The 72,089-nt window shown below is 44.5% G+C and overlaps 1 protein-coding gene and 1 pseudogene across 1 annotated transcript; both read right to left on the reverse strand.

Moving 5' to 3' along the window:
• Nucleotides 1–21,045: 21,045 nt before the first annotated feature.
• On the reverse strand, nt 21,046–43,802 carry LOC120836134. Its single transcript, XM_040211092.1, has 4 exons — nt 43,748–43,802; nt 40,260–40,404; nt 28,232–28,616; nt 21,046–21,351 (listed from the first exon to the last, which is right to left on the reverse strand). The coding sequence occupies exons 1-4, from the start codon at nt 43,800–43,802 to the stop codon at nt 21,046–21,048; spliced, it is 891 nt and encodes a 296-aa protein (XP_040067026.1).
• A 21,360-nt stretch (nt 43,803–65,162) lies between these two features.
• Nucleotides 65,163–72,089, reverse strand: part of LOC115309478 — a 7,268-nt pseudogene continuing 341 nt past the window's right edge.

The raw sequence follows: 72,089 nt of genomic DNA on the forward strand, positions 1-72,089 counted from the left end.
TGACGAGTTCCGGAAACGCAACCCCAACCTCAACGTGGTCGGCGGACGCCGGCTGGGCAAGTCAAGACACATGATCGTCACGATAGCAGAAAGGGAGCTACCAAGGTGGATCCGGTACTTGGTGAGTGACCTTCGACTTTTTCCCTTTTACGACCGTGTGGAGGCATGTTATAACTGCCGGAAGACGGGTCATCGGACAGATGTGTGCCCGTTACCTCGCCGGAACCTATGTCGCCGTTGTGGTGGTGAGCATCCACCCATGCCGGAAGAGGCGCAGCCTACAAGCACCCCCAAGTGCATCATATGCATCGGGGGCCACAATACCGGCAACAGAAATTGCAAGTATCGCTTCATCAAGCGCAAGTACGGGAGCAGCTTTGATAAAGAGGAGAAGCAAGGGACGGATGGTCGAACGAGAGATCGAGGCAGGTCTAGACCCCGGGACAAGCACCAGCGAGAGAACGGGTACAGAAGTCGTTCTTCCTCCTTCCCACCCCTGGTAGAGAATCATGGACGGTCCTCAGCAGAGACGGGCGACCCCTGGAGGAAAAGGAGTTCCAGCCGGGGGAGGAGCCCATCGGTCCGACGCAAGTCGGTCAGGTGGAAAGAAGACGAGGAAATGGAAGCCCTTCGTAAACAGGTGAGGAAGATGTCTAATACCATACTGGATCTGCAGTCCCAGATTATGGTACACAACACACAAAAGAAAAAAGCGAGCGAGAAACTTGTGGCAGACTCGCCAGCGGTAGCACTAAAAGCGACAGAGACCGCAGCCCCCACGATGGGGACGCAGGGTGGCGCCACGGGTGGAATTCAGAACGCGATGGACACCGAAACGGTGAATACGCTAAAAGGGCAGGCCCCTCCCGAAAACAAGGAGGAGGTTGAGCGGAGCGGGCCGAGGAGGAGGCAAGTTCCCTTGGAGGAGGGCAGGCCCACTTTGACGGCTAGATCAGAACTCTTAACGCAGGTGAAGGAACGCATGGACGCTCAAGACGTTAGGATCACCGCCCTAGAGACTAAAATGGAGCACTTTTTTGTGTACATGAACAGAAGATTCGATGAGCTCACGCAGCTTATTTCACTGAGACTAGAAATTCAGGATGGCGCGCAACAATCAACGCCAACAACAAATTAGGGTGTGGCAATGGAACTGCAGGGGGTTTGGAAAGAAGAAGGGCCACCTGCACCTGCACATCCAAAATGTCGAGGCGAAGCCCGACATTATAGCGTTGCAGGAGAATAGGGGGCTTGTTTCTCTAGCCAACTATAAAACACACCATCAATTAGACGTGCTGGAGAAGCGGGATTTGCTCACCGCAACCCTAGTTCACAGAAATATCACAGCAATTCAGCATGAGATAGAAGGATCCAAGGCAGATTACACCCTAGTAGAAGTGATTCCCAGTAAAAAGGGGGAACGAAACCTTTTCATCCTTAATTTATACAGCTCTCCTAGGGACAGGAGCTCGGGCGTCCCGGACCTCCTCAGGCGAGTGGTAAAGCTAGCGGGCAGAGCACAGCTTGTCGTCGCTGGGGACTATAACGCGCGACATCCGGCGTGGGGATATCTTAAAGGAAATCCAAAGGGTGCGAAGCTTTGGTAAATCATTCAAGACCTGGGCTTAACAATCTTAAACGATGCACAACAACCAACTCGAATAGGCAATAGCGTTAGTAAAGGTACGAGCCCCGACCTCATGTTGACGAGGAATGTTCAGGGGGCAGAGTGGCTTAATACAGGAGTGTCATTGGGCAGCGACCACTATGTAGTCTTATTACCTTCGACACGGCGCAACACAAACGCAGAACACCCCCGGTAAGAATTACTGACTGGGATAAATTCCGCACCACGAGGGAGAAGCGGGCAGACGGCGGCATTACCAACCTGGACGCCTGGATAAGCGATCTCAAGCGAGACGCAGAGCGGGCCACCGGAGAGGTGGACACCACCGAAGAACACCCGGCGGTAGACAAATGCCTCATGCACATGTGGGAGGCTCACACGTCCCTACTGGGCAGGTGGAAGACGGGCAAAAACAATAGGAAGCTCAGACTCCGCATTTCCAGGTTGGAAAGGAAGATTGAAGATCACGCCAATGAACTCAACAGGCAACAGTGGTGGCAGATATGTGACGGAATAAACGGGCAACTGGGAAATAAGAAATCGTGGCTTCTGCTGCGGCACCTCCTAGACCCGACTACAACCAAATCCGCGGCTCGGACACGCCTGAACCAGATAGTACATCAGTACGATGGGACGGGTGAAGAACTACTTGAGGACTTGAAAGGTAGATACATTAACACGACATAAGATGGGAATAGAGCCCCCGGGTACACTGGAATGGAGAATGAGACACTAGATGCGGACATCAAGGGCACGGAAGTGATGGCTGCGATGGAGAGACTCCGGACGACATCGGCTGCGGGGCCGGACGGAATAAATAACAAAATCTTTAGAAATCTGGATGACAACTCGGTCCAGGCTTTAAGAGACTATATGAATAAGTGCTGGAAGGGAGGGAACATCCCGCCGGCATGGAAACATGCCAAAGTAACTTTCATACCAAAGCCTGGCTAGAAGTTGGACATCGAGAACCTCCGACCTATCTCCCTCACGTCGTGCCTGGGTAAGCTCATGGAGCACGTAATTCTCACGTGTTTACAGAACCACGTAGAAACCCATCGCCTCATGCCATACACGATGATCGGTTTTAGGCCGCACCTGTCCACGCAGGACGTGATGCTACAGCTTTCTAAGGAAATCGTAGACCCGGGAAACGGCCACGGTACGCGGGCCATCCAGGGGTTAGATTTGAAGAAGGCATTTTGGTAACGTCTCGCATGAGGCGATACCCTGCAACCTCTCTGAACTAAACGTAGGGCGCCATACATACGACTACATAAGGGATTTTTTGTCTAACAGGACTGTGCAACTCACCATAGGGGATCTGAATTCAGCACATATACCACTGGGAAATAGGAGTACGCCACAGGGGTCGGTGTTATCCCCTTTTCTATTCAACACCGCGCTGAACACGCTCCCTAGAAAGCTTAACGGCAAAGAGGGTACTAGACACACCCTATATGCTGATGACGTCACGATTTGGACGAGTCAGGGATCAGACGGGCAGATCGAGACGGCTCTACAAGAGGCGGCGGACATCGTAGACGCCCACGCCCGTTGGGCAGGACTGGAATGCTCCCCACAAAAGTCGGAACTGCTAGTTATCCGTAATAACGGAAGGGCCTGCAAAACGAAGCCGAACAGGATACAGTTGAAAATTCAGGGAAACGAAATTCCGAAAGTAGACACAATGCGAGTGCTTGGGATGTACATACAATCCAACAGATACAACAAGGTAACGCTGGACAGGTTGACGACATCGGTCCAGCAAACTATACGGCTCATTAAGCGCGTGACGACTAGGCGACAGGGCATGAAAGAGCGCGATGCATGTCGGCTTGTTCAGGCTTTTGTAATCAGTCGGATCGTGTACGCCACTCCTTACCTAGACCTCAAGAAGGCCGAGAGTGAAAAGCTGAATTGTTTGATAAAGCAGGCGTACAAGGCGGTTCTTGGTCTCCCCAGGAACGCGTCCACCTTGAGACTTCTATTTTTCGGGGTTCACAACACTCAAGAGCTCATTGAGACACATCTCACATCGCAAGAGCAGCGGCTCAGGCAGACTGAGACGGGGCTCTGCATCCTGAGAAGCTTAGGCATGAGGAGTGGAGATCCTTCAAGCCAGATGACTTTACCGGTAGAGATGCGCGAAATCATTCGTGTCAAACCTCTCCCCAAGAACATGCAAGCGGGTCGTCACGAAGGCCGGAGGAGGGCCAGGGCGAAGACGTTAAGCAAAAAGTATCAAGGGGACGATAGTGCCGTGTACGTTGATGCGGCAGAATACAACCTTACTACAGGCCAACATGCTTTCGCTGTGAATGCGGTGAGCATCTCGCGCAGGGTAGCCGCCACGGTGATGACGGGCCGAGTGAAAGAGGCCGAAGAGGCCGCAATAGCACTAGGGATTGTTCAAAAGAGCACCAACACCATTCTAAGTGATTCCAAAACGGCCCTTCGCAATTTCTCGAGGGGACCTATCTCCACCACTGCATACAAAATTCTTAGCACGATGCCAAACGATAGGAAGGAAGTGGATCTGGTATGAGTCCCGGCCCACGTGGGCGTCCCGGGGAACGAGTCCGCTCACTAATATGCTCGAGGTTTTGTGAGCCGAGCAGGCGATGGGGACTTGGACGTCGGGGCCCCACGAGGTGAGGCGCTGGATACGTATCAGGCCATAACCAGCTATTGCAGGGAGCTTAGAGTGAGCCTGCCTCCTCCGCACGTTTCGCTCAGCCGAGAACAGGCTACCACGTGGCGGCGGCTGCAAACGCGGTCGCAGCCAAACCCGTGGACATACGCCAATATCTTTCCCGATCTAGTAAACCCGTACTGTCAACTATGCGGCGAGCCTGCCACCGTAGACCACATAATCTGGGACTGCGCGAAGGATCCGCCTCCGACAGATCTAGTTTCATCTCCCTCACTTGAGCAATGGGAAGCTGTGCTGGCCAGCCCGAACCTGGACGTCCAGTCCCGGGCCTTGGCAAGAGCGCAAGAGGTCGCCGACAGACTTCAACTGCCGACCATGTGGAGCAGCTGAAGGAACCGAAGAAGGTCACCATCTTACTGACAAATAAAGTTTTTTCTCTCTCTCTCTAGCTCGAATACGACATCTGTGAATTTTTGCGTTAGTGATCTCTATGCTAATTTTGCACACGGTTTCTAGGTTTGATTAAGCTGCTTTCTTGTTTGATGGGACAAAACCTAGTCATAGACAGAATAAGAACAGCGGGGAGCCTATCGAACGCCGTGCCTCCAGCCCCTGCTTCACGCATTCAGCCGTGCTTTGGCAGCTCAAGCACATTCCAGGTGTGCGAGACGCATTAGCGTGGTTGAAAGTATGACTAGAGGGGGAACACTGAAAGCTTCTCCCTGCCGTTCTCACCTCGTCACTAACTTCATCTGTTCCCAATTAACAGTGGTGTGCTATGTGTATGACATTCATAGTAGTTCAAGATCAAAAGCATTCGCGTTCTGCAATTTATCAGCAACTTAATGAGATTGGCGTAGCAATTACGCGCATCTATAAAATATACTATACAACAGAGAAAAGGCAACGAGCGTGCAAAGGTGCTGCCTCTTAGGTCGCACTACTTGGACAGGTTTTGCCATAACGCGCATTAGAAAAGACGCTGGTTTCGAAAATCAAACGATACGGGGACATTTGGTTGGGGTAGAATGCGAGCGGGATGAGCGCAAGAACAAATAACTCTAAAAGAAGGGCGTAGTTTTACACCCTTTTGTCCAATATAATACACCCCAAAACGTCCGCTCTACGTACAGCGCACTGACGTGAAACTGACAGCCTTAACTGTTACGAGGGGCCTGACACCGGCGGTGTGTAACCTAGGAAACCGCTGAAGTACGTATCAAAGACTACAGAAAAATAAAACACCGAGGTTCCGCACAGGGACAAGAGAACACCCATTATTCATTTGTAGTCAGTACCACGTATATTACCTATTTTAATACCTTGTACCACTCGACACTCAAGCCGCTTGTGAAATTCGGTACCGTCGGTTCGACGTCAGTGCGCTGTGCGTGGAACTTAGGCTTCGGCGTCTCTTATATGGGACAAGGGGTTCACAATCCTGTTTAATGCGAAAGCAGTAACTGTATCATGGAGCGCAGCCGGTGTTGGCTATGACTGCGAAAAACAGGCATCTAAATAGACCGCAGGTAATGTTGCTGTGACGCGACATATCAGATACTTCGTCCCGAAAGTCTGCGGGGCCTTCAGGGTCAAAGCGGACGTGCCTCAAAAAAAAAAAGAAGAACTCAAAGAAAAGTAGTACAGCAACGCAGATGCACCGTCACCGAAGGCGTGGAGCCGGCAGAGTTGGCCCAGCCTGCGCAGTTGGGGAGCGTGATGTCACTGCCGGAGTGGCGTGCGTGATTGGAAGACGTGGCGCGGTGCTTGTAGGAATACGCTGCACCCGTAGGAATGCTCTCGCATTCCTTCACATAAGCAGTCTGAGATTTTGGCCGTCTGTTGTTCGCAAACGCGTCCCATCGCACCGTTTCCCTTCTCAAGGGCTACCCTGCCTCAAGGCAGAAAATCAAGAAATGTCAAGCTCATCTCTACCCTAGCCCCCTCCATACTTACAAAGCCTGGCAGTTCGACGACGGAGCCATTGAGTCCTCGGTCGCAGATTTGCAGCCCGAAAATCTGGCAGGACAGAGAATTTCCCGGGGAAGTTGGTATCCAGCGCAAAGCTTTTGCAGCGGCGAAGACCCGAAACACGGTTTTCAAACCCGACAAGAAAAGAAGCGGCAGCGCGAGGAACGCGCTTCCGTTTCTTCCGCCTCATGAACCGACCTTCCATCGCACGGGAGAAGTGTGTTTCGGCGTCTCGCCGCAGCGGGGCGCCCATTACATGACTCTCCTCTCATCCGTTTTTCTGCCGCTCTACCTTTTCACTTTCGGCCGCCGCGTGTTGTCGCGATCTGCCAGGCTTTGTCAATATAAAGGAGGTTATGTCTCTACTGATCTGGGAGCCCTACAATATTGTGACGTGACATTTTCCGAGCGGACTATCGGATCGAACGCGAGGCATCGCGCGCCTTTACTCACTTCGGGAAGAAGCCGATGTGGGATCGTCCACTTTGCTCCACCTTAGGTCGTCGTTCGCGCAATCTCACCTCGCTGGTCCGGTGGAAAACAGTGCAGGGGGAACGACTTAGAGGGGAAGGAGGGTGCAAGATGCCAGTTTGAACGATTAATTTTAACGAGCGTTGAGAGAAGGGAACGCCGTGGATGTGCGTCTGCTATAAAAGTGAACCAGCACTGCCTTTCGTGGCTTCATGGCGTTTGTTCATTCGCTTGTGCTCGATACTTGCAGCTACATGGTTAAAAAAACTGATGTTGACCACTTTCCCTTGACTTCACGATGACTCGGATAAGGTTGTAAACAAACTTCTAGTTCATCGTGAACCAAAACCTTCAGAACATCTCGATGCTACGGAAACCAATGCACTTTTGTAGAGTCTTGAACGTCGTCAAGTAATGCGGCCGAAAACTCGAGGCGCCGCTACGGAAGAATTACATACAATCTTTAAGAGAGAGTGGGTGTGTGTTTAAAGGTGTATTTTCCGGAAGACAAGGTGCGTGCGAATATTTGCGCATATATTGAACGAGACCTTTGGGAAGAGATTTTTGTATTACGTGCCATATTTTGAGACAATCCGTTCAGTATTTTTTTTTGTGCAAAAGCGCGAAACGCTGCGCTACTAATAGTTCTAGTGGATTTTCTATGAAGTATCCTAGTAATAAAATAATGCAGTGATTTAAATACATTTCTGTATATTTTTGAGTTGTTTGAAGCGGTCCTTGGAACCAGCATATCCCATTCAATTGGTGTTGCCGCTTATGCCTTTGACTCCCTTCATTGCACCATTTCTGACGTGTTTTCCGCAGTATCGTACAATATTGTAGCACCTTGAAAAATGACCGAACCGGGATCGAGTGTTGGTGCCTAAATGACAGATGGAGATTAACGTTAACAAAAAACTAAGTCCATGGTTTTTACTATGAAACGTGCACCGACTACTTTTAATATACTCTTTTCAGCAACAACATAAAGCAAGCGATGCACTATAAATACCTCGAGGTTTTCCTGAGCAGTAACCTTTCTTGGGAATATCATGTTAATCACATAACGACATAAGGTAACAAATTACTCGGTTTTTTCCGACGTTCCCTCTACCTCGCATCTGAAAAAAACAAAAAGAATAACAGCCTATTCCGCATTAATACGATCCCGTTTGGAATATGCTTCAGCCATCTGAAACCCTCACCAAGCCTTCTTAGGAAAGGAATGAGAGTGAATTCAAAATAAAGCAGCTGGTTTCATTTTGCGAACCCACCACTACTAAGTAAGTGTAACCGACTTAAAATCCGCCCCTTAGCTTCTCCTTTTAACATACCCTAGAACAATAAACAGGCTCAAATTGCTTCACAAACCTTTTGTATCACTCTCCGTCTCGCAAGCCGATCTACTGGAAACCTGCCTCTTTTATTTCTCTCCGACTTCACCACTCCTGCGAATTGCACCTTGCATTTCAAGGAGTGATATTCACAAGTTCTCGTCTCTTCAGCTTATTGTTAGTGACTGGAACAAACTACCCGAAGCTATTCTGGCAATTATAGACCCACCGAAATTCGTCGGCAATGTTACCGTTCATCTCCATCTGTGATAGTTTTATTTTTTTGTATTATTTTTTTACAACTCACCCTTCCAAATGTCCCCTCCCTCTTTTGTAATACCCCTCGTAGGTCTTAAAAGGAAACAATAACATAAATAAAATGAAATATTTCTAAACATCCAAAAAAATGTGTGCCATCGCATGCTTGCACCATCTCATAACTGGCTACGGCAGCGCTCCAATATAGAAGCCAATGTACTTAATATGCAAATATAACTATACCATCGAAATGTTAGGCTTTGAGCAGTTTGTCATGCTAATACTCCATTCTTTCATATACCGTTATTATTGTGCCAGAATGTAAATGGGGTGACGTGTAAACTACATGTTTCTCAGTAGAATGAACTTTTTGATGTAATGCGGCTACGGATAGTATCCAAGTGGATCAAAGTGTACAGTTTATTTTTTGGTATAAATAGGTATTTATGATTGTGTAGATTAAATAACATCCCTCCCCAATATTATGGCAAAGTCTGTAGAGTCTGATATGAGTAATATATATGTAAGAAGATATATTTCGAAGGCACTTCAGTCAAATTTTTTTAGAAGCAGCGAAATTCAGAGGAGCACAACTTAAAAAGAGAGCAAAGCACAAGATTTTTCATATGTTTGCGGTTTACCAAAATAATCGATAATGTGAAGTATTTTCTTGGGTTTCTGAGACCAATATGCCAAATGTGATGAATTTGTTCTCGTTCAGTTGTTTACAAAATTTGGGGGTTTTACGTGCCAAACCTACAACGGGCATCTGGCACGCCCCAGCGGAAAACTGAGGATTAATTTCGACCACCTGGGGATCTTTTGACGTGCAACCGAAAGCTCGGTTACACGGCGCCTTCTCCGCAATAAGCCTCCGTCATATTTCGGGCACCTCGATCGGGATTCGAACCCGCCACCTAAGGATCCGTAGGCCGGCGCTCTCGCCTCGGAGCCACCGAGGCGGCTGTTCAGTTGTTTACGATCACTTCTAGTATTTTGTTAGTGACATCAATAAACTAGCAAACAAAATACGCTCTTATATATTACGATAATCCAAAATATAAAATAACGTTTTCACAGTATTCTGGGTAATTATTAGTGTTATGCGATTATAACAAAGTGATTTTTATTGTAAGAAGTAGGACCACTGCGGTGAGTACCCGATTTATAAGAGGATGATTTCTGTTTGTGAACTCAAAATTCACATGTCAAAAGTAATATGAAACCCCGTACTAAATGTTTACATTCAATTAATTATCCTAATTTCCCTGCACACAAGCAGAAAAAGATATAGAAAAATTCGGCAGATGAGCGTTTTGAAATATCTGACTTGATATCACATTCCTCGAAGAATCTGAAACAGCACCGGCTTGTAGTCAGCGGCCTTAAATTGTATATTTCGTCGCCATTTGAGAACTCGGTAGATCTCAAAGAGACCCCTAACAAGGCGCGGGTTCCCAAACTTGAAATGATAAACGAATGCATGAAAAGAGTCGAACCATGTTTACTTCAAGGCAGGTTATTTCAATTATGGCTCATTTTTGAGGATTTACCATAGAAACAGATTGTAGTCGAGAGCCCTAAAGTTTGTATTTCGTTACCAGTTCAGTATTCAGCCGATCCCAGAAAGTTCCTGGATGAGGGGCGGATGTTCGAACGTGAAATATTGACCGAGTGCCTGGAAATAGTCGAACCATTCCCATTTCAAGACAATTTACTCAAAAATGGCCCATTTCAGAGATTTTGTCATAGCAGCGTCTTATAGTCGAGGGTAATAAATTTTGTATTTCATTATCAGTTAAGCTCTCGGTCGACCTCAAAAAGTCCCTGAGTAAGGCGCGTGTACCACAATTGCAAACGATTTCTCGAATGTGTCAAGACCGCCAAACCGTTCCACATTGGCACCGATTTTTTCAACAAGGACTTATTTTAATGTATTTGCCGCGGTACCAGGACGTGCTCGATGGCTTTACATTTTACATTCTGTCTATGGTTAATAGCTGCGCTGTCCTCGAAAAGTTCCCTCGCCAGGCGCGGGTGCCAAATTTTCAAAAGATGGACGAAAGCGTAAAAACAGCAGAACCATCCCCGCTTTCACATCGGTTTTCTCGGAAAGCACTCAATTTAAGGTATTGGCCATAATAGCAGGAAGTGCTTGAGGACTTTCAATTTTATATTCTTATTTCAGTTGGAGACTGGGTTTTCCTCAAAAAGTTCTCTGGGGAGGCGCTAGTGCCAAAATTTTGAAAGTTGAAAGAATGCGTAGAAACGGCCGAACTTTTCCCACATTGAGGAAGGTTTTTTGAAAAGTGACTCATTTTGAGAAATTAGCCATAGTACTAGGATGTGCTCGAGTGCCCCACATTTTATATTCTGCCTTTAGTTTGGAACTGGGTTGTCAAAACGTTCCCCGGCAAGGCGCGTGCGCTTAAACTTCAAAAGATAAAGGACTGCCTAAAAAGCGCCGAACAATCCTCACATTAAGACGATGCTACTTGTACTCGGTATGCGCTGATTTTCAGGATTTGGAATGATGAACGCGGATGATAAAATTATCATCCGCGTTTGCACGCCGCCAGTCTTACGCCTGTTGCACAAGTGCTAACACTAGCGTACCACCGCCTTTCGCATGTGCTGCGATTATTTCTTAAAATTGAACGATTTAGGTGTTTTTGATGCTGCTCAGCAAGTTTCTGATTTGAGCAATATGTTTATTTTTACCAATTAAGAATACTCAACAAATTTTGGTTGATTATTAAACTTATCGTGACGATTATATACTTATATACTGTATTGATCATACAAACGTAATGAATTTAATTTTGTAGTATATTCGGATGTGGTGCAAATGTCGCATAAGCGATAGTTTTTATACTTCGCTTCAGCTTAAGTCCAGACGCTGCCGACGCTACGAGCTAAGGGGACCAATCAAGCAGCGTCAAAAGCGCAAGTCACTGGGCATTTTTTGTTTATAATTGGTTCATAGATGAGAGAACACTTACAAATACATGACGAACACCATCAGGGTGTGCTTTTGACGTTCACTGATTGGTCTCGTCAGCTCGTAGCGTCAGCTGTGTCTGGACTTCAAAGTGAAACGAAGTAGTTTGCCGAGTACGTGACGCAGTCGGCAGGGCATGCGGCTGTAACACGGAGGAATGGGGTTCGAATCCCGCCGTGATGGATCTCTATTGTATTAATGTTGTACCCTTCGAGGACATCCCGGGGCATTCTCTACTGTCATCGAGTGTTCTTGTTCAGAACATTCCTGAACGTGCCGCGTGGATGAAATACTCTCTAAGAAAAAGGGAGCGCGACTTAGTCCCCGAAGGGAGCAAGTGCGCTGCCACAACCATTAGTCCCCTCGTGGACTAACGGGAAGGGGAGTAACAGTTGCGCCCCTCCATTAGTCTCTTGCACTAGCACCGTTGGTACTAACTGTTACACAGTTTCAATTGCACCTCGAGGACCAACTGTTAGGCCCTTGCACTTGGTCCCCTGGGACCAACTGTTACACCGTTTCAATTGAACCCCGAGGACGAACTGTTAGGCCCTTGCACTTGGACCCCTGGGTCTAAACGTTGCGCCCTTGGATTTAGACCCCTGGGACTAAAGGTTTATCCTTTGCATTTAATCCCGAGCCACAAATCTCCAAAACGAAATTTTTCAGTTCAGGTTAAACGTAGCTTTATTGCCTCGTAGATACACATCGCATTCAAGGATGACTGAAGTCGAAGTTCCTGAGCGGTAGACTCCACGATAACGCCAAATTCGGAAGAGTGCACTTGCGTCGACGATGGCTTGAACACTGGGCGGCAGTCCAAACCTGTTGTGGTCCAAGCACCGTTTGTATTGGGGCACCTGCAGCTTCTTGCCTGTTTGCGAGGAATTTAGATTATTAGCAACAGGGGCAGCGTGAACTACCCGATCGCTCCACAAAAGTATGAGACATAACACACACATATTAAAATAACAAATAGGCTACAAAAGTGCTACAATGGTTCACATATAACGTGCGATATGTTGACAGTAGACCAGCGCAATATTATATTTTTAGTAGACCGTTCGCTGCGAATTACAGACCCAGCGTGTGCGAGCTCAAACTATGCTTTGAAGTGACGGAACGAGATTCCGCCATCAACGCGAAAGTCTGTACAATCGAATAAATGTCTCTATTAAGGCAGGGTCTCACACGCAGCGAAGTGTTGAAGTATCCCTGCTCACGTGTCGTGAGCTGCTTTTCGTCTACCATGGGCAACAGTTTTGACGGTGCGATACAAAGTTGGTGAAAGCTTTCGTCAGCACGCGCTTAGCGCTAGGTTAGCGCTATGCTTGTAGCTCTCTCCTGCATGTGTGAACAGGCCTTTATGGTAAAGCGATCGTGCCAGGGTCTGCAAAACACAAAAAATAAGCCATCGGTAGTACTGGCGTTTTGCTCGATTTCAGGTCTCTGTGCTGCGTAACAAAACAATCAACCATGGTGCCAAAAAGAATAGAGCGTGGCGCGTGCTTTGCAAGCTAGAAAACGCGCTCAAAATAAAACACTTTCTGAAACCACAGTTAATAAATATACCATAAACAGAATTACTTTGACATATCTTAATCGAGTTCCCTTGTCTTCTGACTTCAGAAAAGATCAAGTGCAGTGTTGCAGCTCCGCGAATCCAAACCGGATCCCGCAATGATCGGAGACGACCAGCTTCTAAGTCCCCTGACGAAGGACAGGTTCTTTTCAAACAAAGACCCCTTCCCATTTTCCCGACGGACCCTCTCTGCTCTGCCCCATCTACCCTACCCCCCGCGTGTGCGAGGAATGCGGGGTAGGGGGTTGGTGGAAGGGGGAAGGGACATCTCTTTTCCCCGAAAATCTCTTTCTCCCTTTTACTACACACGACACACGGTCGAAGGTCGTCATTTTTAACACGCCGGTCAAGTGACGTGCAAGGCAAGCGAACACGTTTTTTTTTTTGTTTCTCTCTATTTCTCTCTTCAGTTTTTATTTATTTATTTATTACATGTTACCCCGCAGCGCCAAGAGGCATTATTGCAGGGGGGGGGGGGGGGGGTGAGGATACATTTGCACAACAATTACAGTTCTGACATGCAGAAACACACAGGAAAAAAAAAAAAAACAAGTTCGCAAAAAAAAATGACTAAAAGCAACAACAATTGTGTTGCAAAATTATAACACCTGAACAAATGGATCCACAATGGTATAAAACTTTAGCCAACAGTGTCATTTTCCGTACGAATAAAGATATGAAGACAGATAGCACAGTGTTACAGACCGAGCGTTCTGAATGCACATTCTCAAAGAGAAAATTCACTTTCCTTACTCCCAGCTATCACGTGACAGTTTATCAAAAAAATTATCAGACGATGGAGTTGAAATAGTTTCCTCTGGCAATTCGTTCCATTGTTTAACGGTATTGGGGAAAAATGAGAATTTGAATATATTAGTCCTAGCTGAAAATTCTCTAATTTTTTTGGAATGATCTAATCTACGTGACACGAAGTGTGGCAGTTCAATGAATTTAGTTTTATCCAGTCCTGTTTGATCATGATAGATTCTATGTAAAAATTTTAAACGGAGGCGGCGTCTTCTAGAGTTCAGAGGTTCCCAGTCTAATTGACATTTTAGGGCAGTAACACTTTGTTTGAAATTGTAATTTTTTGTAACGAACCTAGCAGCTTTGCTCTGGATTTGTTCTATTTTCTGTTCTAGATAGCGTTCTTTAGGGTCCCAAAGCACGCAAGCGTATTCTAAAATAGGCCTGACATTAGAAAGAAAAAGGGTATTTTTTAAATTGGGAGGACAATCGTGAAAATTCCTCCTCAAGAAATTTAGCACACGGTTAGCTTTGACCGTCATGTAGTCTACATGCGCGCTCCACGATAGGTTTTCCGAAAACTGAATGCCTAAATATTTTACTTTGTCCACCTTTTGTAGTGGGGCGCCATCAATTAGATAGCTAAAAGAAACAGGTTGTCGTTTTCTGGTAAATGTTATGTGATTGCATTTGGGAATATTTAAATTCATTTTCCATATTTCGCACCATCTTGTAAGGCGATCAACATCTTCCTGTAGCTCTAAACAGTCTGGATATGTCTTTATTTTGCGGTATAAGACGCAATCGTCTTGGGGGACTTTTTTTTTTTAGTTCGCATTTGTTTGTATCAGCAGGGTGCTGCCATGGATGACGTCCGGGCGCGGTTCGTTCTTCGTTGTTCATCTGGAATGTTATCTGAACCATCGACGACGATGGCATGAAGGCGTCTGGATACTGACACTGAATGTACTTTTTGAGTGGAACGTGCCGTGCATCAAGTGTGTCGCTGTGGATTTTGAGTTCGACATTGGACTACCAAGAAAGGTTGGTTACGGGGAGACGCAGAGACGAGGCTCGACCTGTTCTCAGTAACTCAGTTTTAGCGATTGAAGTGACCATTTATTCTGACTGCGAGACTCCGGTGTTGAAAGCGCGTCCTCTAAGTTTCATTTAAGAAAAAAGAAGTGTTAGTATTTGGAGGTGTTGCGTTTGGATTAATGCTCATTTTTTGCGCGAAGGCAAATTACGTGAATGGGACTTGTGAAATGTCAACTGATCATTTTTGACAAGATAGTGGGGTGAAGTAGAGAGAACACATTTGTTAACTCGCATTCGCACAACGCGCGAAGCTCTACCATGTAATGTCTGAACGTTCGTGGCACATTAAACACATTCGCCAGTTTCGTCCGAGTTTTGTCAACACATTCAGCCGTGCTGGGCAGGGTCTCGCTGATTCCCAAGACAAGCGAAATATCATCCGTTCTCCTGGCGAACATTCCGTTTGCCTTCGGGGACTAAATCCTACAGATGCACCCTGTCTGAGGGGGACTAGTGGCTGCTTTTGCTCGCCCACGCCTATCGGTTAGTCCCAGTCCAATGCAGTTAGTCCCCAGCTTTTGCGTACGGTACCTAGCTTGAACCAGATGGCCCTTACGGGGAGCAACTGGAAGTTCAGAGGACCAAATGCTGCCGTTAGTCCCTTGAGGCCAACTTTTTTCTTAGAGTGTAGCGACAGCGCGCTGCTACGGGTAAGTCACCCTTCCGTTGCCGACGGAAGGTGCGTGACACCCTCCTCTTTGTGTTCGTAGGCACAATGTAGCATCGTTAAACGTTTATTTTTCGCTCTTAAAATCATCCGCTTTTTCTGTTGGGGACAACATTGCACAAAGCAAAAAGTGGATAGAAATCAACGCGTAAAACCTTGTCTGCCAAAAACACATAACCTGAGAATTCATCCTTATATACATCCTGTACGGAATACAACGCACGCAATAGCACACATTGTATACCCAATACTCATTCACAACGCAATTATATATGAAGGCACATTGCTGTATTGCACTCCAAGTCAACTACAAGAAGGATAAAAATCCTTGCGATGAACTCTGCAAAATCATTTGAACGTTCCAGTCTTCTTGCTTAGATCGCAGTATCGGCATGAAACGATAAGGAAGAATGATAAACTTATCAGTATGTTACAACAGGAAGACACTCACCATCTCACCCTTTTTTGTTATATTTGAAAACAAAGTTTGTTTCACTAGGCAAGTGAACACTCCGCTTTGGCAGGAATTTGCACACGGCGTTAAAGTGAAAGGAGGATACGCTACGTGGAGGCAGATAAGAGAACTGAAGCGCCTGTTGCAAATTTCTGGGCATGTGTCTACGAAATTGGCTACGGCCCGCCTCTAGTAGGTTAGAAAATTACGTAATATTTTAGGCTGTTAAAAAAATGACAAGTGCTGATTGTTAGGAAAGTCGGTATGGTACGTTAGAAAACATGATTGCGCTTTGAAGACAGGGGCATAGGAAGAACAGACCACAGAGCGCTAACTTTTAACTGATTTAATTCAAGAACCTTAGCGTAGAAACGCACTGCGTCACCGCACCACATCTCAGCCAATCCGTGGCCCCGCCACTGACCGCAAGTGCGCTAACTCCTTATCCGCCAAGTCAATTGACGCCACACTGACACAACACGTGCCGGAACTATGTATAGCGTCAGCCTACCTAATCTCTCTAACAGTCTTATATTTGTGCCTAGCGAGAACAGTAGAAGAGGCAAATAATGGTTTGCACCCACTGTCATGACAGTGACACGACAGATGGCCATCCCGAACCCCGTTCATTTTCTGGTAGTGTTCCCTTAGCCGTAGATTTAAGCATCTGCCTGTCTGGCCGACATAAATCTTGCCACGTGAAAGTGGAATTCGGTACACCACCCCTTCCGTGCAAGCAAAAAACAGACAGGAGTCCGTTTGTCGTGTGCACGGAAGGGGTGGTGTACCCATTTTAAATTGCGGCTCTTCAAAATAGGCGCTCGATATTAAATATTTTGCGCTTTACAACTCCGTCTCTTCAAATGCAAGTTTACTGCACCAAACCACCAGGATCCAAGGAACTTTGAACGCTTTGCGATAATGGCCGTTTCGTTTTATATGGACTTGCCTCGAGAATAAACTGCTCAAAGTTGCCAGCGAGATTGCTGTTGAGTGTAGACGACCTTCATCATTTTCGACCTATTTGGAGTTGTTTTGTTGTGCCTGAGGCGGCTTATGAATATATCACGGATTTTCAGAAATTTGCCGGTTTCTTCCTAAGTACGTTGCAAACATGCTTGTTGAAAATATTCCTGCTTCCCTCTCAATCTCCGCGCCCCTTCGTGTTTGATTTAGGAGTTTTGCTTGGCTTGATATTGGTGTATTTGTATTTATTAATATATTTCACGTTGAAGAAAAAATTACTTTCGAAAATCTGTCGAGGAAACACTGAATAATGACAGAGGTGTTATAAACTTCCGGTTGAGAGAAAGAGAAAATTCGTTTATTCGTATTTGCGAGTGCGCTCTAAACAAAAAGGTGTGGCCTTAAACCCTTTTGTCCAATATGATGCACCACAAAACTTCATCTCGACATAGAGCGCACTGACGTCGAACGAACGGCCCCAGCTTTTAAAAGGGCTTTATAACGTGCGATATATCTCATAGAACAGCTAAATTACTTATAAAATACTACAGGAAAAAAACACGGAAGTTTTGTAGCTGGGTCGAGAAAATCCCAATTTTTGTAGTAAGTAGCACGCACACTCTACTTTAATAAGTTGTAGCACTTGTCTATCAATCCTCTGGTGGAAGTTGGTACTGTCCACTCGACGTCAGTGCGCTGTATGACGAACTAAACTTTTAGTGGTTTCCTATATGGAACAGGAGATGTAAGAATTTACCCCTATTTTATATTGTGATTTGAAACGACTTATATTCAACGGCCGATACAAAGAAGTCGTGTATGCAACGTCCGGTCGATACCCGAGTGATCGGTCGATTCGAAGTTACGTAAAGTACTCGCACGATATCGGGCCGATACTAGGCCGGGGTCGAAACGACGTTTCGCCAATATCTGCCGGATATGACGCTGTACTGCAAGCCTGGACATTCGTTCAGAATTAAATACAGCGCGGAAATACGAGGACCAGGCAAAGAAGTGACACGGACGTAGCGCTGCGCGTACAGCGCTACGTGCGTGTCACTTCTTTGTCTGGTCCTCGTCTTTCCGCGCTTCTTCTAATTCCGAGGTGTGTGCCAACTCGCCCAAGCCTCAACTTTAGCATCGTTCATTTCTAGTACAATGGGCCCTTTTAACTGTTTCACGCCATCGCCGTCTGCAACGCACGAAGATTCTCATTTCACGTTCGCCACCGACAGCTTCCTCCAGATTCCAGACATCATCCTACTCTTCGGCGGCTTCAAACCCTCGCAGGGGCACGGAGTCAGGATGTGCAAGGTCCTCAGTTCGGAATGCCATTGACAGGCCCGCTTCTACAGGGAGAGTTTTTTTCTCATGCTTCAAGGCACGACTTCTAACGGTCACAGAGGCAGGAGGTGGTGTGAGTACCGCGAACTCGCTGATGCTACTGCTGAGTTCCATTGGCGACGCATGCTTTCGGAGCTACGTGCTTCGCCTCCCAAGAAGACTGCGCCAAGCAGGTCCATCGTCCACACGCTGGGTCAGGTCTCCTTGCCTGAGAGCATCCGTCGTGTTTTGAACCGGGGTCCAAAGTTTGCCATGGAGCCGAAGAAATCACGGGAGGAACTTCTGAGCCTTGTCCGGGATGTTGCCAGGAAAGTTTCGGAAGCGGAGGCCGAGAGGTGCGTCTCGGAGGGACTGGATGTGTTGACCAGACGCACGCCTGGCGCTAGCAAGTTCCCGGTTAAGAGGGTGTCAACCTTTTTGAAAGATAACTCTTTGTCTTTATTAGCCTCAGATAAAGAAGGGGGGTTCCTCATCCTTCCAGTTGACCTTTATAAATCCAAGTCACTTGTGGCTATTTTGGCTGAGTTCCTGCCTAAGGACAGCGTTTCCCTAACTAAGCAAAGATATGAGACGAAAAAACTGTGTAAGAGGCTGAACCTCGAACAGACGGTCAAGAAAAATGACGCTGGGAAACAGCTTAGTTTGGAGCTTTTCTTTGCAGCAAAGCCGCACAAGGTAGATTGCCCTTTGCGTGTCATTGTTTCGGAGGCTGGCACAAGTCGGGTGCCTTGTTACTGCAAAAAGTTTTGAAGCTGTTTGAGATTCACGATCCTTTTCTCGTGGAGAGTTCCGATAATGTCATTTCTTTTCTTAAAAACAACCAGCACACTAGCTTTATGGCCTGTTCGTTCGATATTAAGGATTTGTATTACTCCTTGCCACATAATGGACTCCTTACCTGCATTCGTGGGTGCATCGATGTGCGTGGTGCTGTTGCCTTTCAAAATGTCGCGGGACTTTCAGTTGAAGGCTTCATGGGGCTCCTTGATATGTATCTAAGGTCGACCTTTGCGACTTGGGAGGGTAACATCTATTTGCAACGGCAAGGGGTATGTATTGGTTTTTGCATTGCCCCCGTGCTTAGCGACTTGTATTTAGCGAGCCTTGACCGGATCATTTTTGAACGGCTTGGGGGAACCAAAGTTGCAAGTGTCTTCCGGTATGTAGATGATTTTCTGATTTTGTTTCATGCCGATGCCTTATCCTTTCTTTCGTCAATGACTCAAGTTTTAGGCATTTTTAGTGATTGCCTTTCGCCACTTGTTCTGACTCATGAAGTGCCTGAGGCAGGATGCATCCGTTTTTGGGATTTGAATTTAACTATTTGTCCAGGTCATGTTTGTTGGAGCTATGAACCCCGTGCTGGGAAAGCCAATGTTGCCATTCGAGTCCGCTCACTCCAAAACTGTCAAGCGGGTGATTGCAAGGACCTGCTATACACATGCGCTGCGTAGGTCCTGTTATCATAAAATTAAACATAGCTTTGACAGGCAAACTGAACGCCTTGCAGATGCTGGATTTCCCTCCCACGTGTTAACGACGGTCGCCGAGTCTTTGCTGAAAGATATCAAGGGCAGGCCTATGACAAGTGAAGAGGAGGCCAACAAGAGAAAGGGAAGGGAGAGAAGAAAGTTTGTGGTCATTCCCTACATACACGGCTTGTCCCACAACCTAAAACGCATTGTTGGCAGGTGTGACGTCGAAGTTTTATTCTCTGCCCCAGACAAGTTGTCCAGGTTGTGCAGAGCTGTTAACCCTTCTTTGAGGGCGGCCACGGCTTGCAGTACGAGGCATCGAGATCGCTTCGTTTCGTGTTCTGAGGGGGTTGTTTATTCTCTCCCTCTGACGTGTGGCAGGCGCTACGTAGGCCAGAGGGGCGCTGTCTCAATGACAGATTAAGGGAGCACGCTTACAGTGTCTCCACAACCGCGTCCGGTCATCTGGGCATTCATTGCCGCGACTGTGGTTGCCTACCCGACTTCCAACGGTGTGAGGTTGTTAAGCGTCATAGGGACCAGCTTACTCGGGAAATTCTAGAGGCTGTTGAGATAGCGAAGTTGAATGCAGCATGTGTAAGCATGCTGCATTCAACTTCGCTATCTCACTAACTGCATTCAACTTCGCTAACTTCTGTGGCCCTATCATGCAAAGAGATGAATTTTCTGGTTCCCTGGCTTGCTTGTTTTTTTAGCACGTACTCTGTACGGCTATGTCATGGCGCATTTTTATTTATATATATAAATATTTTTAATATTGTTTTATTTTTATTGGTGATGCATCACAAGAGCGCTACGTCCCAGTCACTTCTTTGTCTGGTCTACGTCTTTCCGCGCTGTTTTTAATTCTGAAGTATGTACCAACTCGCCCAAGCCTCAACTTTAGCTGGACATCTGGCCGCTATTTGGACCGATTTATGGACGACACTGGTACGACACTGGCCAAGCATCAGCATGCTGCTGACATCAAGACATCACGTGACAAGATGACGTCACATCTCATCACAACAATCTTGACGTCATCAGTTATTGTACCATCGCGTGGCATCCTTACGTCAGGTGACACTACGACGTCACGTGACAGCGTGAAGTCATAGAGTCACGTGACAAGTCATGACTACGTGGCGATATGACTCCAAGTAAACACACCAATGTTACGTTACACCGTGACGTCATAGAACGTAATGACGTCCCAGGACTTTATGACGACATGGTGTCGCTTGACGACATTGACGACAAACGCTCTACATTATCATCATACCCACAGGGGGGGGGGGGGGGGGGGCTGTCGCTGTAAAAGCCACGTCATGCGTTGAATAACTTGTCCAAGACTCAAAAGATAAGCATCGTGGAATTTTCACACTCTAAACAATTTATGAAAGGGCTGTGACGTTTCCTTCGCCTACTTTCAAAGGTAGTGTGCGGTTGGTGATTACCAAGGGTTCCCCGTTCTTGTCCATGAGCGTGTATTCGGACACTCTGAGGTGAAGGTCGACGCCGTAGATGCTCGAGAAGGTTCCATTGCTGGTGAACTGCATCACCCCCCGTCCGGCGCGCTTAAAAAGCGGATCCCGCAGCTTTGTCACTTGGTAGTACCACAGGAATGCGCCATTGACTCGCCTCTCGTATCGAACCGCGAACCATCCGGTCACTGTGACGTCGGCCGTCCAGGGGATTTCCTGGAAGGAGAAGACATTGTATATTATAGACATGAACAGCTTTAGGGATGCAGTGCCAGTTATGATTCTTCCTTGGCGATTCGTCCCTAGGCATTGATATCGGCGAGTGCCGCAGTCTTACTAGATACAAAGCAATCTTCAGACAACTCGGGAGCCTCCACGCGCTGTTTCTATCAACCTTTCTGAGACAATATGGCGGGAGAAGCTAAAGCCAATTAATTTTTTGAATAAAAATTTCTGAATTATTTCTATTAAAACAAAACAACAAAAAAAAACATTTCGTTTGTTTACATCATCATAATCTCGCTAGTATGTCTTAAATCAAATTCAAAGTTTTATTACCAAAACGACAAAGGATACACTGACCAGTCCCAGCGATGAATTGAGGATCAATATCAACCACCTTCTTTTGTCACTCGACCCAAAAATCGGTTACACGGCGTCCTCTCGACATTTCTTTAATATGAAACCAACTGATTAGGCGCAGCATTTAACTTTGTCTTTGCGAACATGGTTTTTGGGAGCCACAATCTGGAAGGATTCGAAACCAACACTTTTTTTTACTTTGCTAAACACCCGTGATACGCAATACCTGATGCAAGACACGGGGTCATGCATGTCTTCGCCGGTAACAAACTTGGAAAAGCTCTGGATATAATAAGTCAGGCCTAATACCCCGAGCTTGTGAATATACAAAATTTGACAGGAATAGTTTTTCTTGTTTTTTTTCTTTTGGGGAAAGGGGAGGGGGAATTAACTTGAGCTGCATTCCCGCCATGGCATTTTCTCAAATTAGTCTCCTATTTACTCTATATGGGCTGTGCTTATTTTCATATTCCTGGACCTTCGTTGATCCACGAACATATGGATATATGATGCGGCAGGGTATAATAACGATAATAATAATGTTTTGTTTAAGCTTTCGGAGCCTAGTGACTAGCGAACCGATATGGAACGCAACAGCTGTTGCACACCTCGCCTTACAGTCAGCTCAACAAGACGTCGGCAACTATCTGAATATTTTTTTTTTTATATATCAGTGTTCAACACCAAGGGTTGCTTCCCAGCCTCGCGCCTAACTTAAGAACATTTCTATACCTTGCCGGTTTTCAATAAGCCTGTTCAAGTTAAAAAATTAATAAAAACAACATTCTTTGTTTACGCGTGTGTCGGGCTTTGTGCAACACACAAGTAGAAAATCGACTGAGCGAATGATACACTGACATCACTATGAAATACCAGAAATAAGAGTATTTTATGAAATAACTGTAAGCTCTATGCAAAATCTCCCTCCATGCTGTCATTCGTTTCTATTAGTAGCGTGTAAAAATATTGCACAGGACACGGCAGAGTTCTTGTACTTTCCCGGCACTTTAAATAAACTAACGCTGTCCGATTACCTGTTATTCTTAATCCTACCCTAGCATTAACTGACGATTGCAGACTTGTGCCTGTCTCAAATACTCCACTCAAGATACTGTATCTTAAATTCTTTTTGGGGTATCTTGGTATCTTGCAAATGCCTTTGGTGGCGAGTATTTAATACTCTATTTTAATTACAATTCCGAGTATCTTGTACTCATTATCTTAAGTACATCGCTGACATTCCGCGATTTTCCGAGTTTTTCGGCATGAAGTGGGGTGGGCGTGGCACGGGCAAACGTGAACATTCTTTCGAGCAACCGAATCCTGTTGCTAGCTCCAATTAGCTACGGTGACTTTAACTGAGCTCGTGAAAATATCGATTTTTTGCCGACTGTGACTCATATTTCAGCCTTAAGTTCGTACAATGAAAGTTCTCCCCTCGCCCTTCAAAAGCCCCTTTTGTTTCTATAAAGTTTCCCCCAAAGAAATTCTCAAACCAAAGGCATCTTTACGGAAGTAAAGATGCCACGCTGAGGCGCAAGCAGACCGCGAAACCACCTACGAAAACAGTGCAGACTTAAGTGTCAAGAAATAACAAATAGAAGAAAATGAGAAGTGAACGCACACAATAAAGTAGACATTTTTGTTTTGTTTTTGTATATTTGACCCCGCTAAGGCAAAACATCGAGTTTTTTTTTATGTTGTCACTTCGGAACTTACTGCTCTCGCGAACACTGTCTGGAAGTGAACATTGATAAGCAGAGAACAGTACAGGAAACGAAATAGGAGCTCGCTGACCTCTCAAAATGCCAACAAAGTGTCCCCCAACGTTGAGTGCTTTTCTGAACGCAACCTACTTGAAGAAGGTGAGACCACCGCCGTGGCTATTAAGTGTGTTCTCTTTGTTATCCATTCACTCATATCCGTGTCCTAAGTTTGTTTATAGTGAAGTATATGGAATATGGATTGTAGTTAAACGATGCGTCTAAGGTGCGCCGCAGGATGTGATTTTCAGCGATGTCACTATACGCGAAGCGCTCTGACCCGTTTGTCACCCCCACACTTCGGTGTTTACCCAACACAAGGCCTCTGCACATGCCCACAGGTCTTGTGGGCATGTTCATGTCATTTTTTTACTAGAGCGCGGGGCATTGTGTAATGAAAAAATACCAACCATTAGTGAAGTGACGTTATATGCCGGATCTCCCCCGAAAGCAGTCGTCAGAGAATGTGAACTTGACCCACTTGGGCTTTTGTGCTGAGCTGGGTAGGGTGCATGCTGCATTGTTCATGCAGGCCGGAGTGGGAACAAAAGAGCCCCCTCCTTCTTCTCAACGGAGAACGCGAACTCCAGCCGAACGTTGAGGCCGCGTTCAGTTAAGTCAGCCGAGCGCTGAGCCATTCTATCTGTTTTCCCCATCGATCTAGTTCTAAAGTTAATCGCTTGGGTCGCCACGGTCTGATCTCCTCCCCAATAGCTAAAGCGGCCTCTTTCTTGTTGTCCTAGAAATGTTTTGTAACATCTATCAGTGATATTGCCACGTGCGTTGCCCAGGCAGCGCGTCGCCGAATGGTTACCGCGTTTGGCTCTCGCGCGGAATCTCCGGGTACGATACCAGAAAGCGGACGTCTCTTTTATTTATTTCTTCAACTTGACATTCTGGTAAGTTCGAAAATTTTGTCGTCTGTTCGAGTTTCGAATGTTCTACGCGCCGAACTTTCTACGCCGAATGTTCCAGAAACATACGCGGTACCAAAAGGCGCTCCGAGTGGCGGTCAGGAGTCAGTCTCGCCCCAGCGGTTGATCCTGCTGTTTCGCCGACATCGACGCCCGCGACGCTAGCCTTTCTCTCTTTTTTTGTTTTGGGAACAAGTTCGCCCCAATAAAGGTTTAGTTTCTTCCGTTATTCGCCGCCTCATCATTTATAATTCGTTGGCATTTTTTGCTCTTTATAGTCGGACTGCATAAAATAGCCCTACGGTACTTTTTTTTCCGTTTTGTGTTGTTGCGTGTTAGTAAACCATTCCGATAACTTAGATTTGCGTAACGGCATAATTGTCGTTGTGAATGACTTCGATACAAATTAAGCAATGCGGAAGTATCGTCAAAAGTAACTGAAATACAATTCTAAGTATTTGTACTCTACTCAAGATGCTTTACAGTGAAGGTAGCTTGAGTAGTATTTTAAATACTTTATGACGCAGGTATCTAGTAACTTAACTTCAATACTTTTATCGAGTATTTTGTTCAACACTGGATGATCGTCACCAACACGATGAGGACGGCACGCAGGTCGACCAGTCGTCCTGCTTCCAGCGTGAAGCTTCGGCTTTTTTCGATAACGCTTGGGCGTCTCCTAAGCCTCCCTTAAAAACACTACTTCTGGAAGTGGTGAGAAATCATATCTAAAATTTAACGACTTTTTCAACTTCCTATCTAGTCGCACCGTATCGAAAATTTATTAGGCTTTCTATATAGGCTTATTTACAAACGAAATCTATCCAGTGCAGATGTTAGAAGTCTTGTAGAATGTCTATCGTCACGTCTAAATAGACTTTCCGTCATATATTATCAAAAATATTATAGACTAAATTCGATAGAATAATAAAATGGGATGCGCTTAAGCGACATCATACCCAGCTAGAGTCTCCTTGCGGAGGCTCTTTCTGTTTCGACTGAAGCAAATAATTATCACCTTTCGCAATGCTTTATAGTTGTACAGTCGGCACCGAATGAAAAGCGAGCAGTGGGTGTATGGTTTTCGCTAGATGCTGCACCACCTGAACCAGATGGGAGCTGCAAGAAGATGGCTCCTCCTTCGATGTGTTAGACTCTTGCTCAGTCCATCCAAACCTTCGCTGTTGCGTCTCTGGGTGACTCAGCGTGGGTCGAAAACCATGCGCTCCTTGTTCGCGTTTCATTCCGTGCCGACTGTACGTGCAGTTCACCCACGCTTATAAACGACTTTCCTTATAGATTATTGGCGAAACAAAGAGCGACCTATTTCTAATCTGTTTTTACATTCTGGGATGGTCGTCGGTCAAATGAATGACTTTAAAGTTTAGGGTAGATATCAAGGTGGAGCAGCGAAAAACACAAAATTAATAGTGTTTTGAGTAATCCGTTCGATGTGTATTTATGATACCTGCGTATTTGCACACGGCAAACGCCAGTGAATGTTTCTATGGATATATTACAGCAAACCTCAAATGAATGTTGAAAATATGTTTTTGTTTTTTGTTGCAAAAACTGACCTATCGGCGTTCGTCAGTCGTTGTCGTTAAAATCTCTATCCGCGTTCTATACAATTTATATATTCTATCTCTATACACTAAGATTTATAGAAATTCCAAACGATATAGACAGTGTATAGAAAATGGATTCATTTTCTTGATATCTATAGACCTTTGTCCGGAAGTGCTCTTATTAGCCTCGACCGCAAGGAGCAAAAGCGAACAATAATCTCGAACCCAGACACTCACGGGGAGGGGGCGCTGCGTCGACCTGCGCCGCCGCTTCCCGTTCAAGGCTTCTTCGCTGGTGTGCCGACTGCCGTTTCGCCGGCATCGGTCCTGTTTACCGCGGTATGTGAGTATAGTGCCCGTAATGTGAGAGCCGTGCGTCCATACGCCACTTTGCCGCTGCTGGTTTCCATCTAGCCGAGCCAGAAAACATCTCGCGACGAGTTGACCCGCCGCGAGTGACGAAGAAGAAGCTAACATGGCGACGGTTTGTGCGATTGCTTTGGTGGCTCCGGTGTTGAGTGTCTTCAACGTCCTCGTGAGAAGGTTCCCCTGCCCTTCGAAGTTATTGCAAGCATCACGAAAGATGTGGAAGCATCGTCTCAACTACAAATAAGCAGGCCTTCACGAGCAACAACGGTGCCGAGCAGGCGCTCGGCACAGTTGTGTCAGGCTCACGCAGCCAGCGGCACAGTTGTGTTGGTTGTGTCGTCAGATGTTCAACAACGCCGACGTATTTTCATTTATCATTGGGAATGGCTTCAAGAGTGGGAAATTAATCTATTTCGCGGATTGTTAACGCCGAGGCGAGTGCCCTCCGTTGCAGTGCCGTCGTTGCGCAAAGTGCGGAGAAAACCGGGTGGCGACGGCGGCGGTGCTCTTTGATCTTGCGCCGTCGGGTTCATGAAGTCCGGAGTAAACGTACGTACGTGCGTCTGCTGGATCGGTGTTTTGGACTTCCTCAAAACTCTTTCTCACACGCATTTACCTTGTGAAGCTTAGTAGCTCATTACACCTCGTCGTCGACTGCGCTCATTTGACTACGACGGACGAGCCTGCGTGATGTGAATTTCACTGCCTAAGATCCTTGGTGTGCTGTAACGAGGGCTAATAAAATATCACCGCGAACTTCTCAACAAACGAGCCGAAGTTTCGTCTGCTATCATAACTGATCGCCTGTCACAATATTAATCAGTAGCGTTCCTAGACTCCGCCCCCACAGGCACCGTGCTTCGTTGCCCGATAGTAAGTGTCTCCTGGTACCTCGTTGAATTCCAGCTCCCACTTCAAGTAAGTGCCATCCTTTGTAACTGGCAATTAATAGTTTCGAACCCAGACGCTCGCAGTGTGTGGGTGGGGGGGGACGCGTGTTAACATACTCGGAGACCTCGTTTACGCCGCTTCGCAGCGGCAGACAAGGCGCCACATTACAAAAGAAAGCTAATCCGAGCTGTCTATGTAACTAGACCCATTCGCTAGTCATTCGATGAAACGTCGTGGTCTCGTTTTCATTCGCTAAAACGGCGTTCGATCAAGTGAACGCCTCCCACTTATTTTGGCTCGGGAGAGCCGCGCTGCCGCAGAAAGGCAAGCAGATCGCGAAAATCGGTCTCAAACGTGCCACGAATGTAATGTCGTATACAAGAAGACAACAATCAAGCATTTGAAAGCTACAAGAAAGCGGTAGCGAAATATTTACCACGCAATGAACCCGGACTGAAACGCGGATGTCAAGGGTCAGCAGACACCGAGAACATTTAAGAACAGAAAGGTTTTCTCTTGTTTTCTTGATCGAGATGGGTTCTCGAATGTTCACGACATCTTATCTGTTGAAGAACGGGTCGCGGAGGCTTCTGGTGAAGACATCGTTCACGATGTGCCGGTGCATTCGGACAGCCTGCCGCATCCAGCTCCCCAAAGCAACGCCGCCACCGCAGCCCCCCCCCCCCCTCCTGCCTGCCAGTTCTCTCCGCGTGGTGGCGCGAGCGTAGATAAACATGGCGGCGCCCTGGAATTGGCGCGGACACTGGTCTATAGCCTCCATACAAACTTTTCTGTAAAAATAATGTATAAAGTGGATGAATATCTTTTATGCGGGCTCGATCGTGGATGAACAGCCCAATCACGACGAAAGCCAATGAGAGCTAGCTGAACGCCGGGCATCTGAAGGAGATGCCCGGCTGTTCTCATTCATTCAGTGACCATAGTGACATATACGGTAGGCAAGGCTGACCACAAACTACGCAACAACTCTCAATCTTTGTTCACGCACCCTGAAAACGTCGGTGATCAGCCACTCGATCTTCACGGATCTCAGTAGCGGCACAGTGACGACCTGCTTGACGGAGTACTTCTCGGGCTCAGTGTGAGATTCGCTGTTGAGGTTCCTCAGAGTGAAATTTGTGAATGCGTTGGCAGGGATGCCCGCAGATTTGTTGAGCTTGGCGTTGACGGATAACTCAAAGCCGCAATTGAACGCCCTCTCAGTGCTGAGCGAGTGCGTCGTGTTGTGCATCGTGGACCTCTTCACCGTGGTTGTCATTGAGTTGAAGGGCTGTTCATTGTGGACCCAGTTCGTATAGATCACCTTTGGTTGGAGTGAATTGATCTTCACCTCACCATACTTGATGGGACTCGCTCGGACGAGTATCTTGCTGCTGCAACATGACACGGAGCAATGTGTGAATAATTTACAGGTGGTCAAGGGTAGACATTTCATTGAAGTAAAATAAGTATAAAAGCCATTTCTAAATATTCAGATAAATCTCCGCGCTAGTACTTTCAATGTGAACACAGGATATTTCTGTCAAACGCAAAAAAAAGGAGTCTGGCAACCTCCATCATTTCAAATAGACCGTATTCAAAGGCGAAAAGGTGTAAGTGTCGCGTCCGCAGAGACTGAGTTCACAATTAAACCCATGGTGACATAAACAACATGAATTATTTGTTGGACTTATCTACCCGTCGCCCGGTTGAATTTGCGACAGTGTTCATCTGAGGATCTCGTTGAGTCAGTGAAGCACCTTTTCACAAATCTTTGTTTCAGCTCAAGTCCAAACGCAGCCTACGCTATGAGCTCATGAGGCCCACCAAGTAGCGTCAAAAGCGAAACACACTGGCTGCATTTTGTTTGTGATTGGTTCAGCCATGATAAAAACACGTACAGAAACATGATAAACACCACCATGGCGCGCTTTTGACGGTGCTTGATTAATGTCCCTGAACAGGGTTGCTAAGTGTTTGTACTCTGACCGGCCAAATTTCTCCGAGATATAGCCCAAAAATAGCCAAATGATGTTTAAAAAAAATAGCCCAAAATAGCCACAAAAAATTGACCATTTGAAACGCTTGTTTTAAACATAAGAGACACATATTAAATTTTTATATATCAAATAGAAATATTCACACCACTAGCATCACTAGCTCGAAGAACCAATGGCAGAGAATGGGTACATCACCACGGACAAAACGGGACACGTGTCCACCCGTTTTTCTCTGTTCCCAGTGTCAAGGATTTTAGAACATAAAAAAATGAACACCGTGTTGTGTGCTCTGCGACGATGCCGAAATATCTCAGAAATGGCGTCCCTTGCACGTTCGGAGAACTTTCTGAAACGCTCGTACAAGCGCATGACAACATACCTTCCACTGTATTAATGGGATGCTTAGTATCGGGGCACGGTGACCTCGATGACGTCGCGGGAAAATTATGCAGAACTAAACACAAGGTATAGGTCCACTCCAATCAACAGGCAGCCTAAAGGGTGCGCAGAACAGATGCTGGTGGGGCGAAAGGAATTGCGCCGTCACTGATTGAGATAGAGAAGTAGCAGCACACGCTCGCATTTGGACACGATTCAAGCGTAAACAATTGCACAGTGTGCGCAAAGAGCTGACGAATTCGCTTGCTGTCGCATACTTATCAGAGTTAAAGGACTGAAGCGCCAAATGTTCACGCAACTTATTCTATAAATACCATATTCCAGCCTATAAACCCGTGTGCTTTGAGTCATTTCGGTGTGCCCAGCACAGATCAGAAATAGCCCAATACTAGCCAAATAGCCAACTACCACCTTTTACCGCCAACTTCAAATAAAGCTAGTCCAATTTGGCTAATTATAGCCGAACCTGGCAACCCTGTCCTGAATAAAAAAGGTACCGACATCTCCTCCCTCCCCCTCTGACGCGCACACCTTTTATTTTTATGTTTTGCTTTTTACACCCGCGTGTCGACTGCAGCGCCACCTGGATACGCCCAACAAAGCAGACGGCCTTCCTATACTTGAGTCAGAGGGCAGTCAAAGGCTGAAACACACGCTGATACATACACACAGGCTAAAAGGGCACTGTCATGGTCTACCAGACTCGAAGGATGTGCTCAAATAAAGACGATGAATGTCGCGACGTTGCACAGTCGGTGCAATTTGATTGGCGACACTGAGCTCATATCGTGCACTGCACTCCGACATCATAGGCATTCCTTTTCCCTCCTCGCCCATCATGCACACTCTTCTTGTTATATTTTGCTTTTTCGCGCTCGTGCGTCCACGGTAGCGCAGCCTGGAACGGCCCAAGATATCAGGCGGAAGTCTTCAAAGGTTGTCGCTATTTTTTGTATGGAGGGGCATTATGTCGGATTAGTCCCACCAGCTCGCAGCTTCGGCTGCGTCTGAACTTCAGGTGAACCGAAGTACACGAGTGGAAGCTGAAAGCTGACAGAGCATTCTTTTTCAATTTGCATTCTGAGTTTGATCGAGAAGATGACGTCAAGGATTCTATCTACAGGCCTTTTGTTGGATAAACTAAACACCATGTAGTGCTGGAAAGCAGCTGGACAAAGCGCCTTGTATAGTTCAATTCTCTCCCCATAGGGAGTATTCGGGAGCTCGAGATTGTACCCTTGCATGAAAGGTCATGCGGGACAAAAGACAAACATATGAAAACCAATGTGTAAAGGTGTTAAACATAGGCCGAACTCACCAAAAAGATTGACTACGCTGCCGCCACAGCAAGGAATTGATGGAACATTAGTCTTTCGTAGACGCGCAACAACCTCGCAACAACGTGTAGAGCGTAAGATGGCACGAACCCTCTCGTGCACTTCTGTCTACCTCCTGTGAACTAAAGCGTCACGTGGGCCTGGTAGCATCGCTAACAAGATAAGTACTAACTCGCCCCTCGTCTTGTTCGAAAAAATTCTGATCTTCAAGGCTTCCTTCGCTAAGCCCGCGGCTGTGTCTGGCTTTTGCCCGGCACGTGCGTGGTAAGCTCCATCTGATTGCTCGTGGGATGACGGTGCTATCAACTCCCCTGGCCTGTTTTTCGGCGTTTCCAACGGTGCAACTACCTTCGGCCAGTTTACAAGCCAAGCGGCATCGATAGCAACGAACTCGCCTATAAACGAGGAAGCATTGACCGCGCCGGACTGTGGGCCTGGTGGCATCGCTACCAAGATGAGTACTAACTCGCCCTTCGTCTTGTACGTACAGGTGCGTAATTCCTGCTGCCTTTATACAAAAAGAGTAGTAATAGGTGTTTGCTCTTGCTACCAGGCCCCCAGTGTTGTCTTGCCATTGTACTGCCGTGGTACGGCAGTTGTTGCTTCTCTGTGGAGATGTAGAGCTAAATCCCGGCCCCGTCACCACAGAAGCTATGATGGCGTTGCTGACTAAACTTGACGCCGGCCAAACAACTGTACTCGACGAGCAGAAGGCAATCAAAAACAAACTTACACTCACTGACCAGACGGTCAACGCTCTGTCTGACAGAATGACGCGAATAGAGCAGGAGCTTTCTAATTTTCATTCAATCCGAAATGATCTTGATGAACTCCGCGGTGTCACGACGACCCTTACTGATAGTTTAGCGACTCTGGCTGAACGCGTAGATGACTCGGAAAATAGATCGCGGCGCTAGAATCTTCTTTTTTGTTTGGCCTCCCTGACTCTGATAGGAAAACGTGGGCACAATCGGAACAGAAAATAATAAACCTTTGTTCACAACATCTTGATATTAACATCATGCCAGACGGCATCGAGCGTGCCCACCGACTAGGTCGATATCGTCCCGATCAGAACCGCCCGATAATTGTAAAATTTGCTGTTCATAAAACCAAAGAACGAATTTTTTCTCAAGGTAAAAAGTTCAAGAACACTAGCTTCGCTGTAAGTGAAGATTTCTCACCTTCGGTTCAGCTTGCTAGGAGGAATTTGTTAACTTTCGCGCGTAACCAAGCTATGTCCTTTTCCTTACGTTTCAAAACGCTCCTCATTGGACAGAAACGGTACTTTTTTGATGACGCGTCAAACACTGTAAAAGAGTGTCCTTCTTAACTAACCCGATCTTGTCGCCGCGGTTATGAACACACATCCCGAAAGCCACTGTCCTTTATTTATACAAATATAAGAAGCGTGATTTCTCAACAAGACGAGATATGTAGCCTAATTGCATCCACCGATTGTGACATTATTGCGCTTACTGAAACATGGCTGTAATCATCAGTAACTGATACAGAAATTTTTACGGGCACTTCTGGGTTCAATATATTCCGCAAAGATAGGGCAAGGGGCCGGGGAGGGGGGGGGGGGGGGCTTGATTGCGATATCTTGCACGGTTTAATATGCTTCGCTCCTTATCGGTGTATGTTACCGACCCCTCACAGCGATCCATCTTTTCTAATTAACCTTAATGAAGCTCTCAACGAATTGTACCTGAAATATCCCAAACACAGTATTCTGCTATTCGGTGATTTTAATTACCCTTCTATCGACTGGTCCGCCTTATCCGTTTCAGCCCCCCTTGATATGAGTGAAGCGACTGGTTTCGTTAACCTTTGCCTCAATTTCGATCTTTCACAGATTGTAACTAAACCCATACGATCATCCAACCACTCCTCTAACATCCTTGACCTCATTCTTGTTTCTGATCCTGACTCTTTAAAGTCGATAAACTACCTACACGAAATAAGTGACCATAAGGTGATTTACTGGACATTTTTTTAAATATTCGATCAAAATCGAAGCGGAAGAAAACCGTAAAACTATAAGAGAAGGGGAATTACCAAGGAATGAATACTGAGCTAAGAAAATTCCTAGATGTCCTTATAATAGACTTTGATAATCGGTCTGTCTGCGAAAATTGGACAATGTACAAATCTAAAATGCAACAACTAGCTGAAAGCGCTTCTGCTCCATGGTTTAATGGCACCCTGAAACGTTTAAGCACGAAAAAAGAGACTCTTTCGTAAACCTAAAACTACGGAGCGCAACTCGGACTGGGATAAGCTCTATATTTCCGACAGACAATTCAGAAGCGCAATCAGAACACAAAAACGAGCATTTTATAATGCTGATCTGCCATGCATGCTGCAGAGCAACCCAAAAAAAGATTTGGAATGTTGTTAATCCTAAACCTGATATTGTAATCAATCTTAAAAACGACGATGACTCTTCGGTTCCTGATAACGAATGTGCAGAAAAATTCAATGATGTTTTTCGTTCAGTGTTTACACAAGAGTGCAATGATATGTTTTCTATGGCTCCTCCTGCCTTTCCTACATCCACGGTTTTGATCACGTTTGAACCGGCAGGCATTGTGAAAATCATCGACACTCTTAAGATTTCTTCATCAGCGGGTATTGACGAAATAAATGTAAAAGTGTTAAAGAATACTAAAGATATATCTAGCGTAATATTGGCAAAGCTTTTTTCACAGTAACTTTCTACTGGTTCCCTGCCATACGACTGGAAGGTGGGGAAGATCGTCCCAATCTACGAAAACGGAAACAAGTGCTCCCCTTCTAACTACCGTCCCATCTCTCTAACATGCGTGTCGTGTAAACTAATGGAACATATCATCTACTCTAAAATCATTCATTACTTGTTAGAGAACAACTATATCCGTTCCTTCCAACACGGCTTTCGAAAAAACTTCTCCTGTGAAACTCAACTCGCGTCTTTCGTTCATGACCTGCATGTTAACCTCGACTCTAACATTCAAACTGACGCCATCTTTCTAGACTTTGCTAAAGCCTTCGATAAGGTCCCTCACGGACGTCTCATATACAAGCTTACTCAGCTTTGATCCCGCGATTTTGAACTGGACCATTAGCTTTCTCACGCATAGACATCAATTTGTTACCGTTAACCAGTCATCATCCTCTATTGCCGAAGTCACCTCAAGCGTTCCTCAGCGATCGGTCCTTGGACCACTTCTATTTATAATATACATTAACAACTAACCCGTATCAATCACGTCGCATATTCGTCTCTTCGCTGACGACTGCGGCATTTACCACCAAGTAACTAACCCTTCGGACCACCAACTCATTCAAGATGACCTCATACGCATTCAAGCATGGTGCGAAGAATGGCAGATGTCTCTTAACGTTCAGAAATGCCAGCTCGTGTCATTTACACGTCGTGTAAACCCCTCCGTGCTTTCCTACTCACTTAATAACGTACCTCTGCAGAAAAGCCTTTCCTATAAGTATCTCGGAGTCCACCTCTCATCTGATCTTTCCTGGGCCACTCATATCAGTCACGTTATCTCCACTGCTAATCGCTCTCTAGGCTTCTTAAAACGTACCCTTAAACTAGCCCCTCCTCATATAAAGCTACTAGCTTACTCATCCCTTGTCCGTCCTAAACTGGAGTACGCATCTGCCATCTGGGACCCGCATCCGGCCTATCTCATAAATAACCTCGAATCACTCCAGAATCGTGCAGTACGTTTTATCTACTCAGATTACTCTTCCTTTTCTAACGTAACTAATCTTAAAATCCGAGCGAAACCTTCCTGTCCTTTCTGTCCGTCGGAAACTTGCTAGGCTATCTCTTTTCCAGAAATTTTACTACAGCCAGTGCCTCCAATCATCATACATCATATCTTCAGAACACCGGCTTCGTCGTACGGGACATAACCTCGGCGTAAGACGCCCCAAAGCAAGAACCGTAACCTTCCAGAATTCATTTTTTTTTTCACGCACTGCCATTGATTGGAACGATCTTCCCGAGACCGTCGTCATCACTCATGACCCGATGGAATTTAAAAAACGCTTGCTAAAGTCCCCACTTTAGGTTTGTACGAACCATCTATATGTGTATATTTTGCCTTTTACGTTTGTGTGTATTTGCTCTTTGTATGCGAGTTGTTTTTGGAGTGTTTTTTACCCTTTTGTTTTACGCTGTGTACCCACCCCTTACGTAATACCCCCAAGGGGGTCCTTAAGGTGTCTTAATAAATAAATAAGTAAATACGGCGAACGTGTTGTGAGATCGGCTTTTTTAAATACGGTCCGAAGGTTCTTAAGATTACTACAACGTCCCAAAAATTATGCTCGCCGCCTAATAAGGACTTTCTGATTTAATTATGAACGTCCGTTTGTAACAATTTAAATACTACAATTTGTAGTATTTTGTAACAATCAAAATACTACAAATTGTAAAAAGCCTACCGAGCTTTTTCTTTCTTCTTTATTCCAATCCTCTGCAGAACAATTAGGCGAACTTCCAACATGAGCACTGTAGTTATTTTCAGTTCGCATTTTACATTGGAAAATTTCTGAGGAGCTTCCGAGCGGTGCCTCGTCAGGTAAATAAATCTGATACAAATAAAAAAAAAATTAGAGCTGTGCAAATCCAGCGACACCTTATCGGACCCTAATGTATCCCTTCGCTGATGTATAAGCCCGACGTTCTCGCTACAGCGGCAAGTCAGGCTTCGCGCTTCGCTTTTTCTGCCGCTGAGGGCACCTTGCGTGGAATAGCCATCACGAATGTCCGCTCAGGGAGTGACACTGGTCATGCCATTCTCCCGAAATTGCTGCTTTATTTCGATTGCTCAAACCGTCAAGTGCGTAATTGTGTTTAATGAGAAACACAATTACAACGAAAAGTAGCTGGTGTTCAAGAACTGCAGGAAACTGAAAAATACCCTCGTGAGCGTGTCCGATGACTATTCAAAGGAGACAGTGGAAATGCGACGGCAACTTTGGAACTCGGCGCGACAAGAGAAACGGAACGGAGATAAAGTGCGACTTGTGTATGACAAACTTTTTTGTAAATGACGTAGCCTACGTCTGGGATTCTGTAACGAACACGCGCGTTCAACAGAATGCGCGCGTCGTACCAATGGCCACTCAACAAAATTGACATAAAAGGAAAAAAGATGTACAAATAATCACAATAAACGCACAAATCATACTAAACAAAGCACCAAAATTGGAATATATTATTATTCAGCCTGATCCACATGTTATTGTCGTAAACTAGACTTGGCTACATAGTATCATTGCCGACTCCGTGGTGTTTCCAAGAGACTATAGCGTGCTACGAAAGGATAGAGAGACTAGAGGAGGAGGCGCTGCCATTCTTAGAAAGAACTCTCTAAAGTATGAGGCGTTACCTGGTATAAACGACCATGAGAGCGTATGGTGTAAACTACTCCTTGACGAGATCGTCTTCTTAATTAGTGGGGTGTATAGGGCCCCGGGCACTGGAATTCATTTCCTCGAGAAAATAGACGATTATTTAACAACTCTAGTGAAAAACAGAACTAAGATTATCCTAACGGGCGACTTTAGCCTGCCACATATTGGTTGGCACGAACTAAGCCCAGGCAGAGCGGATAGATTACATGGAGAATATTTGTTTGATATAATGCTTAAATATGGACTGACGCAGGTAGTTAACAAACCAACCAGAATTCAGAGGTCATGCCAATCTGTATTAGATATCTGCCTGGTATCTGATTACTTTTTGAATTACAGAGTGTGTGTAGAGCACGGAATTTCAGATCATAAAATGTTCATCTTGACTCTAGAGTTAAGCAGTCTACGCTTTCAGAAAACGGACCCTAAATTTGTTTATGATTTTTCACGAGCAGACGACACATCAATATTAGATTATCTCAAACAATCTCTAGGCCACATAGATAAAAATAATGATGTAGATTATTTGTGGGGCTATTTCTCAAAAGCAGTCGCCTACTGTCTTGAAAGATTTGTTGCGAAACAAACAATAAAAAAAAATCAAGTCTAATCCATGGATAACACGGGACATAATTCACCTTAAACGTAAACTAAAACGAAAAAGAAAGCAGAAAAATAAGAACGCTTTAGAGATTGCTGATCTAAGCCGTGAAGTACGATCAAAGGTCGAGGCTGCTAGAACAGAGTTCCTTTCGACTACCTTGAACGATTACTTAAGGGACTCGCCACGCAGATTCTGGCAGTATCTGTCATGTAAGGAACATAGAGTAAACGAAATCATGAAGGATGGAAAAGTATTCAGCAATCTAGCATTTGTGGCGACTGAATTTAATAAGTTTTTTCATTCTGTTTTTACCGAAGATAATGATCGTGAAAGTGTCATAACTAATGTTACTGGTTTGCCTGAAACAGATATTGTTGTGTCATATCAGGGTGTTCTTTCTATGCTACTGAATATCGATGTAAAAAAAGCACCGGGTCCAGATAACGTTCCAAATAAATTTTTGAGGCGTTACTGTCTAAGAGCTGCTGAGTTTCTAGTACTTATTTTTCAAGCGTCATTGAGCCAAGGGAGGCTACCTAAGCACTGGTTACTTGCGCGAGAAGTCCCTATTCATAAATCAGGGAGTCGGCTTGATGTTGCAAATTATCGGCCGATATCCCTTACTTCTACTGCCTGCAAACTCCTCGAACATATTATCTGTAAACATCTCACAGACTTCATCGAACAGAATGATCTGTTTTACGAAAAACAACATGGTTTTAGAAGGAAGTTATCAACTGTTACACAGTTATTTGAAGCGACTCATTATTTCGCATCTGTTTTAAATGAGCGTGGTCAAGTAGATGTGATGTCAATTGATCTGTCAAAAGCATTTGACCGAGTCACCCACTCAAAGCTGCTAAAAAAAACTTTGGATTTAGGGGTAAGTACGCCTATTGTCTCTTCGATCAAATCTTACTTGTCAAACAGATTTCAATTTGTTAAGATCGCGGGGGAAACTTCCACGCTGCTGCCAGTCACTTCCGGTGTACCTCAGGGCCCGGTTTTGGGACCAATTTTGTTTTTTGCGTATATAAATGGCATTGCAACTGAAATTCATCCATCTGTTGAAGTCCGCCTTTTTGCAGACGATTGTCTACTGTACATCAAAGTTAATTCACAACGGGACCAAAGGCTATTAAATGACTCGTTAATGGCTATGCACGAGTGGTGTCACAAATGGGATATGAAGATAAATTTTGAAAAGACAACTTTTGTAACAATCACAAGAAAGAGGTCGCCTAATATATCTCCGTATTCCTATAATGGTGCACTTTTGAAACAATCCGAAACTTTTAAATACTTAGGGGTCACAATTTCTAACTATTTAAACTGGAGGGTACATATAAAAATTGTCTGTAGTGCGACTTTGCGAAAACTTGAGTTTTTAAGACGAGCGCTCAAAAATACAACGCCTGAAGTTAAATTATTTACGTATAAGACTCTAGTTCGATCATTTCTTGAATACGCGTACGTGATCTGGGGTTCATATGTCAAATATCAAATAGAACAACTTGAGCGTATCCAGCGGCGGGCAGTAAGATTTGTTTATACAGAGTATCGCCGCACGGAATCGGTAACAGAACTATTAAAAAAAGCGGGGCTGCCAACCTTGGGTCAGCGGAGAAAAATTGGAAGGTTAAAATTTTTTTATCAACTCTACAATGGGCATTATAACATCAGTTCGAGTGACTGTATACAGCTTCCTGGTAGAAGGTCCCCGAGAGTTAATAAGCAGTTTGGAGTCAAGCCGTATTTACCAAATCTCGATGTTTTTAAGTACTGTTTCCTTGTAAGAACAATTGAGGAGTGGAATAGTTTGGATGGCGACCTCTTTTTTGGGATTGGCTGTGCCCATAAGTTTGAAGCTGTATTATTTGATTTATATGCAGAGCCATACTAGTATTCCTTGGTGGTGGTGACTTTCGGTGGTGTGGTTCAACCGAAATTGTACTCAAATGGTTGTATTGCGGTGATTGTTCTTGATCTTTGGTTCTTATTTCTGTTGTTTTATTGCTGTACACTGCTGAAACAGCCCGAAAGGGCTTTCGGTATTGTAAACAAATACATAAAATAAATAAATAAAAACAGCGGATTCCAAATCCAGTCTCTTTTTTACTGGTGTTGTTTTTCCTTGGAGAACGGGGCGTGTTGTAGTGGTGTATGTGTGTGTGTGTGTGTGTGTGTGTGCGTGTGCGTGCGTGCGTGCGTGCGTGCGTGTGTGCGTGCGTGTGTGTGTGAGAGTGTGCGGGTGTGCATGATGTCACATGGCGTCATAAGGTCACGTGATCTCATGGCGTCACGTGACATCACGGTGTCCAGTGCGGACCCGACGTGACATAATGGCCTCATGTGACATCATCGCGCGAAGTGACACCGTGGCACCTCGTGAAGACCCGTGACTCCAACATCATATGACGTGTTGTGACATGAGACCATGATGTCACGCAACGGACGCCATACTCCGCCCTACACTATCATTTCAAGTGGAGGGAATAGCCGATTAAAGCTATATCGATGTAAACGTTAATGTGCTGTTACACAGCGGCAAGTTAGTCAGCCCCGGTAGGTGTCTGGTGTCACCGTTGCATCCGATAGATTTAGGCACTGAACTACGACTGGCAGCATTATGTAACTAGAAATGCACGTGCTTTAGGCAGTAGCATAGCCATCTATATACTGACAAAGTCTGGCAGATCGCTACGAGAAATGGCCGCCGAAATGGAAAAGGTGGAGCGGCAGACAACGGATGAAAGGACAGCCAGGTGACTGGCACCCCGCTGCTGTGACACGCCGAAACACACTTCTCCCGAGCGACCAAGTGTGTTTCGGGTCCTCGCCGCTGCAAAAGCTGTGCGCTGACGTCCAGGCTCCCCGAGAAATTGCTCTCTGATGCTCGTTGCTACAAGATCCTCGCGCTCCGAATCTGCGACCGAGCAGTTTATGGCTCCGTCGTCGAACTGCCAGGTTTTGTGAGTATAAAAGAGGCTAAGGCCGTAGCATACCCGACCGCACTCAGGTACGATGTTCTTCCAGATAGAAATTGGCACCCTGCATCGTCTTGATCTCCAAGTTCCGCAGCGCCAGCTTTTTCAATTTGTACTCTGAGCTCGGGTGCGTTAAAAAGTATTGGCTCCAGTGAAAATAAATCTAAGCGTCGGAGTGTCGAAATGCCTGATTAATTATCTTTAAAGACACAGAGACAGACGTAAGGCAAACACAACAAATCGAACCAACAAATGCAAGCTGAATGTGTTGTGAACTTACGGACGTGTTCTGATCTTGAACCACTTGAGTTCCGAGTTGTTCCGGTATATGTCCCACCAGGACACCTTGACACCGTGCTTCACCGACAGTGCGTCCACAAACTCTTGAATCTTTTCCTCGAGGTCGAATAGGAGTGGGTTAGCCGCTGTTGGTTGGGTGGTAAGTGAAGAAACACACAAGAAAAACGAAACAAACAATTACCACGCACTCTCGCGTAATTTTCATGATAGTTCTCGAGGAAAGCGAAGCGTAAGTCCCGTTCATTGGACGCAGTAGAAACGTTCAACTAAATAATGTCGCTCGGTGATATAACTAAGCGTGCGTCCTACCGATCCGAGCAATCCCCGCAGTACAGCTTCTTCATAAACCATTTGGTTTTGTGAACAGAGCTGCTACGTTTTGGCATGTTAGCGAACAGTGTGTTGTGTTCATTCGTGTAAAGAAAAAACGCAAAAATATAATTAAATATCTGCAACTAATTTTTTTTTAACTTTACAATTCTGTTTTGTGTCAACGAAAGAGTGCCGCCTTTTGTCTTCTGTCTTGAGGTATCTAGCTCACATTGAGGCACTATTTAAAAATACGGCGACGGCTGATTATTTTTCTTCAATTTAACGAAATTGTATAAATTTCTACTTAATAGGGTCACCTCGAAAACTTGGCCATGTGCTACCAAACATACCCTCCAAAAACATAATTTTAGATCATTAAATTAACTTCTTAACATGGATCGCACATAGACAGATTTATATTGTCACTGATTCGATACCTCGATTAATCCTAAAGCGTATGAGAACTGTAAAGGTGTGTCCAAACAATGATATTTTCAGAATGCGTGAAGCGACACTTTTCCGCATTGTAAGTGAAATTTGAAGTCCAACTGTCTGTCTCCTCTTCGGACACCCACCAGGAAAACACCACGGCTTTCCTTCTCGCCTCCTCTGCCTTTCTTTGACGTCGGTGCTCGTGAGACTTGAAGTCACACGCCACCTGCCGAAGGTGTGCCTGGTGTGCCCGTTGCCAGTCCACCTGTTCTGCCGCGGCTCGCAATCTTTCTACCGCGTTCCCCCCCCCCCCCTCCCCCCCCTCCGGCAGGAATGCCTCGTATCCTTCCTTTTGCCGTTTTCGGGACTTGAACACAGCAGCGGAGGCCTTCAGCGATTGACTGAATGTAAACCCGAATGTTCCAAGCCTTCGTGAAGAACACGAGTGGACATTAAAGGAACTGCTTTCTACCCGAAAAAAAAAATTAAATAAAACGGCGAAAGAGGAATATTGCATTTCATATGGTGGACAAGTGTCGCATCTTGAAGAGTACTGTTTGTACAACGATTAAGACGTATACGCGTTGCAAACATGTTGTAAAAACACTGATTAACAATGCAAATCTAAGTTTTTCGCAAACTTTATTTCATTTATTTATTGTTAAAATTGCATTTTCACCAACCCACTTTCTGCCGCCTAAGTTCTTTGTATTGGCTCATGCAGCCTCCAACCCAAATGCATACTTTACAAGGTTTCTCCAGAAGCTTCGAACACATCGTGCATTTCGCACTGCCAGGTTGGTGTCCGTCCCATGCACCTTCTTTACCTTCATCGCTCATCTATGAACGCCGAAAATAAATTTATTTTAATGAGGCCAATATGATGAAGGTTTATTTTGCTCGTGCCCACATACAACCGTATGCCGAATGGAACTGTTATGCCGCAAAACGTACATTCGCTGAAAAAAGACAATTTGGGGTTATATGGGGCGTGCTTCTAACTCGAGGTTCAGAAGTCTCAAATAAAAAAAAGTTTCGCAGTCGGTTCTAATTCAAAAATTTGGCTCAGGAAGTACAAAATACGTTAACCTTTTTTAACGATTATTTTTTTTTTTTTTTTAAATTACACATATAAAGTCTCATGCCAGAGATACGGCTACCTTGGCACAAGCCTGGCCCTCCTTTGGGTGTAACTTGGGCCTACTACAATTTTGCACTAAGGCGTAAGTTAGTGTCATAATACTTTCCTTTGCCGTTTTTCTGGCTCATCACGTAACTGGAAAGGTGTCAGATTTCAGCTGAAATTGTGAACCGAAGAACCACTAGTGAAGTCCAACTTTGGCTATTGTTTGGCGAATTAAGGCCAAGATACCCAGACACTTGTCAACAAAATTTGGTTCTAGCTTGACGCCTTCGGGATTTTAAAACCCTAAATTGGAAGACAAAAATATAAATTTGGAATGAAATAATTTTTATAGTACAGTACTTCTGCTATCAATGAACTTAAAAACAAACTTTGGGGGGTTCGCTGTCCCTTTGAGTGTTTAGATGCCCCTTCACTGTGAGCACAGATGGCCCACAAGATTCACCACCTTCCTTAGGTTGTCTCTTCTTCTCTCATTTTGTATAGCTGCAGTTTTGGAGAAAAGGACGTTAGCGTGATCTTTCTTTCAGAAAACCAACATTGGACTTCTGACCTATTAGTGAGTGGGCTATTCACGAGGGGACCAGGCATGGATTCGTCTGCTTACCAGCGCCCTGAATTACCTGTGGGGCGAAGTTAAACATCACAATTAGACGCATTTATGCAAAAGCAAATAATACGCGTTTTCGTAAATAAAAACTCTATTTCGCGAAAGCTATACTATCAGTACTCTACCCTTCAATGTTCCCCATATTGCTACTTTGAGCAAAGAAGATGAACGTAAGCTGACATGCGAGATATGGTTAGCGATTCCATTTAAGCTTTACACACGTTTAAGTGTCACATTGTCTCCGAAGGCAAAAAGTCTATAAAAAGCTTGCACTGACGTGACTCGATCCTATACGTATGGGGGAAAAGGCGCTTGAGAGGGTGGCCTTAGCTGCATTAGAGAGATGCGTCTTGCCACTAGGGGAAAAGGGCGCATGAGAGCGTAGCTTTGGCTGCGTTAACAAGGCGCTTCTGGCCACCAGAAAGAAGGGAAGACTGACGACACGTGCAAGTCATGTATTGAATCGTTTTAGAGTAGCTAAACAAGAGGTAACAGAAGTACTGAAGCCTGATAATCAATGCTGCCGCGTGCTTGGCGCAGTCGGCAGCGCACACGGCTGCCACACTGTGGAACGGAGTTCAAACCCTGTTTGAGTGGATTTTTTTCTCCTGATCTTTGCTCTTCAGTACAGCTCCAGATCCTCCTCGTCTGACACCGTGCGTTCTGGTTCAGAACTTTCCTGATCATACAGAAAGTACAAAAGCAGCGGTAACGCGCTCTTTCGGGACAGTCGCCCTTGTTTCGCCGACGTAGAATGTAGGTTCTTTTTTGCTTTAGTTTGAGGCACTTGTCCACCTCATTACACTTTTATTTGTAATTTTATATTTATCGGTTGATTTATTTGGTGAGAATATTAAGAATATTTGGTGAGATTATATATATAGCGTTCATTACAAGCATTTCCAAGAAAGAAATGCTGTACATTCTTTGGAGCCATAGTTTGAGAAGACAAGAAATAGATAAGGCAAACTTAAGATTTTGGAGGTGCAGCATATTGCCAGAAGAAGCAAGATGTAGGGAGTCATTTCTGATACCTAGGAGCACGAGATTCGCGTATAAAATCGGCACAAGCGATAGTCCCTTTTATACCGGGGATCGCGCGTCAATGCAGACGATAAGAATATAGACGTCATCGACAGATAAACTCAAAAAGTGGGACGTATTTGAACCTCGGTTATTGCTAGGCCTCGTATAGGAAATACTTCACTTTGTATTCCAAGTGTTCCTACGAAGACTGTCATGCGATGTAGGCCACTGTTATACGAAAGGTGACATTCCAAGAAACTTGTGATTATGCCAAAATCCAAACTTTTAAGTAACTGGATGCTTGTAGGGTTTTACATGTGTGTAGTTACTTTTTTCGGTATTAAAGAAAAATTTAATTTGGTTTTGTGAAAGGAACAAATAGCATATTTTTGTAACTCTTTGATGAAGTAGCAAGTAACAACATTGAGTTATTTCTGGAGGGGAACATGCACAACACAAGTATCGAACCTGGTTTTCATCCAAGCTCGCGAATGTGACATTTACAAATACAAAATCCCAAATGTAAAAAAAAAAGATTTGCACATTCTAATATTACATCACCATTCAGTATGTTCCTTCAACCCGATAGAGGAGAATAGTCCCCTCCATACGCATGAGCCCAAAAAAAGAGCACAAAGTGACTCGCTCGCTTAATCGCTTGGAACATTTTCTTCAATTCTTTGGACATCTCCCCTATCTACATTTATTTCAGATAGATAATCGTACACTTAGATGCGTTAGGAAATATAGAAAAGCCGGCGTCGGCTGTGACAGCGAAAAACAGATATCTCAATAAACGGCAGTTAAAATGGCACCTCAGAAAAGAACTCGTAGAAAAGTAACACAGCAACGCAGATGCACCGTCACCGAAGGCGTGGAGCCGGCAGAGTTGGCCGCGCCTGCGCAGTCGGGGAGCGCGATGTCACCGCCGGAGCGCCGTGTGCGGTGGGAAGATGGGGCGCGGTGCTTGTAGGAATACGCTTCATGTAGGAATGCTGTCGCATTCCTTTAGGTAAAAAGTTTTAAGTGTCCTCCTGAAATTTGTTTTCTGAGACTCTGTCCACAAATGTATCACTCTCTGAAGGTAACATCATCGTACTTTTGCCAATGTTACGAACATCTGACGCCAAAGTTAACTGCGAGATTTTTGTTCGTCTGTTTTTCGCAAACGCACCCGATCACACCGTTTTCTATCTCCAGGGCTGCTCTGCGTGAAGGTAGAAAATCAAGAGATATCACGTGATCCCTACTCAACTCAGGGCTCGACAATATAGTCACGCTACATATTCCTATACTATCAGATAAAACGCGAAGCAACACGCGCCATTACTCACTTCGGGAAGAAGCCGATGTGGGATCGTCGAATTTGCTCCTCCTTGGGTAGTCGTTCGCGCAATCTCGCCTCGCTGGTCCGGCGGAAAACAATGAAGGGGGAACGACTTAGAGGGGAAGGAGGGTGCGAGATGCCAGTTTGGACGATTAATTTCAACCAGCGTTGATTAGCGAAGGGAATGCCATGAATGTGCTTCTGCTAGATAAGTGAACTAGCACTGCCTTCGTGGCTTCATGACGTTTGTTCATTCGCTTGTGTTCCATACAAGCCGCTACATAAAAAAAAAAAAAAAACTGACGTTGATTATTCAACTTTTACTTCGCGATGACTCAGTTCAGGTGTCAAAAAAAATTCTACTTCATTGTGAACCAAGATTTTCAGAACATCTCGATGCTACAGAAACAAATGAGGTGAGGACAACGTTTATTTAAACCTGGGAAAAACGCCAGTCCCCAAAGCGGGGTCCACACCGGTCAGACACAACACAAAAGAGAGTCTCCAGATATATTGGATCGCGAGCCACCGCAAAAACCGTGCCCCGAATGGGGCGGCGCAACAGGTTGAAAGAGAAACTCGGCACGCGCCACCCGAACCACGACCACCGTGGCGACTCGCGTCCGCAAACCGCCCCCTGCACGGTGCACGAGCAGCGCGACCCCGGCCCATGGGACCGACGCGGCGTGGTCGCTCTCAAGCGGGGCGTCTACGTCCTTGGCGGCGTGTAATGATGACGTGTATCATTATAACGATGGCCCAAGTCCGCTCCGCCACACAAAGTCGAGGGGGGAAGTCAGGACCCTCGTCCGGCGCTCGGAGTCGCCGGCAGGATGGGCCCATTCTTGCATGGTCGTCGGAAGGTCTTTTGGAAGAAGTGTAGCCCAGGCTGCTTGACGCTGGGCAAACAAAGCTCAGATATGTACAAGTTACTGAAAAAAAGTAATTAAGTTAAGTTACTGAGTATTAACGTCAAAAGTAATTTGAGTAGAGTAGAAATTACTCAAATAGAATGTAATTGAGAAAATTACTAATTACCGTAAAAAAGTAGCGAATTACTTTTGAAGTTACTTTTGAAGTTACTTTATAAGTTTTTTTTATGGTAAAAAGAAAGTACACAGGTTTTGATCCGTTAGCTAAATTGTGCTAGCCAAATATGAATCGGCTTGTTTTTTTTTTCACAGAAATGCTTTCATCGCTGGTTCTGCTTCTGCGTGTCTAATTGTTTTGTACTTTCTTGTATGTTTGGTCAATTATCTACTGCAAATGTGTCCTTTCTACTTTGAAGTTTAGCACTGCCTGAGCTTGATTTTTTAGAGAGTGTTTGCTTGTTTACCGTGCTGCGTAAAGTACGTACATCTAAAAAGTGCTTGAAGTAAAGTACAAAGTAAATTAAAGGTTATGTACCTCAAATAAAGTAGTAAGTACACCGGGTGCAATGTACTTGAAGTAGCGTATATAAATATATTTCCAGGTAAAGTACAAGCACGTTTAACGCAATCTTTTATGGTGCCCTTTCATTCCCTATAGAGTGTATTTTTTTTAACTGGCATGCATTGCTCCAGGGGTAATTAGAGGTGCATCAGCTTTTAACGGAAATGGCTGTGAATATTGTATAAGGTCAAGTCGCCGAAAGAGTAGTTGTTTTACTCTCGCTGATGAGCTATTTGATACAGTCAACTTATAAGGCACTTATTTTCATCGGTCTTAAAGCCGCCATTCACTCAGAGAAATGACCAGCTGATATCTTGAAAGAGCGCGTTTTCACACAACGATACCGCCATTTTTTTTTCTTTTTTTTTTTTTTCAAATCCGGTGAATGTACATTGGAGTCGGGAGTTTTACTTTTCTCAGAAAATACAAGTACACGTTCAGAGAATTTACTTCAAGTAAAATACAATTTTTCTAAACAGTAGTACTTTAAGTTCCATGTACATAGAGTACTTCCTAACACTGGTTGATTGTTATTTATTATACTAAAACGTTGGGGATTACTACAGGTTTCTAGAACGATCTTTGAATCTTTGAAGGTCTGCATATCTTAAGTTTTTATAGGAAAGGCAACGCAAAAAGGTAATCTTTGCGTTGCCCTTTAGCACGCGATTCTTCGAGTACAGCACAAACTACGGGAGCACCAGACGAGTTCCAGAGCAGGTGCTGCATTCTGTTGTCTCCTTTGAGTGAGGATGCAATGTGTGCACCTCCTCTAGTGGGCGAGAGTTGCTACGTTGGTGAGAAGCGGGGACTAGCCCTCTATTCAAATGGGTTTGGTCTCCTGAGCCTTGGCGCTAATCCCGCAGTTGCTCGTCCTCTCTGCGTCGTGCCTGTTCGCTCCCCGCGTCTCGTCGCAGTGTTGTTGCAATGGGGGGAGGGCTTGTGAAAATTTTGGGCGGTTTCGGACTCTCCCCAAACCATTTCCCCTCCCCCCTTCCTACGCCACATGCTTCCCTCTTTTTGCAAATATCAGCTGATCTTCCAACATCTTATCTCCTTTGAGCAGGAATATTTGTTGATAGGCAAAACAACCACCAAAATTTGAAAGTAATTTGTAATTTGAGTAGATGTTACTCCAAAAAAGTATTAGAGTAAAGTACTACTTACCGAAATAAAAATGTAATTGAAAGCTACTAGACTACTCAGAAAAGTAGTTAAACTACAGTAACTTGAGTAGAGTAGATGAACTACGTACAAGTCTGCTTATCTTGTGCTCGTGGCTTCGAAATGCGTTTTGTATTGTTCAAAGCTGCTCTTGTAAACTTCGTTTTAAATGTTTTTTTTTTCTTTTTTGTTTTAAATTTGTATGCTTGTCATTTGATAGTTGTGTTTCCTTTGGGCTCTGGGCATTTCAAAAGTTTGGTTAGGACACGCGTTTCAAAAAAATAAATTTTACCCGAATAAAAAACATTTTTTTACAACATTATTTCTTTATTTACTGAAAGTACCCTCAGGGCTTAAAGACTTTACAGAGGGAGAGAGGCACATACATAAAATGAAGGTAGTAATATAGTAACAAGTCAGCAATATTAAATATGGAACAAACAAAGAAAAACAACAGGTCATGGATCACTGCTAAAATAGTGATTGCGCGAGACGCGATTTAGTCCGTAGTCACGTCCTTTCCACTTCATTTCTCTCGGCATTTCGGGTGCGGGGAGGAGAGGTGGATTGCCTTGGCCATCCCGTTGAGGTGGAGAAATTGTATGACAATCGTATTGAGGGGGAAATTGCGTATTACCATTCCGTGACGTCATGGACTTTGCGCGCAGAATTTGAAACTAATCTCGCGCCGTCAATAATGCAAAAAAATGTTTTTGCGTAAAATTTATTTTTTGACATGTGTCCCTTACAAACTGTTTAAAGAAACCTTTTTTTTTCAGGGGCCCTTTAGCGTGCAATTGTCTCGTCTTGGCTGTCATTCAATTTCGCATTAATAAATTCTAGTTATGACAGACACTATGCTTCATGACAGTATCTTACATAACGCATAGTGTTATACCACGTAGCATCGTCATTTTGAAACAGAAGTAGCCGTAAACAAAAATAAAAACAAGTCACGTAAAAATAAATTTCCACGTGCCATGAACAGTTGTCATCACGACACAAAACGTTGCTATAGCTTCATTTAAAGGACACTTTAATTTTGAGTTGGCCTAAAACCTCCTTAATACCAATACCTTAACACTTGATTTTCTTTCTAGATTATTATATTTCAGTGCAGGGTACAAAGTGGACAGTGCTATGTTAGCATTGGCCTAGAACCCGTGTTCAGTTGCTGAGAATACGTGTCCCAGCTGAGTGCTGATGAAGAACTTTTTCCAGTCTGCCTTGCGATGACCTATGAGAGGGGGTAGAATTTAGCAACACTAAGGCCTTGCGATCTAGGAGCCCAAGCAACGCGTATTTCGGCCAAGAAATGGTCAATGGCTGGGGATGGTCTTGTGGCTAAAGAGAGCCATTCATTGGCCAATGCTTGGCCAATGGCTAATGGCTAGTGGCCATTGGCCACTGGCCAGAGGAACGCCAGTCACCCGCCAATCTCTGTCCAATCTCTGGCCACTGGCCATAGGACCATTGCCGGCCATTGGCCAATGCTTGGCCAACTCTGCGCTGCTTGGGAGGTGTTGAACTAACTGAGTAGTATCTGATTATTCAGCTCTTTAAACTATTTATTTCGGGATTGTAGGCTTCTTTGTCTCTTGAATGTTATCAGGAAAATACTTGTGATGTAGAAAAAATATTTGACCACAGGTCGAGAGCAGACATGTGGAAAAGGGTTGATTTATGAAGAGAAGTTTAGGGCGAAAACGAGCTGGTGCTAGTTAATTAAGACTGTGTCTGCCTGTCCTTTCTTTTTCGCAATCTCGGAGTGTTTTTACTATGTTCGAGGTTGGTTTACTTCGTTCCTTCTAATTTTCGGAAGCTGCAAGCATCCTGGCCCACGACTAAAGATTGAATTTTTTATAGCCGGCCACATGGACGCAATGAGGAGAGAAAGGAAGGAAACGGCTACGTATATGGAGATGGTGAAAGATGCCATGGAGAGGCCTTTCTTGGCAAAGAGGGTACATCAGCATACACCCTACAATCTCCAACATCTTAGGCGACTATCCAGCCTTAAAGCTCACAGACCAGGTAATATGTTGCTTACTAACGACGTTGCTCATGCTTTTAGCAGCAGTAAGTACCCTTATAAGACCACGACCACCCCCATTATGGTACATTCGCGCTGCTAGCGAATGGGAGCTCCCGCAGAGATATCCCATTGGCACGGTGACGCGGTTGGGGAAAATGTTCCCCAACGCGCAGATCTGCTTTGCGTTGTGGCTCCAGTCCTGGTATAAGCGCGCCATTCGTCCTGTCGTGGTGAAGCCTGGCAGCATGATGGGTCTCGTTTTTTATCCCACTGACATCAATTATGATTTTTTACAACTTATAAATAATGATTTTTTTCGCTTTTTCTTTTAAAAAGAGAAGTTCACAAATATCTTCAAGTAGACTGAAGATGTGAAAATAAATTTTCTTTGAGATCTTTGCAGTGTTTTTTCGTATTAGTACTGGCGTCAAGGCAAAGTGGCGATTTATGGATGTTGCCTCAGAAAAGGTGCCAACTGCTCTCATGGTGACTGAGGGAAAACCAAGACCGGCCCTCTTCTGCAAGGTCATCGAAAGGCCTCATGACGCAGAAGATATAGAAAGAAAAGGTGCACTTTACCCTTTATTGTAATACACTTCTCTTTTTCGGCACGTTTGCAGTAAATGAAGCCGTTGTTCGTCTTTTGCTATTAATTTCCTTCCAAGCTCTCAGCTTACGGGTTGGCAGAAACTATGGGCTCGCGGACAAGTATTTCAATTACTTGACCCTTCTCTCATGCACATGAGTATTTGCAGAAAGAATGGTCGAAATTTTTATGATCCACAGCTGGCTGGATCTGAGAGCATACCCAATGTGATCACAAAGTTTAAAATGGCACTGCCCTGCCCACCTGTTGCAAGTGTTCAACAAAACAAGAGAGCAAGCACACTGCCCTTGCCCTGAGGCTCAATTCAGTGAAAATTATTCAAGTTCAACATGCGTTTAAAAAACATTATCTGCATAGGACACTTCTTGCTTGCCTTTTTTATAGCAGCATTATAAAGAAATTCTTGCGTTTTAGTTATATTTTTGGCTAGAAAACCGAGCAAATAGCTTTATATCTTCGGATGTTTCTCCTGCTGAGCGAGATTTGGTGCAGCTGAGATGCGTCTGATCAAAACTGGCCAAACAAAAACACTACGCCTTCTGCATTAGTTTGCTTATGTGGAGAATTGGGGTACTTCATACTTTTTTATTTCTTTGTTTATTTTAAAGTAAGTATTAACCGCATTTGTCAAAGCACAGGCAAAACTAAGTGTGATCAAAAGGATAATGAAATGTGCTTGGAACAAATTAGTCTCAGAAAACTGATAACAATACCATAGCCTTATTAACTGGCACTTCCTCCCTGCCAAAAACAAGCACCACGACTCTTTTTTATATCCCACTGCCTTTTTTGCCATTACGATTCTGTTTCTCATAATAAAATGGAAATATTTTTTGCCTCCTGCTTTTTTATTGGGTAATTTACGATTTATAGGTTGGCTAAAGATACACAATTTTTATTTCAGATTTTGCTGAGTTTCATTGCATCACAAGCATTGATGCCAAGGAACGCTTTTTTTTTAAATTTCCCCAGAAAACCTGGCGACCGTCCTTGAACTAACAGGGGGCAAGCCAAAGCCAGACATTTTCTACCAGACTGTTGAAAGGATGGACGATGTTAAAGAATCGGAGAAATAAGGTATACCTGCTTTAGAATTTAGCCTTAACCATGGCAGTCATCTTGAACAAGACGTTAGTTCAACCAATAGATGGCGACACGCACCCGTGGGGTGGCCGAAACATTGATTCACGGTGGGATGGCTCGAGCACCATCACGTTCCCCTCGTGGCCTTGCTGGCGCCGCTGCCAGCTGTGCTCAGCCAGCTCAAGTAGCGTGGCCCATCAGACGGATGTTTGCGAGAATGTCAGGGTGGGTATAAATTTTTCTGTGATATAGGGACATGCGGTTCGGCGGTTGTAACGGGCTTTCGCAATAAATCTTACCAAGAAGCAATCAAATGTTGATTGACGTGCCAATATTTTATCAATGAAAATTTCCTCTGCAGGAATGCACGCTCAGTAGACTCAATCTTCCGAGACACCGGTGCAAGCGGACGTCAAGTAAACTGCTTCGCGATTTACAGTACTTACCTCACCATTTTAATGACGACTAAAAAAAGGTCACGAAATATTATGTTTCACGGGGTCCGGAAGATGTTGTAAAGGTTGTTACATTATAGGGGGGGTTCTCAGAAAACAAACGCCGTTGCAATATTTTCGGAAGTACCGACACACATAATGTTGTAAGTACAGCTTAGGAGGAATATGGTGCAAACCATCAGAAGAAATAGGAAGACGTTTATTTGCAATGAAGACGCTATGAATGATCGGCGTTTAGCGACGGCAAGTTATCAGCGTTCGGGAATTTATAAGTTGACGTGATTGCTAAATATGGATATCCGGACAATGAAGACCAGTTTTGTCGGAAAATGGTGTTGCGGTGATGACCTGATATCGGACGACTGATGGCAGACGAACAAGAAAGTTTCTTCTCAGCGAATGGTAAGTGTCCAGTGTCAAGCACAACACGTGGCTACCGACGTTGTCGACGTTTCGAACACTTACCGCTTTCGACAAAAGTCCTGGCACCTGGGCTAACTTTGTGGAACGACTCGAAGTCTTCCCTGAGTCCAACACTATCATGAACAGTAACTGAAAACGATCCACTATTCAGTCGGTGGGTGGAGAAACGTATCCACATCTGCGGAGTCATAGGCGATGCGTACTCTAAGTGTCTGGAAGTTTACACGATGCCTGCCACGACGTCCAAACACGTCATTGACGTTCTACGGTCTCTTTTACCTACTTTTGCCCTACCGAAAATACTGTTCTCTGATAACGCGCCAAATCTTGTTTAAAAAAAAATAAACACGTTTTTGAAGAAAAAAAAAACCGGCATCAGGCATCACATTAGTGCACCATACCATCCTGCAACTAACGGGCAACCAGAACAGATGGTGTGCGAAACGAAAAAAAGCCCTTTTGAAGCTTACGGAAGAAGCAGTTCAGTGAAGAATCGCCAGGTTCTTATTCCGGCAGCACGCGACGGTCTCATCTTACACGGAAAAAAACCCGCCGAAGCAATATTCGGCGGACGAAAAGCCACACCCCTCGATCTCATGATACTATGACCTACGAACAAAGATCGAGAGATTCCCAGATCAGGAGTAATGGCAGTTTATTCGGTCGGACAACTCGTCTACGTGAGGAATTTCAGCGGAAGTTGGAAGTCGTTAAAAACCGCAGGCTTGCGGTTGTACCGCATTGACTAAATTGCTCATCTACAGCTGAGACACCAGACGCCCACTAAGGCAGACTAACTTCCGGCTGTATAAACATACACACAACAATTTGCAATAGACCGATCTCAGCAGATAGTTTGAGTGCGCCACCGCTGCCGCCAAGCATCGTGGGAGCTGTAGTCTTTCTGCAAGCGCGACAACCCCGCTGGAGGTCTGCGCGAGCAGAGCACGAGGCGGCATGAGCTCTCTCGCGAACTGGCGTCTGACTCCTACGAACTACAGTTAGGCGGCGTCACGCATGCGTGGAACGCTCGGTGGGATCGGTCTATTAGACGCATAATAACAAGAACACAGCGTGCCGCCTCTTTTTTTTGGATGCCTTTTTTTTTTAAACCAGCGCAAGCTCGTGCGTTCTCTCTTTTAAGACGGTTAGAACGGTCGCACATAAGACCCGCGTTTCTCCTACCCGCCTGCTTCCTCCTCGCATTATGTGTATTTGGTTATAACTAAATAAGCTATAATAATGGTGTATTATTCATATTTACTTTCCGTTTCAGTCAGGGAAAAGGAGTTTCGCGGGAACTAGAGCCAATAAATGAGCTGCGCTTAGAGTATCGGTACTCTCTTCCCCGACAGTGTTGTCAACGCCGCCATTTTGGTGCTTGTGCAGAGCAGGCGCAACTGCCGATCGTCATGTTTCAAAAGTGCGACATCCTCAGCATTAGATTCGGTGCTAGGAAGCTTATGTAATGCTGCTTTGCCTTGTCGCAAACTGTTTAAAGTGGAGCTCAGAAAAGCGTTTCATGTGATTTCAGATAAAGCTTCCAATAACTGGCAACCATGATTTTAAGCCACAATAAGGACAAGTGTCGCTGCTCTGAAACGTAGCTTATTTAATGACACTATTCATGCTCTTGTTCAAGAGGCTTGTAATATCTTGAGGGGCCATGACGTAAGCCCCGTGGATTCCACAAGTCACTACCTTTTGACACCTGCCTCTTCTTCATTGTTCCCGCTTGTGCCAGTAAATTAGCTACGGTTCAGAGTAACGACACTTGGCCATATTGTGACTTAAAATCATGGTTGCCAGTTATATGAAGCTCTAAAATCACAGGAAACGCTTTTCCGTCCCTCACAAATGTTTAAACCAACCCGCGACAGAGCATTGCAATATTACATCAGCTTCCTAGCACCACATCTAATGCTGAGGAAGTCGTACTTTTGGATCATGATGATCGTCAGTTACGTTTTCTCTGAGCAAAGCCCAAAATGGCGGCGCCCAAAACAGTTTTGGGGAACGGAGAGCCGATACTTTAAAGCTCATGTAGTGACTCCAGGCATAAAGTGAACTCGGGTGTATTCTTTTCCTCTTCGTCTTCATTGTTTATTGATTTCAATCATATCGAATAATGAACACATTATATCACGCTACACTTGTGTAATTATTTGTATTAGATTTATTAGCCTGACCCAGTACTTAAACCATTCAGTTAACGATAGTAAATCTTCCAATATATTTTTTCAATGTGAGGGTAAAAAGACACGGAGATTGATGATGATACAGACGCCAACGCCGCCCTCGAAACTTTTTTCAACATTAGAAATCAGCAGTTTGTCTGCCATCCGCCAGGTAGCGCAACAAAACACCCAAACAGTTTTTAATTGTTTTTAAAATTAGCTAAGCTCTACACCTATTCAGAAACCAAAGCAAGATCATTGTGAAAATTTAATACATTGCAACGTATATCTATTCCAAACAATATATATTATTAGATGCCAATAAATCTGTTTGATGTCCAAAGAACATATGCGTCAAAAGAGGTAAGTTTGAAACGCTCCTGGAGCGTAATGACTTTGAAAATGAAGAAAATCCATCGTCCAGCTCTTGGGCAACCATTGTAGCTCTAAATGTTATAAAAGATTTGATCATAGTTTAATTATTTCCCCATCGGCATTTGAAGTACCATGACTCGAAGCACAAAAAAGTGCTACGTTTGATATAAAATATCTAAACAAAAACATTTTACACAACATTAATTTTTTTGCTGCAAATTACCAATTATAAGCACTACATGTGTAGCTAGTTTCATTGCCCTAGCGCGTGTCATTAAAACATATTTGTGCTGAAAAATGTCAATTTTAGGCCAATATTTGGAGGGATGAAAAAAAAACAAAGTAGTGCAAATACCAAAAACGTGTATCGTTACATACTGCTCTGACATCATCTTAACAAAACTGCTATATTGGAATCGCGTCATCTTTAATAGATCGTTCATAAAACATGAACTAGCGGAACGAGTGAGGGTCCGCGCCATCATATTCGCAACGCTACAAATAAGCATGAAAAGTAAACACCAACACATCCATAATATCAAATGAAAGAGGATTGCATTGCCTTTCGAATGACATCAATCCCACAAAACAGTATTTAAAAGTAGATGAGTAATGACCTGCCAAAAAGTACCTAAACTGCCACATTCAGTGGGACCGTGGCCTTAAATGACTGTTTGCGGAAGTCCCAATCCAACTAGCTTTCTACTGCAACGAAATTGGTGCCGACTCAGTTCATGTGATAGGTGGGTGCAAACTATGTAAATTAACTTTGAGATATCTAACAGTTAGCTGTACGGCATCTGAAATTCGAATTGCTTCTGTACATTAATTTTAAATTGTGAGTGATCGTCTGTTGATGAGTGAGATAAAAAAAATTGGTGAATGGCTCCAGTTAAAAAGAAATATATAAATTTGCATAACAGATGTGATGCTAAAGTACAGCCGTGATAGTTTGTGTTGCATCGCCGTGACACTTGGCAATGATTACAATTGGATGAATTTGTTTTAAAAAAATAGCATGGGTGATTAATCTGTTCATTAAGTGTGTGCATATGAGGAAACAAAATCAGGCCCTTATTTTTCACCTGGTAGGATTTGGCTGCATCGTATTACTGTTCCACCCCATGTCCGGATGCAGCAGATGCGAAAAGCAATCCCAGCCAATCGTTCTCTTTGAACATAACACGTGTCGCTGCGCCCGCTTTCTAAAGACACATGACACTCGCACGGCTTTAGATTTGCTTTGATGGCTCGTAGCATCCGCTCCACCCTGACTAAGCTGAAACGGAGTTTGTGTAGACGGTGGTTGGACAAAAAAATCCTGAAGTGTCTGTGCTATGTGGTATGGAAATATTTTAAAGGAATACTTCAACAAAATTTGAAATATACCCGTCGTGTTCAGAAATAGTTTGTATATGATCAACAATATCCGTAAATGACAATCTCGCCTTTGTATTTTGAGGCTGAACGCTGCATTTTTTGTTATAAACGAAATGCCTTTCTGGCTTTAATGCAAGGCATTATTGCATCCGTTTTAAGAGCCTTTGCAAATACAGCAACCACATCTAGGAGTTTTAGATATCGCAGTGCTCTCGAAACTTAATGTTGCCCGGAGTTGGTCCATTTTTTGCGTTGTTTGTGCTGCTCCTTGGCTTACCAGTCGAACCACGTGGTGAGGTTTAAGTACCCGATGATGACCTAGCCTGGAGAAGATGGTCCAGCTCCCCCAATGTCCAATTTAGCTTTGATTTGCCAGGAACTATGTTTGTGTAACTGGTTTGGAGTGTTAGGTTTAGGGAGTATGTACTGGTACCTGCTTCGGCTAGTCCGTCATCAGTTACCTGCAGCTGCTGTAAGGGTAAGCCCTCTTTTTTTTGTTAGAAAGACTGCGATTTTATGATTTGTCTTAATTCCCAACCTTTGTTTCAGACGCGCCCTGCAGTCTATTCCATCTCAGTGTGTCCCAGGACATCAGCAGAGCGCTGCAGTGTGCTTTTTTGTAAATCAGGCCCATGAGACAGAGGGCCTTCTGGAAGCTGTGGCACTTTGTTTCTGCCTGGCATGGGTTTTCGACGTTCAGTCCTTTGTTAAATATCGTTGCACATTTGTTTGTTTTGAGGGACTTGTAGGTCTCAAACATTCAAAGCTGGGCTGGATGGGCACAAGGCTGCTGACCACCCACGCATGCTGTTAAAAGAAAGTTTTTATGTGCTTCTGTAATGCATTGACAAAATGCATTCGCATTTAAGTGAACATTATTTTTACTTTCTTGAGCCCATATATTTCTGCAGGTCAAAAACCCACGCCAGGTTTTTTGTTCAGTTCTTTTTTTAATTTATAAATATAGGGTCACCAAGTCACCAGGCTCTATCTAAAATGGACCGTAAAAATCGTCGCCTTCACGTAGCAATCTAACCTTTTCTTCAAAGGTGTATTTAACCGTGTCGGTTTTTTCTTGTAAAATTACAAAGCGTAGCTCTCTTTCTGTAAAAAATAGGGCCAAGAAACTTTCCAGGGACTACAACGGATGGTTCGTATTGACAAATGGCGCTACCTCCATATCGCGAAGGCTCGCGACCACCGTGGTTTATTAAAATGAACATAATATTTTTGAAATGTACCTTTGGTTAAAAATAGATCCGGGCAATAGAAGCAAAAACTTCAAGTTAAAAAAAAATGCGTCTGCATAACGACGGCGCTTTTGCTGCCCACGGATTTCGTCTTCATGTCGTCTGCTTTCTTTCGCTGGTCGGCTGCACCTTCGGACGCTTGCTTTTTTTCCAAATAAAGGTGTGCGACTTTTCAGATGTACTGCAATATTTCCATCTTTTAGCTGTGATTGGGAGTGAAAGGTCTGAGGTATTGAATACCTCCCTGTTCTGGAAAGACACTGTGCAATTTTTGAGAAGAGATACCTTTTCAAACAAGTTGCACAATTCGCCTTTTCTGGGAAGGACGCTGTTCAATGCCGCAAATCTTTCACTCCTGATCACAGCTTAAGGGTCTCATTACTAGCAAATTCGTCTCTAAAAATGTCAAAATTCGTCCACAAAAGGACAAAAGTTACTCCCTCATTACTATAAAATTCATCTCTAAAAGGATCAAAATTGATTCTCAAAGGGACGCATTTTACTTTCTTATTACTGTAAAAGTAATCCCTAAAAAGTTCACCATTGATCCTCAAAGGGACGAAAGTTACTCCCCCGTCACTATAAATATCATCCAGTTAAATGCAAAATTAATCCGTAAAGGGACAAACTTTAGTCCCCAATCAAAAGAATGTTAGTCCCCAATCACCACTGTTGGTCCTTAAAGGGATCAAAGTTACGCCCCCAGGGCACGACGGCGCTCAAGGGACCATAATTAATCCCCTGAAGAGTTAAATTTAGTCCCTGATGCCCTGCTGTAGGGATCAAAAACACTCCTTTTAACGGATCAAAACATTGGCCTCAAGGGATCAATGCAAAGGGACTAAACCAAGGTTTTGCCGTTCTTAGGGGATCACTCTCAGTGACATCGATATAGTCCCCAGAAGGGCCGAAGTACTACTCCTTTTTTAAAAGTGTGTAGGGAATGGTCTCTTCCCCACGCGTCGGGAAGCACAGTTCACGCGAGAAGGGTGGGCGGTCGACGCGGGTGCGAGAGTGAGATCTGTAACACTCTCCAATTGGCGCCCTGATGTGCCATAACGCGTCGCGCAATCTAAATTATTGACGATTGTTAGGTCGGTTAGTTCGAGAACAGTGCACAAGTTCCCCTGCGCGCGGGGTGTGCGGCGCAGAACTTCATGATTTAAAGCGAGCTTTTAAGTCTCCTCCAAAGATTACATTGTCCGAGGATACTTATCGCGGAGCGCTATGATCCACGAAAAGTCGTAAGCTGCATGGAGGGGCCAAACGTATGTGGAGACAATCAAGAGGCGTTTAGTAGTTCCGTCGAAAGCGACGCGGACCGCCACTACCTCCTGCGTGGTGGTACACCAGTTCATCGTGTCTATCTTGATATGCGAAACACCACGACGAACATATATACTGGCCGTAGCACTACTAAGGCAGGTTTGCCATGAATGCGCCGCGCATTCTATCCTGGGGCTGTCGTGCCCTTCAAAACCTTACAATATAATGTTCGTGGCGCGAGATTCCTGCAGTAAAAGAACGTCCCAGGTATATTGTTGGTCTGACAGGTGCGTAAAGAGTTCGGTCTTTCTTGTTGCTAGCCCACGACAGTTCCACTGCAGGATCCGGAACGGAGCGTTATTCAGGAGTCTAGAAGCCATTAAGGTTTTGGACCTGGATCGGCGGAGTTTGGGGAACGACCATGAACATTGCAGAGTGCTCCGCATGGGGCGCCGCAGCATCTGTTGGAATTGTTGCAACTGCTGCTGCATTTATTTATTTATTTATTTATTTCAAATACCCTCAAGACCATTGGCATCCCTACTGAAAAAAACCATTTGGCGCCCATATGAAAATAAACGGGTCCATACCGGTAACCGTTTAACCATACTGGTCACCAGTTTGTCAAAGGGGTCGCCCGTATGGCTCAAAGGGGTCCCCCGTATGAGCCATAACGGTCACCTATTTGGCAAACGGGTCGCTCGTCTGGGCAAATGGGCGACTCGTTTGGGCAAAGTTGTCGCACGTTTGCTCAAACCGGCGACCATGTTGCAAACTGCACCGGTTTAATCAAACGGCTCTCCGGAGCCCGTTTGATATTGAACGTACAGATCGGCGGCGTGGGCACGCCTAGCGTTTCAGCCGTGGCAGCCAATGTTTTCCGGAAGGCTGGGAGCGCCGGTTCATCGATTTCAGATCGTCCGCGTAATGCAAGTAATTATATTTATATTTCAATTGCGCTGATTTTCGATTATACTGCAACTAAAACTAACACCTTTTTTTTTGTTTTACGTGAACGCGTGACGTTGGTGAGCCGATAGTTTTGACAGACATTTAATACTTTGTCCATCTTTGTTGCCTCAATTTACTTATTCAGCTCGAATCTCTCTCGCAGAAGACGCGACCGCGTGAAAGAATGTACGTCTAGACTCCGTTTCACTTTAATTCAAGACGCAGCGAAGGTAGCACGCGTACACGCGGCTGCAAGAACATCGAGCATTGCGAGAGCACGCCCGCCGTTGCAGCACTCAAACTACGAGCTTGCGCTGAGTTCTTTCTTCGCTCGGGCGCAAGCCGAGCTTCTGGCAGCCCCGCCGCCATTTCCAAAGTTCGAGCGCGCCCGCGCGCGCGCGTTTGTTCTTCGGGACTACAAAAACGCATCTCCATGGAATGCCTGGGGAGAGGGAGAGGGGCTGTCCCGGTGGTCCCAGCGCCTTGACCTCGCCCCCTCCCTCCTCTCTTGTCACCCCTGTCACGTGACCCACAGCGGCGCGCGAGCTACACGCTGATAAGCATAGAGATCCGGAAGGGCGCGCCTTGCAGCCGCTTTTTTCTTTGTCTGCTTGTTGTCAGTTGCTGCTCGAAGTTCGCTCGTCCTACCTGCTTCAATCTGTCGCCTAACCCTGCGGTCTTATTGGGATGTCTCTCGACAACGTATTGGATGTGCACCAAAGCTATCAGTGTTCGAAAAGACCCACGTGTATGTCGGCAACGAGCGATTCTTCAAAGAAGTCGCAAATTCTCGCGGTTTGGTTGGGTTCGGCAAATGACAGCTTGTGCGCCGCATCGTGTTGAAACTTCCAAGGAGCCGTTCCCTCTCGTTTGTGTTTGTGTGGTTGTCCTGCTTTGACCGTGTCGACAAATATCACGGATTACCTCTTTCAAGTCCGCTATTGTTATGGTAAGTGCACTGCAACCTACGTGTTGGCAACGATTGACCGTTCTTCTACGCGTACTCTTCTGAATTATCTAAAGAATTATGCAGCGCCTATTCGCGCGGCAGCCAGGAGAATAATTTCCCCGAAAGTCTACCTGTATAGTGTTCACAGATCGCTTGCACGTTTGTACTTGTCTACAGAAGAGGTAATAAACTTCGAGGAGAATTGAAAACAATTTTTTGTGTCGATTTTCCTGTCCACTTACAAGCACCTACGCGAGTGCATTTGTTCTACGTGTTTTCTCCATGTTATAAATACGTTTATGAGTTTCAGGACGTCTTAAATATGTTTAAGATAACCAACCTCCCAGACGATACCCATTTAGGGCTAGCGCATAATTTGCCATTTCGAAGGGCACGTTCAAACGTGTGGTCACGTGCCATGTCGAACGGGTACTCGTACCATACGGCACCCGTATCAAACGGGCACCTGTATCAAACGGGTACCGTTTCGAACGGGTACCGTTTCCAAACGGGTACCCGTATCCCATAATCACGTTTGATCCAAACGGATCGACAGGTTTGATTTCAAACGGGCGACCAGTTTGCCACCCGTTTGAATTTCAAATGGTTTTTTTCAGTAGGGATTACAGAGGGGAGTGGGGGTTAGTGGCAGTAGTACACTTCGCAGCTCAATCTGAGCAGTATAGATTATTTATGGCAGTCCTAAATAAATGGTCAGGAACAATTGTTCCGATAGATGCGGAAAGGTGGTTCCAATCCACTGAAGTTTTCGGAATGAATGGTTCTTATACTGCATTGGTGTTGCATTTTAGAATGTCTCCTTTATACATATGATCAATGCGAGGTGAAATATAAGACGGTTGATTCAGCAATCGGCTGTGAAGTAATGACTTAGTATGGTATATCTTATGAAAAAGACATAAGCGAGATATGTTACGACGCAAATTGAGGTTAGGCAACAATAGGCTAGTTTTCATTGAGCTCACGCTTGCGCTACGATGAAAGTTATTAAGAATAAAACGAGCAGAGCGATTCTGAACTGATTCCAGGGCGTTGGTTAGTTTGGAACGACCGGGGTCCCAGATAGAAGAAGCATATTGTAATTCAGAGCGTACAAGCGTTTTGTACAGGGTTAGTTTCAGAGATGAAGGGGCAAGTTGAAAGTTTCGCTTTAGATAACCCAGCATTCGATTAGCGTTATTATTAACATACTCACCATGCATTTTCTAGGAAATATCTGAGGTTATATACACGCCTAAGTATTTATAAGAAGAGACAGAATGTAAGGGGACATCTTCGAGGAAATACGAAGAAAAATTACATTTACGCGATACTGCCATGGCCTTGCATTTAGTCGTGTTAAGTTCCATCCCCCATAATTCACACCACTTTGAAACAAGGTTGATGTCAGCTTGTAAATTCACAACATCCGAGGCGTTAGTAACTTCTCCGTAAATAACACAATCATCAGCGAATAAACTAATTGAAGAAGAGATCAAATTCGGCAAATCGTTAATATAGATAAGGAACAATAGCGGACCTAATACAGAACCTTGCGGTACTCCAGAAATGACGGAGGCGAGTGGGGATGTTTCATCGTTAGCGGTTACAAACTGGGAAAGATTAGTGAGAAAACAAGTTATCCAGGACAGAACATTTGCGTCAATGTTAAGATTGTTAAGTTTTAATAGCAGCAGCTTGTGTGAAACTTTATCGAATGCTTTCGAAAAGTCCAAAAAATAGCAGTCTACCTGGGACCCTCGGTCAAGCGCTATGTGCAAATCATGGGTGAATTAACAAAGTTGCGTTTCGCAAGAAAAGGATTTACGAAAACCATGATGAGCGGTGCTGAACAAAAGGTTAGATTCTAAAAATTTAACTAGTTGTGGGTAGATGATATGTTCTAGTATCTTGCATGCAATGCTAGTAAGCGAAATTGGTCGATAGTTATCCGGGCTATATTTATCACCTCCTTTGTGGAGTAGCACCACCTTCCCTATCTTCCAATCAGCAGGCAACTCTCCAAGTGAAATCGACAGGGAAAAATTTGAGATAATACCAAAGAGCAATACATTTTTGTGTTTTTGAGGAACTTTGAGTTAATGGTGTCGGTGCCAGCAGAGGAAGAAATTTTTAAGTTATCGATTTTTTTAACAATACCAAATGGGTCGTCAAGAGCGGGTTCCATAGGCAAAAAATCACTCGCGTCAAATCTACAAATAGGTGCGTTAATAAAAGTCTGAAAGGACTTAATAAAAACATCATTCAAAACGCGAGCACATTCATCGCTAGTAATTACGTCTCCTTTCGCGGCTTTGAGTGAAATTAAGCCTTATTTTTTTACTAACAACATTCTAAAACTGCTTTGGGTTAGTGGCTAACATAGACGGTAGCTTAACGCTAAAATACTCGTTTTTTGCATCTTGAAAAGCACTTTTGGAAACTGCATTGGCGTTGTGATAAGATCCCCACCGGTTACAGGTACTGGAAGATTTAGCGGCACGAGACAATCTCTTTTTCTTGTTCGATAGCCTCCTCAGCGATGGGTTATACCACGGTGATTGATGTTGAGACGTTACAGATCGCAGTGGAATGTACTTGTGGGTGAGAACGGCGACTTGACCCTTAAACATATTCCAGTTCTGCTCAACGGAACGTTCGGATCAGTTAACAAAATAGTGATCAACGAACTGACTCAGGGTATCATTTATAGCGTCGAAATTAGCTTTTCGGTAGACTCGAATGATTAAGTTTTATCTGTTTTCTACTATTACACTTTGATATGCTTAGAGAGATAAGTAACGAGCAGTGATCACTTAGTCCTGGTAGGTGAGATATTAGGGATACAAGGTCAGGTGTGGAGGTTAGAACAAGGTCAAGAACATTTGCCGACGTGGCTGCAATTCTTGTGGGTTCTGTAACTAGCTGTGACAAGTTAAAATCGAAACACATGTTCAAAAAATCAAAACACTCCGACGAAAATGGATTAGGAAACGGGCTCTCACATGACCAACAGATGTGTGGGTAATTAAAATCACCTAGAAAACATACTGGACTGTTTGGAAACCTTGTTACAACCATATTGATAGCATCATGAAGTTCGTTTACAAAACTAGAGGTACATTTCGGCGGACGATAGCAAACACAAAGAATAACTTTTTTTATAATTCACCTCAAGACAAACGCAGAGAAACTCAATATTTAACCCCAAATTTACACAATAGGAAACAATATAGTCGGCTGCTGCAATTAGTACACCACCTCCAGATCCAAACTGCGTATCGGAATGATACACGTTAAACCGCTTTTGACAATCGAATATTTCATTATTCCGTACTGTAGCGGAAAGCCACGTCTAGGTGAGTACCACAACGTCAGCCGATGACGAGTCAAGCACAGCGCATAACTCATCTCGCTTTTTTAGCACGCGCCTTATGTTAGTAAGTAAGATAGACATATTTTCCGAAGAATGACAGCGATCGTTTTCCGGTTGCTATGACGGAGGGGGTTCACTCGCTGAGTCAGCAAGGGCGCCAGCGGCTGTATCGGCGAGAGTCAACTCAGAAGAGCCCCGAGCTCGCGCACACTATCGGTTTCGGAGCAGTAAACATAAACTTTCTTGTCAAAATTAAGCTTGTTGTACCGTTATCTAAAGTTAATATTAGGATTTAATGCCTTCGCAAATTCGATTAATTTCTTTCGAGCCTGACGTGTAGCTGGTGAAAAATCCTCATTAATAGAAACGCCCCCCACTGCCATTTGCATTCGTTCTTAACGGAAAAATGCTATCTCTAGATTTCGAATTGTTGTTGATGCATCTGTTGCTGCATTTGTTACTGCTGCTGCTGCAACTGCTGCTGCATTTCGGCGAGTGCGGCATGAAGATATTCCTGTGTTGCCGTCGTTGTGACGACGGAGCTAGCTGGTTGTTCAGGTCCAGTGGATTGGGAAACCGATGCTGCTTTGCATGATTGCTGCACATCGCGGGCCGTGTGTTGGTGTTGCTGTGATACACATTGCTGCTGTTTCCTGACCGCTTCTTTTGCTTTGAGGCGCCTCTGAAGTTCGGTTTTCCTGAGTGCTTGGCGTTTCTCTACTTCTACTTCGTTCTTCCTAATTTCAGCGTGCTTATTTGCCATTTTTTTTGCATGAACTTCCAGATCTTGAATTCGTTTTGCACTTTTCTTGCGGGCTTCGCCGTTAGTCTGCAGTTCTTCCATCCAGGCCTGCGCCTCAGTGTCGCTGTCCGCATAATAACATGCCTTGAGCATTTTGTGCACCGCTTGGGCATACGTTCCAGCTTGTTGCTGCGGTCTCGGCATCTTAGGTTGGCGGCGTGCTAGCGGGGAGCGTGGGCGCTTTTGGAAATCCGCGGACTTGTCTGCCCGATTCGCGTTGCTTCCAGAGTTATCTCGTTCTTTTCTTCGCCGTCAGAAAACGTGCCGAGCGCGGCGTCGCTGCTGTGCGTGGCTATAACTTGAGGTTAGTCTTTTAGCGTGTCATCGGGCGGGTTACGAGGCCTGCTCCTGTCGCGGCCTCCCGAGGAGTTACGGCGTCCTTTGTTGTCTCGCGTTGCCTGGTTGCGGTTTGCGTGTTCTCTGTCTTGAAGTCTTTGGTCCACCCGCAGTTTGGTGGGGCACTTGGGACCGATCGCAAGGTGGTCGCCGCGGCATCGGCAGTTGATACAACACTTGCGTCCGCGCGCATGGTGTTCCTGCTTCAGCCACCCGGAATTGGGGCATCTCGGCGCGCGGGTTCATTCGAGTTGCTTGTGCCCTAGGCCTTGGCATCTCCAGCACTGTACTGCGTGAGACACATACGGCGTGACTCTTATGATGCACCCTCCGTATACGATAGAGCTTGGCACATTGGTTCCGCGGAATGTCACCGTGGCCAGTCCGTTTTTGCCGAGAAGTCTCGGCTATAGGACCTCGTGTGTTTTATTTATTTATTTATTTCAAATACCCTCACGGTAATAATACATTAAAGAGGGGACATCAAAATAACAATTACAATGTGCACATGTTAGTTAGAACTCTCTTAAACAGAAAAAAATATCAGTAATATTAGCTATTGAGGTGGGAAGGTGGTTCCAATTTAATGATGTTTGGGGAATAAAAGAATCTTGAAACAACAAAGTTTTAAAATTTGGCATACCGACTTTATGACTATGATCAATGCCAACAGAGATATAAAATGGTGGGATAATTAGTTTTCGACGAAGGTCAGCATTTTGATGAAATATTTTATGGAAAAGACACAAACGAAAGATTTCACCGCGATGCGTTAGTGATGGCAGGCCAAAATAGGTTTTCATGCTAGAAAAGCTGGCACTGCGGTGATAGTTCAACATGATAAAACGGGCTGAACGGTTTTGGACAGATTCAATAAGGGAAATTAGTGAAGACTGTGAGGGGTCCGACACAGCGGCGGCATATTCTAATTTTGGGTGGATTAGAGTTTTGTACATGGTTAGTTCCAGGGAGGACGGAGCGAGAAAGAAATTTCTTTTAAGGTATCCTAACATACGATTAGCATTGCTCATCACGTATTCGACATGAAGTTTCCAAGAAAGGTTATACGTTATATGAACATCAAGGTATTTATAACTTGACACTGATACGAGAGGCTTACTGTTATGGTGATAAGTGTGAGGCAGATATGAACCACGTTATATTCTCATATATTTTACATTTGTCAGTGTTTAGTTCCATTAGCCACTGGTTACACCATAATGATATCTGGTTAAAATCTAATTGGGGGAGTAATGTGTCAGTTGTGTCAGTTATTTTTCTATATATTACGCAATAGTCAGCAAACAGGCAGATAGAAGAAGAGATGTTCAATACCAGGCCATTAATGTAAATAAGAAACAGTAGCGGGCCAAGCACGTAGCCCTGGGGAAGGCCTGAAATAACTGAAACAGTGCGAGAATTTGTATTATTAGCAGTGACGAATTGTAGGCGGTTAGTTAAAAACGCGTGGATCTAGTTTAGTATGCGTGAGTCGATGCTAAGTGGTTGCAATTTATGAAGTAGTAGCCTTTGGGAAACTTTATCAAATGCTTTTGAAAAATCCAGATAGACAGAATCAGTTTCATAATGGTCATCAAGAGAGTGATAGGGATCATATGTGAAGGATACTAGTTGCGTCTCACATAAGAAATGTTTTCTAAAGCCATGTTGTGAAGTAGCAAAGAAGTCATTAGATTCAAGAAGGTTAACCAACTGCGAGTAGATGATGTGTTCAAAATTTTGCAAGGTACACTGGTTAATGAAATCGGGCGATAATTGAGCGGATTAGGATTTACACCAGATTTGTGTAGAGTAACTACGTTCCCAACCAACCAATCGCTCGGGACCACGCTAAGGTTAAGGGACTGCGTATAAATGTTTGAGAGAATTATAGAACGATACACATTACAATTGGTTTAAAACCTTTCTGTTTGATTCCATTAATTCCGGCACATGATGAAAATTTCATATTGTTAATAATTCCAGTCACACCAATATCGTCTACTGTTACAGGGTTCATCGGTAAAAAAGAAGTGGATGACAATGCGGGTATTCGGCTGACATCACAGCCTAGAAATGACATTCTAAATCTAAAACATCGTTTAGCACCGTTGCACACTCAGCAAAAGATATACTTGTACCATCTGAAGACTGAAGACTAATATAAGCCTTAAAGTTGAGATTAATTACACTCCAAAATTGTTTAGGGTTAGTTGCTAACATGGTAGGCAGAGTGTGATCATAAAAATGTGATTTTGTTTCCTTAAGGGTTGATGTGTAATCGTGTTCAGTTTTGTGGTACGCTGCCCATCGAGCGTCTGTGGACGATCGCTTGGCACCGCGAAACAGCCTTTTCTTCCTGTTTCGCAGTGGTCTCAGATTAGCGTTAAACCAAGGTAAGTTATTGTTGCAACGAATTTTTTTAGAGGGTATGTATTTTTCAGTTAGAAATGCTACAACATTTTTGAACAATGCCCAATTTGACTCCACGGAGTGATCTGAAAAATTAAGTAGTCATTAAAAAACTGACAGTTCTGAGTTAATTGACGTAAAGTCAGCTCGGCTATAATCACGAATATGTTTTATGGTTACGTTAGGAGTTACTAATGAAATGCGCAATGAAAAGTCTAGAACTAAATAATCGCTTAGAGATGGCAGAGAGGTTATTGTTTATATGACGTTTGGATGTGCTGTTTCGACGAGATCAAGAATATTTGAGGATTGAGGTGTGACCCTAGTAGGCTGTGTAATCAGTTGAGAAAAGTTGAAGTCAGAACACAGGTGAAGAAACTCGTTAGTTTCAGATGAGAAAGGGTTAGATACGGGGCTTTTATCGGACCAAATAATGTTGGGAAAATTAAAATCACCCATTGATAAAATTGGCACTCCTGGATACTGAACGACAATTTGTGGTTAATAGAATTTTGTAACAAATTCACAAATAAAGAGCTGCTAGCTGAAGGTCAATAGCAAACACTGATAATGGTTTGTTTTTGCCTAATATTTAGGCTGACCCAAACAATCTCAAGTTCGCAGGCTACAATGACAGGGCAAAAAATTATCGAATCGGCAACGGCCAATAAACACCACCACCGCTTCTGTCACGTCCGTCGCAGCGAAATCTGTTGAATCTTTTTTGAGAACTAAATAATTCACTATCAGTTACTATTGCTAGAAAGCCACGTTTCAGTTAGAGCGATGACGTCTGCGTTGCATGAATGAGCAACTGAGCATAATTCTTCAGGTTTTTAGATTAGACTGTGAATGTTGGTAAATAAGATTGATATATTTAAAAAAGGCAAACGCTCTTCGCTACTCCTTGCTGTTTGTTAGGATGACGGAGAAGGAGACGATACATGTTAAAACGGAGGTTCGGGCGAGTTGGTTGTTCATGACTGACAAGGAAAGAGCGCACCCTCAAAACAAGCACTCTAAGCTTTCATGCACACAAAAGAAAGAACCACTTACACAGTGCTGACTGACAACTCTATGTTATAGTTACAATTTTCGTTTTCGTCTTTTTTTGGAACTAGGGTTTCTATGGCAAAAAATTGCCCTTTTCTTCTTCCTTTTTTTTCCCGTGTTTTTGTAGTAGGAAGCTGAACCATAAAATTATTGTATGGCTAAGTACCCTAGTTCTTTGTTGGACAACATTATGGAAGGAGTGCTGACACATCTCTCCTTTTGCCTGGCAATGTTCTCTGCTTCCATGATTTCCCTTGTCAGCTTGTCGTAGTTCCTGCCTAACACTGTGCATTTCTCCAGCTGCGCTGTGCAGCCACAGTCTCGGCAGTGAATTCCCAGGTGTCCGGAGTTTTTGTTGGTGATAGTGCAGTTGTGCTCACGAAGGCGATCGTTGACTCACCGTCCGGTCTGTCCTATGTATTGTCGTCCACAGGTTAGAGGGAAGGAGTAGACCGCCTTTTCGGTACACTGTACGAAGTTGTTTTCATGTTTCTTCGTGCACTTGACTGTGGTTCTTGTGGGTGTGTTTACTCGCTTGCACAGGCTATGAAGTTTGTTAGGGGCTGAGAAGACGATGTCCAGGTTCAATCTATTAGCTATTTTCTTTAGAGCGTGGGAAAAGTTGTGACTATATGGCACAATGATCGTTTTTTTGGCCCTGTCTTTCTTTTTGTTTAATGTGGTCCCCTTGCCTGATGTCTTTGATGAGTCTTTCGGCCACTGATGTTAGTAAGGAGGTTGGATATTCTGCGCATTTTAATCGAAAGACTTGCCCGTTGAAGCTTGTTTGCATGGAATGGCAGCATGATTTTGTAGGTGCGTTGTTTAGACTTAACCGCACAATGCTCCGCTTAACAAGTTTTGAGTGTGCCGAGTTGAAAGGTAGAAGCGGCTTTTCCCCCCTGGGCTCATAGGACCAGCATACATGATAAGGTAAAATAAAAAGTCGCAGATCCAGGAATCTTAACGAGTGGTCAACTGGAAGTTCGTGCGTGATGTTTAAAGGGTTCATGCAGCCTTTAAAGCTGTCTAGAACTTCGGCAACCATGTTTGTACAGTCGTGATCATCGGTTTCTAGTACGATTAAATAATCGTCAACATACCGGAAGACTTTGATAACTTTGGAAGTATCCAAAGTTTGCTTTAACTGCCTGTCTTGGTGGGCAGGATAGAGGTCGCTAAGGACAGGGGCAATGCATGATCCTATGCAGACTCCCTGCTTTTGTAGGTATGTATGACCATCCCAAGTAGCGAACGTGGATTTGAGATAGAGGTTAATCAAGTTCAAAAATTCTCCTTGGGATATGCCTGATGCATTCTGGAATGAAATAGTGCCATAGGTGTCTATGCGCTCCTCAATGCACTATAGGAGACGGTCTTGGGGCGGGGCAAAGTAGAGGTCCTTAATATCGATGGAGAACACTTGTAGATTTTTCCGGCCCTGAAGAAGGTGAAGACGTCGTAGGAACTTTTAATCAGGTACGGGTCGTCAACGGTGAGCATATTCAGTCTTTCTTGTAAATATAAGGCCACAGACTTTTGCCACGTTCCCCTTTCAGAAATGATATCTCTAAGGGGGTAGTCTGTTTTGTGAGTTTTTGCGCTGAAGAATAATTCTAGGCTCAACTTTTTACTGCGATCAATAAAGGAGCAGAGTTGTTTTAAATCTTGCGATTGGCAAAATTGTTTTGCTTCCCTTTTCACTTTTTTCCAGAGAAGTCTCGTTGCGGCTGCAGAAAACAGATTCGATTGCTGTTACTGCCTTTGCTCGAAATGTGTCCTCCTGCATGAGGACAAAGCCTCCTTCCTTGTCAGCGGGCATAAGATATAGTGAGTGCTCTTTTAGGTATGTTTCTACCTTCTTGATGGGTAGAGGAGTAACTGATGGCTTTTTCCGAAGAAGTATGTCCACTCTTTCAGAGGTGCACCGATCAATCTCGGTCTCTGGTGCTCGTCTTGACACTTGCCTGACGATGGAAAGTAGCTCTGGTTTCGTCTTCTTAGGCTCCACCGCGAACTTCGGGCCTAGGCTGAGAACATGCTGCACAGAGTCCGGTATATGGATGTCGCCTATTGTGCGCACTGGGTTACTCGAAGCCGTTTTTTTCTTTGGTGTGTTGATGCCGAAAAAAAAGGAAGAAGAAAAGGGCAATTTTTTGCCATAGGAACCCTAGTCCCAAAGAAAGACGAAAACGAAAATTGTAAATATAACATAGAGTTTTCAGTCAGCGCTGTGTAAGTGGTTCTTTCTTTTGTGTGCATGAAAGCTTACAGTGCTTGCTTTGAGGGTGCGCTGTTTCCTTGTCAGTCAGGAAACGATACAGTTTGAACAGCAGATTTGGATGACGTAGCAGAAGCATGGCGACTAGGCGAGTCTATTTTGTGAATGCTGTCGTCGATGTCGTTGTAAATAAAGCACTTGTTATTTACAAATAGTTTCTTATAACTTAGCTTGAATGTATTTCCCTGACATTGTTCATACTGCAGAAGTTTTCGTCGGCCTAAACGCGTCGAAAAGCTAAAGTCTTCGGAAACAGACACGGGGCTAGTTTTTAATTTAGACTTAATCTGCAGAATACTTTTTTTAGTTTTAAAGGATTGGAATTTTACTAAAATGGGTCGATATTTTTCGGTTACAAATGTCCCCAAACGGTGAGTACGCACAATTTGTTCCCGGGAAATACTAAACGAAGCTGAATCGGAAAGTAGACGAATAACCTTATCTTCTGCCTGGGCCCACGTTTCACCAGCGCAATCGTCCACCCCATGAAACACAAGATTGTCTCTGCGTGTCTGGTCTTCCATTTCGTCAAAGCTGGTGCGCAGAAGGTAATTTCCCCTTTCAAAGCGCTGAACGGCTTGAATGCTACCGGCCAGCTTGCGGTGTAGTTCGTCGATTGATGCAGCCTTCACCTCAATCGCGGAAACCCTCTTACCGATATTTGTAACCGTAGCAGGTAGCTGCTCCTCGTTTGTTTTTAGATTCTTAATCTGGCTTAGAATATTATTTTGCCGTTACTCAACCCTCTGAGTACGCGCATTTATATCTTGCATTAACCGCATCATTTCATCAAGCTGCTTAGCTAGTTCAGCATTAGTTGGACCGGGGTTGGTCTCGACATCACCACAAAGCAGCAATAACAATACTCTGAATAAGTTCACCAAAGCCTCTGGTCATGGAAGCACTACAGTACAAACGTCATTTGATTTATAATAACAATCGTCATTTTTACCAACCTGCAGGGTAAGAAGAAAGTAGTTGACGATGTGCACCCTTGGCGCGCTTCCATGCCCACTTTGTACCGTAGAGCGTTCGCTAGAGTGTCCGAAGTCTCTCCGCAGTCGCTGCCGTGCGCCACGCTGCGTACCGTGTCGTTTGGATGAATCTCGTGGGTCACCATCGACACGGCTCTATCCAGTGCGGTGAGAGT

This window comes from Ixodes scapularis, unplaced genomic scaffold (assembly GCF_016920785.2).
Source record: "Ixodes scapularis isolate PalLabHiFi unplaced genomic scaffold, ASM1692078v2 PGA_scaffold3__209_contigs__length_174095766, whole genome shotgun sequence".
Taxonomy (NCBI): domain Eukaryota; kingdom Metazoa; phylum Arthropoda; class Arachnida; order Ixodida; family Ixodidae; genus Ixodes; species Ixodes scapularis.

Coding starts and splice junctions, on each gene's coding strand:
- LOC120836134 (XM_040211092.1), bottom strand. CDS start 43,802: ATGACTCCCTACATCTTGCTTCTTCTGGCAATATGCTGCACCTCCAAA. Junction 40,405..43,747: donor CTGCACCTCCAAAATCTTAA/GTTTGCCTTATC, acceptor CCCAACCAACAG/CGGCTAACCCACTCCTATTC. Junction 28,617..40,259: donor TTCAAGATCAGAACACGTCC/GTAAGTTCACAA, acceptor GTCATGTTGCAG/CAGCAAGATACTCGTCCGAG.